Genomic DNA, 64,273 nt, shown 5'->3' on the forward strand with positions numbered 1-64,273 from the left:
ACCATCAAAGATAAAATACACACTGAAAGTTTATCAAGCAAGAGCTAGTGGCTTTCTTTCCTTTGACGGGGTCTCTCCAACCCACACAGATCCTGACCTTGATAGGCGACAAAAGTTGACCTTGGATCCTCCTGCCTCCATCTCCCAAGTGCTGTAATGACAGGCATATGTCACCACGGTTTTTATATGGCGTTGAGGACTGAGCCCAATGATTCCAGTATGCTGGCCCGGCACTCTACGAATGGAGAAACATCCCAGCCTACTTCAGATTTTTAATGCAAAAGGAGTAAATAGGCTATCCCAATCTAAGCTAAGCATACAGCAGCATTAAATCACGACTGACTAGAAAGCCAGCTGCATTGAAAACTCAATGTGTGTTACAGTAAGGGGGCAAAGAAAATAATGCTTCAGAGGAATGAGCTGATATTTAAGGGCAGTGCCAGCCCCGATGGAACACTGGCTCACTGGAGGTGTGCGTTAAAGGTAGGGCAGGTGGTTACTAGCATACCATAAGCAATAAGAATGGGGGACAAATGGTAGATGACTGCCCCAAACCAAGCATAACTAAAATGCTTCATTGTACAGGACATGCAATTACATGTCTTTCTTATTTAAAAAATTAAGCTAGCCTAACAAATACAGCTAGAGTTCTCTGCACCTCATGGATATTCAAAAACTTTTCAAGTTCATCTCCTTCAGAAATGACTAAACTGGGCTGGGCAGTGGTGGCACACGTCTTTAATCCCAGCACTCGGGAGGCAGAGGCAGGAGGATCTCTGTGAGTTCGAGGCCAGCCTGGTCTACAGAGCGAGTTCCAAGACAGCTAGGGCCATTGCACAGAGAAACCCTGACTTGGAAAAAGGAATGAAATGAAATGGCCAAAGTGCCAACACAGTTGGTGGCTCAATGACTACAATCCATGCAGGTAAGGAAGCAAGACAAAACTTCCCAATGAGACCGAACTACCGGGGACTGGTATGGGAAGACTTCTGAAACATACTGCTGGGTCAAAAACCCAAGTACACAATCGCACGTGCCCTATGATCTCATTTACACAAAATGTGTTTTACATATAAAACAGTATTGGCACTCACCCTCAGGGATGTTTTCATGAATCCTAGTCCTCATGTCTGACCTGTGGCTCATGTCCCTGGATTGTCTTTTGACATGTTTGATTGTGTTTTGCACTATTAGTTAATTTTCACCTGAGTGCACTGTGCAAGGACCCCCCCCATAACATTGAACCAATACGTGCCATACACACAGGGTAAGTAGGTTATGAATCCCATTTACTGCAGTCAAACTTCCTTTGGACCGTCAGCTCCCAAATAATGACAGAGACTTCTTATTTACTTTGAAAGCTTGGCCATAGCCTAGGCTGGTTTCCAGCTAGCTCTTATAATTTAAATGAGCCCGTTTATATTAATCTACTCGTTACTTCTCCATAATGCATGTCCCTCTTCCTCTGTGTCTGGTGAATCATCTCTACCTCTTTGATTCCTTCCCAGAGTTCCTACCTCTGTCTGGAAGAAGTCCTGCCTATCCTCTCCTGCCTAGCAATTGGCCATTCGGCTCTTTATTAAACCAATCAGAAGGTGCCTTAGCAGAGACACATCTTCACAGAGTACAAAAAGATTATTTCACAATAATTCACTCGTTTTTTTTTTTTTTGTCTTTATTGAGACAAGGTCTCTCCTTCTGCCTGCAACTCACTATATAGACCAGGCTGCCCTTGAACTAGCAGAAATTCCCTCACCTCTGCCTCTGGAGTGCTAAAACTAAAAGTGTGCACCACCACATCTGGATGTGAATACAATTTGGGCAAATAATAATACAGGTGGTGAAGAGTGACAGCCTCCATACTTTCAAGTTAATTGTTTCAAAAGGCTTTGAGTAATGTGAGACAATGGTACTTTTTATAACCTACAGTTTTCATGAATATAAAAGGGTTGTTAGTCTATTTCCCTCCTTCTGATAATCTTTTATAATACTTATTTTTTTTTATTTTTTATGTTGCATATGTGGCCTGGAGGGAAAGATGACTGATTTTAAAAAAAGAAACTCATAATTGGGACTAGAAAGATGCTTTTGTAGTTAAAAGCACTGACTGCTCTTTCAAAGACCCAGGTTCGATTCCTAGCATTCACATGGTGGCTAACCGCCATCTGTAACTCCAAAACGAGAAGGTCCATCACCCTTTTCTGGCCCATGTGAACATTGTGCAAATGTGGTATACAGACAAGTATTCAGGCAGAGCACCCACATATAAAAAAAAGAAATAAAATCTCAACAACTCACAGATTGTCAATTAGTACTTCCGTACTAGTATTTGTGTATGGCTTAGAGGAAATCATGTCCTTTAAAGTGTCAAAACTGAGGTTTAGTTTACTATATCCATCAGATGATATCTAGCACAATGCAGAACTTGAATTATCATGAGGTTAGATTATCTTACTTTTAAAATATCTTACTGTTGCTGGGCCATGGTGGCTCATGCCTTTGATCCCGGCACTCAGAGACAGAGCCAGGCAGATCTCTGAGTTTGAGGCCAGCCTGGTCTACAGAGCAAGCTCCAGGACAGCCAGGGCTACACAGAGAAACCCTGTTTCAAGAGAAAAAAAAAACCTTACTGCCTTTTTAAAACTGCTAAACTTGCTCTTTATCACTGTAACAATCCACACTTGTGATGATCCTTCTAATCTGAAGGAAGAAAAAGAGTGATATATTTTTGTCACTGGATCTGAAAGTCTGTGTTCAGCGTTCTGTAATGACTGTAGATGACCTAAACATGAAAAGGACCAACTGTCTTGTAATACAAAAGGATAACTCAAGTCATAGCAAGTCAGTGATCAAATTTTAGCTGCTGTGAGTGAATCAGCTACAACGGAATTTTAAAAGTAATCCTCAAATTTACATTTTTTCTGCCTCTTACATTGTATTATTTCATACAGATCAGAGCCATGCCTTCTTGGCATTGGTCATTCTCTCAGTCTGGAAGGCCTTGTCATTTTTGTTGCATAGATCCCCAAGGCCCAATGTCAAAACTGACTGCCCAGCGAAGCGGTCCCTAGCCCAAGGGAAGTTAAGCAGCCACGTGCTTTGCCCTGTTCTCCGACAGGGCGTATTCTGTAATACCACGTGTTTAACCTTATTAGATTCCAAGGTCCCCACCCCCACCCCCACCCCACCTCACCCCACCCCCACCCCACCCCACCCCACCCCACCCTGGGCTGGAGATGAGGCTGCTGTACACAGAGCTGCACTCTCAAATCGGAATCTGAGTTTTGGCATCATCAGGACTGTGTATTCTTCATATTCACGTTTGTAGGAACTAACTCTCTCAAGAAGGTGCTTGTGTTTATGAAAATAATGATTTTTTGTGCTTCCCTTTTTTTTTTTGTCACCCAAAGCAAAGCCTCGTGTAACTACAACGTTCCATGGTCCAGATAGGGGGGGCCGAGGAAACTGAAAGCCAATGGGCTTAAATGGAAGTCTGTCCAGGCCAGCGAGCAGGAAGTCCCCAAGAACAGTGGGCTTCTTTGAAAATGAGTGTCTCCACACACAAAGGGTCTCAGTCAGTCCGGCAGCCCTAGAGACGGAAACTCTTCATTCCAGATCACATAATTGGCATGGAAAGATAAATGACCTCAGAATATTAGTCTTCAAAATGTATGTTTTCTTTCATTTAAAATAAAAGTTATGGAGAAAACCAAATAAAGGAAAGGAGCCAAGAAAAAGACTCTCAAGTATCTGGAAATTGAAGGCACTACTTCAACTCTTCAGCTGCCTAATGACAAAAAGCTGCAGAAAGTACATTTCTTATAGTGTCTCCCTCCCTCTCTCCCCCCTCCTCCTCTTCCTTCTCCTCTTTGGCACTAGGTGTTTGAACCTAGGGCCTTAAGTATGCTTTACTACACCCCCTAACCCTCTTCTTTTATTTTGTGGCAAGGTCTCACCGCTTTGCTCATGCTGGTTTTGAACTTGTTTAATATATAGCCCAGGTGGGTCTTGAACTTGTGATCACCATGTTTCAGCCTTCCAAGTATCAGAAATATAGGCCTTCACCACCAGGCCAAGCTGTAGTCCATTCTAGAGGCAGGTGTATCTCTGTAAGTTCGAGACCAGCCTAGACTACCAAGAGAGTTCCAGGACAGCCTCCAAAGCCACAGAGAAACCCTGTCTCGAAAAAACCAAAAAAAAAAAAAAAAAAAAAAAAAAAAAAAGTGTTTCTTTCAGGTAACATCAGGGAACTCTGCTATAACCGCTTTTCAAAAAACTTTTGTGAGGCGAACGTGATAACCACTACACTATGGAAACTAGCTTCAAAAAAGTTTTTGTGTGGGGGAGGTGAGCACGTGGAGGTCAGAGGCCAGTTTGTGGGAGTCAGTTCTTTCCTTCCACCGTGTGGGTTCAGGAGATAAAGCCCAGCTCGTCAGGCTTTTCAGCAAGCTCTTTCATCCACTGAGTTGTCTTGCCATGCCAGAGTTCTGCTTGCAGTTCTGAAGTTGAGCCCATCATCCTCCTCATGGTGGGACATGGCAGTGTGCAGGCCTACAAGATGCTGAAGAAGGACCTGAGGGTTCTGCATCTGGATTTGAAGGTAACTGGAAGTGAACTGTCTACCACATTGGGTGTAGCTTGAGCAAAGGAGATCTCAAAGCCCAACCCCACAGTGACACGTGTCCTCCGACGAAGCCTCCTACTCCAGAAACAGCCATTCCTCTCTGTAGCACCACTACCTTTGGGGGCTGTTTTCTTTCAAGCCACCACACCATCTATTGTGTTCAACCAGAACAATGTCACAAGTCAAAAATTGTGTGCTGCCAGATGGTGGTGGCACATGCCTTTAATCCCAGCACTTGGGAGGCAGAGACTGTCTGTGAGTTCGAGGCCAGCCTGGTCTATGCAGTGATTTTCAGGATAGCCAGACCTACACCGAGAGATCCTGTCTCAAAAAACCAAGCCAAACAAACAAACAAAGTTGTATGCCAGAGCTACTCAGCATATGTGGACAGCATGGTGGAAGATGACACGTTCTGGTTCTCAGTCACACAGTCACCACATCCTGTCCTTTGCTTTGGTCACTTCCTCCTCCTAGTCCTGCCTTGTTTCCTCCAGTGAAGACTCTACTCATTCTTCAAGATCCAACCCAATCTTTGGTGAAGGCTGCCTAAAGGCAATAAATTTCTTCATCATCTGCACCCATGAACCCATTTTCCACTCTATTGCTCTTTATCTGGGTCTTTATTGAAAAAAAAAAAAACAGAAAACGCTACATTTGTAAACTTGGCTATCTTTTCCATGCTAGGCTATAAACTCTTTAACGTCTACCTAATTTGTATTTCCTGCAGTGTCAAACATGATATTAAACCATAGTGCCTTGACGGCATTCTATGAATTTAGTTTCCTAAATTGCTCTGGTCTCTCATTAACATGAATCTGGATATCGCTATATGTCTCATACACTGTTGCTCGGATATAGGAACAAATACATCGTTATACACAAACAATTAAAAATCTAAGAATCTAGGTGTGGGTGGCCTCACAAAATGAAGTTCTGGGTAGCAAGTTAATCTTTGCAAGACTAAGGGCTTAAAAGAAGACAGTGAAGACCACTGAAGGTCATGATTTGCATATTGATCTCACTGTATGCTTATTCTCTCACAAGCATATAATTAACTTTGCTCTTATTGAATTTTGGTTCTAAACCAATTTTATTAGTCATAATTTCACTGCTAATTTCAGTGAAGTATGAGAGACAGTGTTTGTTAAGGACATAATGTGTGGGCTAAGACAACAGATTCGGTCCATACTGACCATATTGCTTTGCAGTCATTGGATTAGATCAATAGCTGTGTTCTGCCTTTATAAAATTTCTTGGAACATGAAGTATTTCAGGGTGCAGACTAAATTTAGTCTAAAGACTATCATCACACAGAGGAGATCCACAGATAATCCACAATTAGAAGCATTCTGTTATCTTGCATGAAAACAAAAGAATTATTTGCAATAACACACTCTGCTCTGATAAGTGCTGGAAGATTTTACAGTGTCTTTCCTGTAATTAGAGACAGCAGGAGAAAATGTACCGATTTGGGATTCCAAGACTTAAACTGAATCCTGGCTGGACTGTTTGTTAGTTATATGAGTTTGAGCGAGATAGTTTAATTTAGTAGCTCTCTGTATTCACATATATGAAAAAGAACGATGATGTATATTAATGTCTGTTATGCTTCTCATAGGCCTTGTGTTCAGAATCAAAGGAACCTTTCATTAATTTGAAGGCATGCATTTGCTATTAGCTCCTATCCCAGATAATAGATATTAACAAGATTTTTACACTTCAAAGCCTACAGACTTGAAAAAGAATTGTTTAATTTGGGACAATATTTTATGTGGAATATGTAATATTAAACTAAGAAACAGGATTCAGGCATGGTATCACACACTTTTAATCCCAGAACTCAGGAAGCAGAGGCAGGCAGATTTCTGAGTTCGAGCCCACCCTGGTCTATAGACTGAGTTCCAGGAGAGCCAGGACAGTTACACAGAGAAACCCTGTCTTGAAAAACCTAAAATAAATAAATAAATAAAAGACAGAGCTAGGCGTGGTGGCAGAGGCAGGTGGATTCCTGGGAGTTTAAGACCAGACGGTCTCCTATTGAGATTCCAGCACAACCAGGACTATGAAGAGACATCCTGTCTCAAATAAACACATTTTTAAAAAAGAAGAAAAGAAAAACAGAAAGAGAGAAGAAGAAAGAAAGAAGGGAGAGAGGGAGGGAGGGAGGGAGGGAGGGAGGGAGAGAGGGAGGGAGGGAGGGAGGGAGGGAAAAGATGTAAGGACTGGTGAGATGTCTCAGCAGATACAGGTACTTGTTATGGAGCCTGAGAATCCCAGAGGCCCATGTGACGGAAGGAAAGAACCAATCCCTGCAAGTTATCCTCTGACCTCCATAATTGTGCCATGGCACCTACATGGCACCCATGCACAAACAGACACATGTAAAAAAAAATACTTTTAAGACAAACTAAAATAAAAGAGACAAACGTGGAACTTTTGGTGTCTTGTTAAATAGAAAAAAAAAACTACTTCTTTCAATGCTATAGCTCCTCACCCCATGATTTAGGTAGATGACAAACATTTCAACATCTTCTTCTTAACTTACCAAGGCTGAAGTCACTTTATAGATGTAGGAAACCCTATGTGTATGTGTGCATGTGCACACTGTATGTTTCTATATAGGCTGTCTTAGTCACCTTTCATTTGCTGTCAAGAGACACCATGATGAAAGCAGCTTACCAAAGAAAGCATTTTATGGGGGCTTGCTTACAATTTCAGAGGGTGAATCCATGACCATCGTGGCAGGGAGCATGATAGTAGGTAGGTATGGCCCTGAAATAGGAGCTGAGGGCTTACATATGACCCACAAGCAGGAAGGACACTCGGGGGGGAGAGACAGAGAGAGACAGAGAGAGAGAGAGAGAGAGAGAGAGAGAGAGAGAGAGAGAGAGAGAGAGAGAGAGGAGGGGGGCTGGCATAAGATTCTGAACCCTCAAATCCCATCCCCAATGACACACCTCCTCCAACAAGGCCACACCTCCTAATCTCTTCTAAACAGTCCACCAGCTAGGAACCAAACATTCAAATATTTGAGCCTGTGGTGAGACCCACAAAGACAGCTGACCAGACAAGGGGGAGCTCTTGAACCCCAGACTTATAGCTGAGAGGCTAACAGGGAACTGATCCAGACTCCATGTCAGTGAGGAGGCCTCAGAAATCTCTGGGGTCTTGGTTAGTAGATCAGTGTTTACCATGGTGTGTAAAGGATCTTGGGGAGCCCATTCCACATTGAGGGATGCTCTCTCAGCCTGGACACGTGGGGGGAGGGCCTAAGTCCTGCCGTGGGTGAAATGACAGACTCTGGAGATCCCCCAAAGAGGACCTCACCCTCCCTAGGGAATGATGTGGGGATGGGATGGGGGGGGCTGGAGGAGGGCTGGTGGAGGGACAAGGGAGGAGGGGTGGGAGAGGGAGCTGGGATTGACATGTGAAGCATTCATGTTTCTAATTTAAATAAAAATATATATTGAGGGGAAAAATTTCAAGAAATCTCCAAACCAAAAACAGAAAGAAAAATTCAAACAGTGCAAGGTTTAAAAAAAATATTTGAGCCTGTGGGGGTATTCTCTTTCAAACTACCACATATGCATGTATATACATATTCATATACACACATACATGCATATGCGCAAACACTTCTCACTTCCAAACTCTGGCCCCAGGACTTACACACAGTTGAATTCTAAGGTAGTTGCTATTGTAGCATTAGGCTGAACCTAGATTGCTCCAACAGTTATATTCAGGATGCCCTGGGAAACTCATAGTCAGCCAGTTGAGAAAGAAAGGAAGGAAGGAAAGGAAAGGGGAGGGGAGGGGAGGAAAGAGAGGGGAAGAAACAGACAAAAAGACAAGTTTTAGATTCGTGTGGGTTGTGCCTTACATAGTTAGTCCTAGTCAATACAGAGAAAGAGAAGCAAACAGAACAAAACTGGTCCTAATAGAACTGCTCATCATCCAGTTGAAAATTGTAAAAGACAGGGAAATGCGATTAAAAAAAAAAACAAAACACTTAGGCAGCGCCCCAAGTGACACTGAATACCAGAGTGTCCAAGTGTCTCTTTCAGACTTAAACTTGAACCTTGTCAGAACAGTCCATAAAGAGGGGGGTGCTCTGCTGATTAAATGAATTTCCCAATTAATGTCTAAGTTCATGGAAGAGTCAAGAGCACAAGAGTTGTTCAAACTATTCCCAGAATAAACTCAGGATGTCTCTCTCATTAAAAGTTAAAATTATAGCTGGGTGGTGGTGGCACATGCCTTTAATCCCAGTACTCAGAAGGCAGACAGATCTCTGAGTTTGAGGTGAGCCTGTTCTCTAAAGCAAGTTTCAGGACATCCAGGACTGTCTGTTACACAGAGAAACCCTGTCCTGAAAAACAAAACAAAATTGAAATTATAGCCATATTTAGAAAGTAAAGAAATCACTACTGAAAGTGAATTATATCTTTACTTGACATGTTGAAGTATTACACCCCTAAAGTTAGACCAGAATAGTGCTCATTCTATCACCTTGTATTGATACTCTAGAAAATCTTTACACACTTGATATTCCTGGATCCTCAACTCCATGGCGAAGGATAATGACCGTTAAGTTAGCCATTACAACACCATGATTATATTCCTACTTCCACAAGCATGAAATCACTGAAGCTCTGACTTTAGCGCTATTTTTTCTAAAGCAAGGTTTTCTCAGGTCCTTTTATGCTGGCTGCTATGCCATATGATTACCCTGGTAAGTTCCAGCTGTCAACTTCACAAAGCCCAGAGCTATCTGAGAGAAGAATTACCCATGAGGATTCATGAGTGGGTGCCCACCCACTGTGGGTGGCCCCATCTGGGCAAGTGGTCCTGAAGCAAATCAAAGAAGCCAGCAGAGTGTAGGCTTATCTGTGAGATAGCTTACAAGGGACACCTTCCATGGCTCCTGCTCTTTACTAGGAAGCAAGTCCTTGGGTGGAGGTGATGCTGTGTGGGACAGCAAGCAGACCTGCCTTCCAGATCCTGCCTCACTGCCCTCAGTGATGACCTGTGACCTGGAAGTGTAAGCCCAATAAGTCCTTTCCTCCTCTAAGTTGCTTTGGGGCAGGGTGTTTTATCACAGCAGAAGAAATTAAAATAGAATGATTGCTCTAATTATAAAAGAAACGGTTGTAATTCAGGGTACAAACTCAGGGACAGGTTTTTCACGCAAATAACACAGAAAGGGAACCAAGGAAACAACCAATGGGAAGGAGAGAACTGACTCCTCCCACCTCCACACATACACGCCCAAAATAAATAAAATGTAGCATATAAACAGAAACCTGTGAAAAACAAGCTGGACAGACAAAACCCTGCTGCTGAAGCTTGCTTGGGGCCCACCTCTTAGTCTTCACCCCCTTGCCACTAACCAAATCATCCTTGATTCTTTTTTTATTTTCTGAATCGCAAAGTCATTACAAAATGGCAAATACCAAAAGACTTCTGCATTACTATTGCCTCAAATCATTTAACTTCTAGATGTATCTATTTTATGTGCATGGGTGTTTTCCTTGCATGTATGTCTGTGGGGGTCAGAGGAGGAAGCCTTGAGTGAATGTGTGAAGAACAGTTGAAGTCCTGAGTGAATGTGTTCTGTTTGACCTGGTGGCTGTGTCAAGAACCAGTGCAGAGTCCTCCCCTCCAAGGCCGGGCCCAGTGGGACGCCGAAGCCTTCCTGTGGTCTGATTGTGACTGCTGGCAGTGTGAAAGCACTAACTAGTGTGTATAACGGACTGAACAGTGCATGTAAAAACTAGCACGTGCAGCTTCTGCCTCCCGGATGCTTATAGTCTGAGACAGCTCACCTACAACCACCCCATCCTGAGATGAGTCAACTCCTTCCTCTAGACATATAAACACACTTATGTTCTGGGTTGCCTGCCATAGTATTGTTCTATCAGAGTGCACTGACCTCAGCTTTTCTGTACCTGTGTCTGTGTGTCTGTCCTTTCTTCAAGCCCTTGATGCCCTAGTCAGGTCAAGACCCCAAGCCAAACTGAACACAATGTGTGTCTGTGCACCACACGCATGCCTGGTGCCCACTGAGTCCAGAAGAGGGTGATGGCTCCTCCAGCACTGGACCTACAGATGGTTATAAGATGTGTGTGGTAGATATTGAACCTTGGTCTCTTAAGGATTTGCATTGTTTCTTAGTCCCGTCCTGTGTTTGGTGTTTGTTCCCCTGATACATTATATACGTTTCCAACCCTATTCTATCTTGTGTGATCTTGCAACCACTACTAAGAGTGAAAGGGGCTAGAGGTAGAGCTCAATGATAGGAGTGTATTCGAAGCGCACACAAGAATCCTGGATTTGATTCCTAGCGCGCGAGCACACACACACAGACACACACACACACACAGACACACACAGACACACACACACACACACAAAACATAGTTTGTGTATCAGCAGCAATTAATGTTGACAGAGTACTCACTGAAACAGATAGGACTTCTCTGGAATCTAGTAGTTATGGAAATAGCATAGAATATTAACTATCCAAAATTATTTTTATGAGACAAAAGGGAGATGTGGAAAAGAGGTTTGTGTGTGTGTGTGTGTGTGTGTGTGTGTGTGTGTGTTTGTGTGGTGTGTACGTATATATGTATACTATGTAAGTAGATATATATGTATATGTGTATATACTACTTTTTTCACTAATTTCTAGATGGTGAGTCATTTCCAACTGTGACTTTTCATGTTTATAATGAAGTATTTGCTCCAAATTGCCACATGTAAATATCTAAGGCAATCTTTCAAGGATCTAGCTTCTTGTCAACCTGCACAGGTTGTAAAAGATGCTTATCCAAGAGAGACAAACCATTCTCTCATGGGAGTTGTTCCAGAAACTGTGTCCCTACACTTAAACTCACTGAAAATGGATTGCTTCAGAGGAACACACAGGACCGCTTGGAGCATTGGAGAGTGAACTCCACACGTACGACCAAAGTGCTTCATTTATTTATACCTAGAATAGATTCTGAGATCAGGGTTCTTCCATTTACCTTTGCTGTGCTGTCAGGACGTTGAAAACAGGCTCTCTGGACTTCAGAGACACAGCAATAAGATGTAAACGCTAACTCGAGCGGATCTCAGACTGTTTGAAAGGGTTCCGACAGGCAGAAGCAAGGCAAGAAGGGCATTCAATCTAGGTGGGAAGCAACTTCCTATGTGCTTGAAAGCTTTCCAAATAAAAACTTTCTGAAGGGCTCTTTCTCTCGTACTTCACTTAGACATGCTACAGGGTGACCTGAGAGAATAATGCATGAGGACTGATGTACCCTTTTGACCTGGTGGTGTGCTTTTTCAGCCAGGCTGCTTACTGCCCAAGGGCTCCATAGCTGGGGAGGACAATGAGAAATCAAACCCATCGCAAACATATCAAGGAGGGTTATCAACACCTCAGTACACAGTGCCCTCAGCCACCATGTCCAGATCAATACGTCCATCAGTGACAGATGGCCGAAGCATCTCTGCCTGCTCAGGTCACTCTTAGTTCAATGGTCCAACAGAATTTAGGAGTCTTGTGTCATTAGACTGTCTTTAGAAAACAACCTAGCCATTAAAGGCGGAAGCCGAGTAATGTTGGATGTTGACAGCCTAAATATACTGAGAAAGCTAAAAATGTGTTGATTTTCTGTGGGCTGTAATTACATTTTTTAACGGGGGAGAATATATCATTAAAACATAAATGCGTGTTGAAAGCAAAGCCATGGAAAGACTTTCTGTCACAAACCATTTCTAGATGCACCGTAGCAAGGAAGAAAAAGTAATATTGCTCAGCATTGATTTGATCAAAACTGTAATTCCTGTGGGACGAAAAGGGGACTTTTGGCCCAAATATAATTTTTAATGTGGTTTCTACTTCCCAGAATCTGATTTGGGGTCTACTTAGTTGGAGACAGCACATGAACAGTGAGTGTACTTGCTCTGAAAGGTATTCTTGGGAACATTCCACAAGAAACCGGGAGTCTTCTGGACCTTCCTCTGTTGACTGACATCCCTGGATCGCACGGTCCCATGTTTCTGCTGTCACCTGCTCAGCCTATCCCTTGAGTCACCTAAGAAAAGGTATCATCGTGATACCTTTGCCTCTAAAAGTATAATTGCTCACACAGTGCAAGGAAATACCTGTGAAGCCCTGCATTTACTCTAAAGAGCCCTTCCCTATTTGAGACCTCGACAGAGTCTACTCGCTGGTAATTAATATCTAAGTGCAGCAGTTTTATGAGCAATTGCTAAATTCATTATGCAAGGAAACCCACTCAACCAATTCCAAACTAGGCCTTCAAATACATCTAGTCATTCTGTGTTTATTACATACAAATGACAGATTTATTACCATTATAGGGCAAATCCTTTCTTGCATTAAGTGCCACAAACTTCATTATCTGAGCGTTAGGGCTGCACCAAAGTGTATTGACTCACAGTGTTTTTCTTCATGGTGGGATGTCCAAGAACAGTTGCTTCAAATTGGAAAAACAGACTCTGGGTTGTTGAAGGAAGCAAGGGAAGGGGGAATGAGGGATAGGTAGCCGCTGAAAACAATGCACCAGCTCTGATCACAGAAAGGTCACAAATATTCTGTGTAAAAAGAGACTTAAATATTTTCAAGAGGAAAAAAAAACAATTTCTTTAGGAAGGAACGTCCCTTGGGCAAATCTCCACACCGAACGGCAACATTTATACAGCAATTGCTACAAAGTCCCTCACAGCCATTGGCAAGGGAGGAAACTTAAGATAAAAGAATTCTGGCCTGTAAACAGGCAGTGGGAAACCTCCCGACCTTAGTTTAATTTCTTCTGGTTAGACCATGAAAAAATTTCTGAAGCCAGTGTCTTTTCAAGCCTCGTTTCTCTGCCATCAGGAGCAGCAAGGCCAGCTGTGCAAACAGCAGGGCTGTGTAGACAGACTGTGGGAAGATGCGTGCCCCAGTGCCGCCTGGAAGGATTTTCGTCAGCCATGTGCAGAGGCCTCTGAGTTGGGAGACCATGGATGGCACGGGAAGCACAAGGTGGGGGAGAGGGAGCATTTTTGATGGCTGACAAAAAAAGGAACATGATGACTGAAAACCAGTCACTGAGGAAAGTAAGCATACATGTGTTCTCCCTCTCTCCCTCTCTCCCTCTCCCTCTCTCTCCCTCTCTCCCTCTCTCTCCCTTTCTCTCCTTCTCTCTCCCTCTCTCTCTCTCCTCCCTCTCCCTCTCTCCTCCCTCTCTCTCTCTCTCTCTCTCTCTCTCTCTCTCATAGGTTTTGGGTTTTGTTGTGGCTGTTATCTGTTGGTTGGGTTTGGGTTTCAGAGTTGTTTGTTTTGAGGAAGACTCTCATGTAGCCCAGGCTGGCCTCAAACTCACTATGTAGCTAAGGCCAGCCTAGAACTGTCCGTCCTCCTGCCTTGTCCGCCCCAATGATGGGATTATAGGCATATGCCACCATGCCCAGTTTATTTTGTTTCTGAGACAGGGTCTCACTGTGTAGCCCAGACTGCTGCAGACCTCCCTGATTTGGCCTCTTGGGGCTATGATTCTGTAGTCACAGCCACACTCAGCCTTGTCTCGTTTGCCACCTTCTCTTCTACTTCTGAGATCATGGGCTTTGGGGCAACTTCCAGGGTTTGAAACTCAGGACATCATGTGCCCGTTGTTCCATTTGAATAATTTACCTAACATCTCTACCCCTCAGCTTCCTTACCTGTAAAGTGGGTAAAAATAATGTCACAGTTCCGAGGACAGTGAGATCATGAATACTCGGTCCCTTATTGGGGAGGTGTTTTCCTTTTTGGGTGCTGGGAACAGAATCCAGGGCCTCCATGAGCTGAATCCCTGTCACTGAGGTCATGTAAGGATGGGGCTGGTGGCAAGGTCTCCTGGAAGCTTAAAAATATAGCAGCAACTTCCCTCTCCTGCTTTTAGCATCTGCTCCTCCCTTGGTCTGCCTTTCACAGATGATGGAAGCTTGGACCATTTCCCTCGCAACTCATTTTCTGTGGTCAGGGATTTGGGGAACAGAAATTTCCTAATAACTGGAGTGAGTAGATGTTCAGGGGCAGGGCTAATGGCCTCCACAGTTGCCTGAGTTCAGATAATGAGTTTCCTGTTGCTCTGTTGAAGAACTGTCTGGTTTTGTTTTTAGATTGGTTTATTTTGTCTCATTGCATGAATGTTTTGCCTATTTGTATGTGTGTGTGTGTCACATACACGCCTGGTACCTAAGGAAGTCTGAAGAGGGCTTCCAGCTCCCTGGAACTAGAGTGGTGAATGGTTGGAACCCACCATGTGGGTGCTGGGAGCCAAACCCAGGTCCTCTGCAAGAACAAGTGTTCTTAACCCTGAACCACCTCTCCAGCCCCAAGGAAGTATTTTTGGAACAGGAAATTTCTAGGAATCTGGGAACTAGAAAAGAGGAATGCCTGGTTCGTTTCTCCTGATCAGAGTTGGTTCTTGGATCCCCTCAATCAATGTGACCAGTTAGTCAGAGACTGGAGGCTCAGGATAGACTTTCAGCCTGAGCCCAAGCCTCCTACCAATGACACTCGGGCCGAGCAGGGCACTGGCTTATTAAGTTAGTTAGTAAGCAAATTTTTGAGGCAGGATTGTGAGTTACACTGCACATATGGGGGGGGGGTCAATTCTGTATGACTCTAACTGAAATCAACCATAACTCATTTCTGCATTTGTTCACTGTGAACTCGGTGCATATGCTGTCAAGTGGTTTGGGGACCAAGCATCGCTGCAGAAAGAAGCCATTACTTAAAGCGGGCGGGGGGGTGTAAAGGGAGTAGGAGAAAAAGAAGGAAATCTTAGGGGGATGTAGTTCTCCTTGACTGGCCCTCAAGAGATCACCCTGCCCCTTCCTGGCCAGTCTGGAGAAAAGCAAGGAGGGCAGTTTGCCTGGGAGAAGCAACCCTACTGAGTGCTTCCCCATGGGAACTTCTAGGGCTTGACTCTCTGGACATAAGCTCTATCTGCTTGTCCTTGCTTGGTGTTCATCCTTGTGGCTTTCTCTGTCTCACTTCAGAAGCCCTGTCAGAACCCCTTCTAGGGACTTGCCTGCCCTTTAAGAAAAGATTCCACCCAAGCACATACCACCAGCCCATTCTGTCTTCTAAAGCCCACCAGCCATCTTGGCCCCTCCCCTTAGGCTGCTGATCCTGCTTCTCCCGCCATCAACACCCTGTGTACCAGTTCCCACAGCAACTCTAAAGTCACTCATATCTCCTACTTCCTTCTTCTACCTGTGTCTTAGTCAGGGTTCCTACTGCTGTGAAGAGACACCATGACCACAGCAACTCTTATGAAGGAAGGCGTTTAATTGCGGTGACTCTCTGTCAGTTTCAGAGGCTCAGTCCATTATCCTCGCGGTGGGACACGGCAGCATGCAGTCAGACATGGTGCTGGAGAAATAGCTCAGAGTTCTACATCTTGCACAGTCTCAATTGGCCTGGCTTGAGCATATATAAGACCTCAAAGCCCACCTCCACAGTGGCACATTTCCTCCAACAAGGCCACACCTACTCTAAGACTACAACTTCTAGTGCCACTCCCTTTGGGGGCCATTTTCTTTCAAACCACCGCAACCCCCAAATTCAATCTATAGCCAAATACTGTTAATTTTGCCTCCAGAATCTCTAGTTTGTGCTCTTCTATTCCCATTTAGAAGGGTTTATATGAGACTTTTGTCACTTCTCGCCTGGATTCCTAATTTCTCTGTCTCTAACCTATTTTCTGATCAGTCCTTGTGTCAGTGATCTCTGTACCACCTAACAAATATTTTTCTTTTAACAACTTGGATAACATCTGACAGAACCGTCTGCTTCACACACACACACACACACACACACACACACACACACACACACACACTGCAAACAAAGCTTTTACAACTCCACCCAGCTTTGTGATGATTCCCCATCTCTGCACGCTACAAGCCTTGTTTCAAACCCTAAGTCACACCAGACAAGCTCTCCAAACACAGTCTGAGTCTTTTGTTCGTCACTGCCTGGATTGTAAGAGCAAGGTAAACCAGAGAGGATGGAACGGACCCCGTCCTCAGAAAAGCCACCCTGAGAAATTCCCTGTATGGCACAAGGATGATTCAGCTCCAGCCAAGGAACCATAAACAGTTCCAAGGAGCACTCAAACTGTGCCCACCCTGGTCAAAATGACCCCATCCTGGTGGTCAGGCAATGGCTAATTTTGGTAAACAACATCTTCTTGCCACAACTGTCCTTGAGGGCAACCATTAGTAACAATTTTGAAATTCCTCTAGTCCCCACATCAATGAACCCAAAGGTCGCCTACTCTTACCCAATCCTGAACAGTAAGGCACATAACACCCTGCTTGCTGTGTTTTCCTTTAAAAACCCCTCACAATTGAGGCCAGGCATTCTTTTCCTGCAGTTCCTGTGCCAGTTTGCTGGAGGTCCCTGCCAAGACTTGTAACATTACACCTTATGCTTTTGCATCGGTGCCTTGGTGGTCTTTTTTGGGGTGTCACGGACTTGGCATAACATGAATAAGATGTTTTCTCCTGCCAGGTGGGCTCCTGCACACATCAAGATTGGTGTCTAAGTGTGGGCTCCTTTCCGTGCCTCTGCTGGGGCACTTCTGCAGAGGTACTGCCCGGACTGGCTTCTACAGTTGTCTCCTTGGACAAACGAGGGGGAAGACCCCTGAAAGAATAGCCAGCACCAGCTCTCCCTCCTCTCGGTGTGCCCAGCTGTTCCCCAAATACTCAATAAATGCTAATGGATGTGTGGGGAGGGGGGTCAGTTTTCCACACAATGAAGCTGGCACCCACCAGGAAGTACCTCCCTTTCCTGGAGAGAGCTATTCAGACGGGTGGAGACTGACCCTTTCAATCGGCCCATAGCTGGAATGAGGTCAAAGCATGCTCCTTTAGCTTAAAAGACCGATTGAGAGGGTGCCCGACCAGAGCCAAGGGAGGAGGCCATGCTTGGTGACTCTCGGAGCTTTCCCCTCCTGCTGCTAAATTCTGACAATAAATGAAACCTTCTCCTGAGCTGATTTTGAGACTCTCAGGGAGCACGTGAAGAGATTTAACTGTGGTGAACTCAGCTTCCCACCCCCACCTCTGCACCCATCTCTGTCTTTTTCCTGCTTTGGTTGAAATCACTTGCGATAAGCGTAGGGAAGCTAAAGTGGCCACCAGAAAATCCTTCCAGCCGCCATGCCCAGACTCCCCCTAGAAAAAGACATTGACTCTCCAGTCGTAATGTGTCCCACTGGGTGTCTTAACTGTAAATCTAATGCAGCAATTGTTCCTCTAAATATTTCCTTAATTGTAATTGAGTAACAAAGACATCCCTTAATGACTACAGGCCCTGATCATTTCCAAATGACTGATTTTCGTGGCATTGCTACCATACACTTTCTTTTTATAAATAACTAAATTTTTCTAAATTGCTTCCATTAACATATAGAGAAAAAAACCACATTTGTTATTTGCTTTTAAATGGCTGGGGGGATTCTCCGCCTCCTGCCAGAACCAAGCTTTTATAACAATTCTCTAAGCGCATTATGTTTGAAAATGCAATATTTATTCAGCAGAAACTGTATTAAAAACCTAACATGTTTTCCTAAGTTTGTCCTTTAGAAACAATGTAATGTTTTTAATATTGAGACTGCTTTCCCTGCCAATTCCATATCAAAGCCCTAAGACTTTGCATGTCTACAGAGCAGAGTTCATGAACTCCGCTAACCTTGTTAACAATCTACCAGGTTTCTAAAGGCTCAGCAGGGGCTGGAGTTAGAAGGCTCTGCCACTAACATCAATAACAGGAACAGTGACACTCAGAGAACTTTCCTACCATGCTCTCTCCAAGGAGGGCTCTGAAAATTCAGAGTTGGTAGCATGACGGAAAGAGAGCTGTGGTTAGTAATTCCAAACTGAATCTAGAGGGACACATTACTTCAGACTTCCTTTTTAAACAGGGGGAGTTTTAAAGTCGTGTGTGTGTGTGTGTGTGTGTGTGTGTGTGTGTGTGTGTGTGTGTGTGTGATATGTTACAATAGCCTCACTTCCTATTCTAAAGAGCTTTACCACTGGCTTTTAAAATAGGCGAATCTATGGACAAGATGTATCTGAAGGAATTTGAATTCAAATTTTGTTTTGATTCACAGGCAAGAAAGTCACAAATGTCCCCAAGGAAAGGCAGAACAGGAAAATGGCTTCCGTATTCAAGCTGGACTCAAGACAGCTGCGGATGGGTTCAAAAACATGTCAAATGGTGTGGCAGAATCGATGGCTCTGGGTTACATGCCTCCTGCTCTTGCGGGGGACCTGAGTACTGAGTTCAGTTCCCACTCTAGTGGCTCACAAGCAAGTGTCTGTGACTCTGACTCCAGGGGAGCCAACACCTTTTTCTGCCCTCCAAGGTCACCTACGTTCACAAGGCAGGTAGAACACATATACACATAAGCAAAAATAATCTTTAAAGACAACAGAAAACCCCCACATAAAACCAAAGAGAATATTAAGAGGTAATTTCAAAGCATTTGAAAATGTTTTAATTCGATTTCAGGCATTTCTTAAAATTAAAAAAAATAGTTTGCACAATATTAATTTATCTATGAATTTTTGCAAGCTGGAAAGTATATTTCACAACATTTTAAAACAGTTCTCAAGTTGGGAATAGTATTGCAAGCTTTTAAAGCCAGCACTTTCAGGAGGCAGAGGCAGGCAGATCTCTGTGAGTTCAAGGCCAGCCTGGTCTACATAGTGAGTTCTAGGACAGTCAGGACTATGTAGACAGGCTATATATATATAGTCTCACGTGGGCTAGAGTAATGGCTCAGCCATTAAGAGCACTTATTGCCCTTGCAGAGGACTAGGGTCCAGTTCCCAGCGCGCACAGATATCTGTATTTCTAGTTCCAAGGGATCCAGTGTTCTCTTCCGTCCCCTTGAGCAGTGCATATACATAGTGCACAGACACACATGCAGACAAAAACACCCATACTCATAACATAAAAATAAACAAATCTTTTTAAAAATTCTTGCTCAAGATGACTGCAGTGGCCCAGCACTTGGGAGGCAGAGGCAGGCAGATCTCTGTGAGTTCAAAGCAAGCCTGATCTACGGAGTGAGTTCCAGGACAGCCAGGACTACACAGAGAAACCCTGTCTGGGGAAAAAAAATAAAATCTCTATCAGTTCACCTCAACTCCCTCTCTTCACTCCTTTCTTTACAAAATTGGGATTTTGGTCTTTAAAAAAAAGGGGCACCTTCCTGTTCCCCCATGACCTACTCTCTCCTCCTCTTCTCCCCGTCTCTTCTTCCCATCTAGAACCTTCATCCAGTAACTGATGGAAGCAGAGGCAAACATCCACAGGTAAACACCGAACTGAACCCATGGAACCCAGTGACAGAGAGAGAGGAGCAACGAGCAAATTGGCAAAGAATGGGCTGGTGAAACCAGCAGAGACAGCTGATCTGAACAGGGGAGAGCTCTTGACCCCAGACCGACAGCTGGGAGGCCAGCATGGGACTAATGTAGACCTCCTGCGTGTGAGAGTCAGTGAGGAAGCCTGGGCAACCTATGGGGCCCTGGGCAGTGGATCAGTGTTTATCCCTGGCATACAAACGGACTTTGTGTGTCCATAACACAAAGAGGGATCCTCTCTCAGCCTGGACTCTTAGGGGAGTGCCTGGACCCCTGAGTGAAATGACAGACTCTAGATATCCCCTATGTGGAAGGAATTGGCAATAGGATGGGAGACTGGGGGCGATGGTGGGGGAGATGCGGGAGGAGGGGAGGGAGAGGGACCTGGGATTGACATGTGAAGCAAGCTATTTAAAATTAAAGTAAAAACAAACAAACAAAGGACTCATGGAGTGGGTTGGTGAAATGGCTCAGCAGACAGGGGCATCAAGCCAGATAACCTGGGGACCCACATAGTAGAAAGGGGGAGCAGATGCCCACAAATTTCCCTTTGACCTCCGTATACATATATATGCAAAATTAAAGTTTTTGTAAGCCAGGACCCACACATATAATATCTGTATTTCTCTGCTGCCTGTGGCAGAAAGACAATTTAATACCTTTTCACAAATTCCCTGTGACACTGCAGGCCACATGTCTGTGATGCCAAAGGCAGCGTTCTCTCAGTGGTAGCATCAGCTTGGTGGTCGTCTGCACACGCGGTTTGCCAGCCAGTCTTCCAGATCTTTCATTTTGAGACAACCCATAAGCCCAGACTCGCTTCCCTTTCAGCTCATCAGCCCTGGAGTCAATCTTGCGTGCTAAGCAAAGACTTCTGTGAGATTTTACGGGGTCCTTGTTAACTACTTCCAATTAGGCTAAGTAGTAAACTCAATTTGGGATTCTTTCAGAAAAAAAAAAAAGCTAATTCAAATTCAGTAGAGCCCAACTGTGATTTCATAAGAACTCCACCCCACCTGGCCCACCCAGGAAGCATGACCAGAGAAGCTGTGGCAATTTGCACGCTGTGGCTAAATTGTCTCCTTTCTAGATTGCCAAATGAGCAAACTCTGCCTCTGGAGGAGGCTCCCTGTTACTTGCAATCTCTGAACAAGCTATTTATGGTGAAGACAGTGGAACTGGCAGAAAATAAAAGGAAAAAGAGAAGGCTAGCTTACTGAGAAGGTAGGAAGAATTTGCACATGCCTACAACTTGTCTTCTGTGACTCTCTTTCTGTATCCTTCAGCACAGCAAAAGACCACAGACCGAACCAGACTGCCACCTGACTCCTTTATTTGGCATTTCTAGTAATGTTGCTGCAGGAAAACAATGTATATTTCCCCCTTTTGAACTCAAAATGATGAGGTTTTGCTCCTTTTGTTGTTAACTTTTTAACATTATTTTTTCCTTTTTTTAATCAATTTACAGTCAACAGATTTTTTGTTGCTGTTGTTTTGTTTTTGTTGTTATTTTTGGTTTTTCCAAGACAGGATTTCTCTGTGTAGCTTTGGAACCTATCCTGGCACTTGCTCTGTAGACCAGGCTGGCCTCGAACTTACAAAGATCCACCTACCTCTGCTGGGATTTAAAGAATGCACCACAACCATCCTGCAAGCAGTCAGACTTATTAACCACTGAGCCGTCTCTCCAGCTGCTCAACGGAGAGTCTTAATGCACTATCTACCTCCTCTCCTTTCTGAAACTTATTTCCAAATTTTTCTATTTGTAACCAAAGAAAGCTTTACATCCAGGAAAGCATTGTTTGGAAAACAATGCCAAAGTGTTTTATTAGCTTATTCAGCTGTACATCATTTATCCCATAAGTATTCCCCACATACCTGCCACTGTGCTCAGTGAAAGAGGCACGGTCATAAACTAAACACAATCCTTGGATACCAGAAGTGCATGGTATGCCGGGGAAAAGAGAAGGGGGCCAGCAATAGAACCATGGCCCAAGGTGTAACATCCTAGAATGTCTTCAACAGCACAACACAGCCGTGTCACAGCACACACCACAGGAGCCTCGGGGAACAGGTCGAAACTCACAAATAGAAAAAAGGCTTTCTTGAGTGGTAAGTGATAGCAGGTAGGTAGACATTAGTCAGGTGCGATCAGTGTGTAGCTCAACTACAGGCTGTTGAGGTAGTTCCCAGCACCGTGTTAGGTGGCTCACAGCTGCCTGTAACTTCAGCTGCAGGGGATCCTTGGGCACTGCACACACTGTACACACACACACACACACACACACACACACACACACACAAATAATAAAAACTTTTAAAAAAAAAAGAGCCACAGTGCTCCTAACACAACTGGTCCACACCCAGGAAAACCGATCTCAGAGAATTATGGGGCTAGATCTGTGTCCAAGTTGTCTGCTTGGGGAAAACAGAAGCTGCTCATCACGGACTCTCAAGTTCTTTTGGCTCATGAATAAGCAAGCTATCCATCCATATTTCTGAAATTGCCACCTTCAAACCTTCAAAACATCACTTTCAAAGGCATTAAACTGGAGCAGGCGCAGCTGAGAAGCCTGAAGATCCCAGTTTAGTCCCTGAGCTTCATACAGTGTAAGGAGAGCACCAAGTCCTCTGTCTAAATTTTCAAAAGAAGAAGGGGAAAAAAAGAAGAGAAAGGAGGGCCTTTCCTGAAGTTTTTATCTGGCATATGTTCATGGGACAAAAATAAAACACCTTGCTTTAGCTGTTTTTATACTTTATCAGTCTTCACAGAGAAGAAAACAAGTTCAAATTTGACTCTCATCCAGAGCCACTTGGATTTCAATTAATTGAAAAATATTTTTCTCATGGGAAACATGGCATATGCCTGTAATCTGACCATTCAAGAGGGTGATCCTGGGTTAGTTCTACACCAACCTAGGCTACACAGTGAGACACGCTTCAAACCAGAATCAAAGAAACAAAATTTCTCAGCAAGCAAAGAAACAAAATTTCTCAGCTAGCCTGGGAAAAGTTTCCTAAAGTCACAAAAGATACAAAGTATGCCCGGACTCATTCCAAGTGCCTCGGCTATTTTTAATAAACATATTCATAAACACATGGCTTGAAAGACTTTTCCTGAAAATCAAGGTTTGAGAAATTCCACGTGTCAATCCTATTATGGCATGGTCTTTCATCTGCCTTGTCATCTCCAAATCAGCACTAACGTTACCAATAAAGTTCAAGGAATATTTTCAGGACATTTTTCTCTCCTTTTATTTGATCCCTCCTTTGTTCATTCGCTTTTATTTTTGAGACAGGGTCTGATGCAGCCCAGGAAGACTAGAATTTACCATGTTCCAACAATGACCTTGAATTCCTGATCCTTCTGCCCTATGACCCAAGTGCTGGATTAGAGTTGTGGGTCACCACACTGACTTTCACCTGGTTCTTTTAAAACAAAAGAGTAAGGGTGGGGTAAGCATGGTAAAGAGAACCTCTACACTTATGTCTAAACATCAGAAGTAATACAATGTCAGCAGAGTTTGGTGTCAAACACCTTTAATCCCGGCACTCAGGAAGCAGAGGCAAGTAGATCTCTGTAAGTTCCAGGCCAGCCTGGTCTACCCGAACAACCAGGGCTAAGTAGTGAGCCCCCAAGTGTGTGTGTGGGGAGGGTAAATGATACCCATGAAAATCAGGTATCAGTAAATGCCTTGCAACATAAATAACATAAATTCAAAATAACTAACATTCCATCCAACACACAAAAAAGTATTAGCATGATACTGGTAATTTGATAATTTCACACTCTAGTTTCTCAGGTATTTCCTTCAAATCTTTCATGTATATCCATTTCTAAGTATGGTGGTGACCTATGATGTCAGCAAGCCAGTTATTCCTTTTCTATCTACAGTGGAAAACCAAGGTTTCACACCAAAATGACAACCTAAAACCCCACACATGTGATTTCTCACCTGGAAAAGTCTAAGATGAAACTTCTCCCTGATCCTGTCATCAAAATAAACAATTACTATGTTACCAAATATTACACATCTAAGATATATTGTTTCTGTTTTAAATGCTTTGCCCTTTACTGGGGTATTTTACTTGACATGTCTGTGGTACAATGACAAATCCCCGGCTGCTAGGTAAGGTGTCAGAGCTTACTCGGTCTTCTTTAACTGCAGGTTACATGATGGAATTGGTAGCAGCCTGTTGAAAGAACTTTACCTGTGGATAATAGCCCTTATCTCACGGCTATCTATCATGCTATCAATTTCTTTATTACAGGAGTTTACCTTTGGGCAGCTCATACACCAGCTGTCAATCTGTCCTCACCCTGAGACAGCAAACCAAGCTCAGGTGTGTTGCGGTTTCACCAGAAAAGATTGTTTTCCTTCTTTTCCCCAGTGAACAGCTGGAGTCAAAATGCAGCCTCTGGCACCCCAGATGCGCTCCATCACAAGGCAGACCCAGAAGGTGCTCTATTCTTGCCTCCTAGATCATGACTTTACAGCTAAAGATAGTCTCAGTTTTGCTCTTTATCCTATCGTAACCTTTGCCGTCTCCCAGCCCTTCACTAAAGCATTTCAAACAGCAACTTAAAAAGCTTAAACACTTCATATGTCCATCAACAGAGACCTGCTTTAATGTAATGACATTCCATAAAAGGAATTACTAGGTACCGAGAAGGGAAAGCTGAAAGGGGGATGGGGGACAGACTGGAGAGGGATGGAAATGGAAATGCTTTGAAGAAACAATGGGGAATGGTTTTCAAGGTACACTGGAGAAAATGGGAGAGGCACAAAAACGGTAGAGTACTATCTTTTGTGTTTTAAAAAGCATAATTGACTCCATACTCATGTAGAAACCCTGAAGATGCATTAACAGCCACTAACACTAGAACTGGGATCCGACTGTGTGTGAAAAGGGCTTGATGAAAGCCAGGCCTGGGAAAGAAAGCCAGGCCTGGGAAAGAGAACGTTCACAGCGGCCTTTCTTATACACGTTGCTTTTGAACTGTGTAAAAACATTACCTATTCAAAAAAGGGAAAAACAGCAACTCCATGTAGGATACTACAAGAATGGAGAAACAGATGAGAAAGTCTGGCCACGGGCAATGTAGTTTGACCAAACAAATAAATTATCAGGAACTCAAAAAGGAAATTTTTTTTAACTTTTAGAGTAATTTATTTTATTTTATGTGAATGAATGTTTGCCTACATGTATGTATTGCATCATGTGCATGCCTGGTACCCAAGGAGGTGAGCAGAGGGTGAATTCTCAGGAGCTGGGGTTACAGATGACTATGAATCACCATATGGGTGCTGGGGATCCAACCCAGGTCCTCTGCAAGAGCAAGTGCTCTTAACTGCTGAGCCCAGGAAAGCAAGGGCTTGAAAAGCAGCAGAGAAAGTACAGAGTAGCTGTGGCTACAGGACAAGCTAAATGACTCACAACATCAGCCACCAACTCTATGGCTTTGTGACTTGCTTCTGTGTTTTACAGGGGAAACGTTTTGAAGGAGAGCAGGACTGAATGTTCTCTCCTTAATCATTTTCTAAAGGCTGTTCCTCGGGCTGCCTGTCTTACACCTTGACAGCCAAGGTTGGGGGTGCCTGAGCCCTGGAGCAAAGCTGAGTAGAGCTTCCAGCACTACCAACCATTTGGGGGCTGCCTGGACTGTGCATGTTATTCAACCACATATCTCCTGCTCCATCATCTGTCCATACATCAGGGGCAATAACATCTGAGTTGCTGGTAGCAGTCGGTGGCTGCTGAGGGAGGAAGGGTCACTCTCCTTTGGGGACATGGTCACTAGTATGTTGCCCATACTTCACTGGATGGTCCCACATCCATGAGTTTTTGGGCAACACTAACTGGAGTCAAGAGGTTATTAATAACCAAAAAGAGGGAGGTACTTGAAATTCAGAGGGAAACTATGGGGGCACTAGGGGGAGTTGGAGGAAGATAGTGGTGGATAGCTGTGATTAAAATATATTCTAAAATAAATGTACCTTTCAAATATATATACATACAGTAATATATATATATGTATATTACTTTTTAAGGAAAATACCTGCCCCAGAAAGTGGCTGTGAGGGTTAAATAAGACAAAAATGATCACAAATAGCTTTTGACTCACCATAGGCTGTCTTCTACTTTATTTTCCCCTTGACTCTAGTTTGTTTGTTTTGGTTTTTGTTTCTTAAGTGCTACCTCCTCAGCCTAATGCTGCCTTTCCTTTCCCCTCAGAGTTTCAGGATGTTTTTGTTCCCCTTTCTCCCCACTTTTCTTTTTAAACTAAGGGCATAACTTCAGAGTTTATGAGACAAGATCACCCTAAAGAAAGACACCCACAAAGGAAATGGAACTTGTGGTGTTTGCCAGGAAAGTTCAGAATTAAAAACATCAGCGTGAAGGTAATTCCTTGTGTTTCCGGCTCACTCTGTGAAGCTATAGATTCATTCATTTGATTCTCAACAGCAGCCCTCTGAGACCATTGGTACAAGTGAGGTTCAAAGGGTGGCCTGAAACTGCACTGAATGACAATATCTCAACATGCTTTATTGGACAGCTGCTTGCATGGTTACTGTGTTGCCCAGGTTCCAGGATATTCTGCGCCGTGAAGAGTGTAAGTAGGACATGACATACCTCTTAGTCTCATGCAACTTGATGATGGAGCCACTTAAAGCTATCATGTTGGTAGGAAGGATTCCGAAGCAGGGATGGCAAGAACTTGAGCGGACCACTTAACCAACCCTGAGCCAATTTTCTCGGTCTGAAATTAGTGAATGATTCCTTACCACCATGTGATTGTAAGGGTTAAATGAGAGGATGGCTATAAAAGTAGTCTGCAAACTGTAAAGCTCTACCCCAGGTATGGGGGTAGAGGAGATGTTATCTCCTTTAACAGTGGAATGCAAGATCAAACGTAGGTTAGAGGTTGGGGGTGGGGGGGTCTGATTAAAAAAAAAAACTTAAAAGACCTCCCAGGGAGAGTAGCAACATTACAACCATCCACCCGGCTTCCCCTGCAGGGAGTACCCACTGAGGCACAAAGGCAGATCCCATGGTCAATCCCACCTTGAACAAATGTACTCCTTTCCATTTGCTACAGCTGGTTGGTGGTAAGAGGTGAAGGGAGCAGGCCAGACAGCTGGCAAGACATGAAACAGAGAGGTCCATGTTTCACCTAAAAAAAAGAAAAGAAAACCTGTGGGAAACAGTGAGAGACTGAAATCAGCAGCAAGTGCTTGGGGCCATTTCAGCTGGGAAGTGAGACAGAGGCAGCCTGCACCCTCCATCTGCGATCAGAGTGGCTCACATGTCAAAAAGAGAGTTGTCCTCCCTCGGGGCAGTCTTGAAGGCTGTCAATGTTCTAGCCATGAGAAAACAAAAAATCTATATGGAACATTCCAACATGTGGAGGCCTGATAGAGCTGAGGTGTTCTTTGGGAGCCTGACTATCGCAGGATTCTCATTTGGTGGACTGGGAATGCTTCACTGGGGAGGGAGAGCCATGTCTGAACCTGCCTGGGGACAGGCCACTGCTTCTGATCTAAGAAGCCAGCAGAGCGGGGCCAGCAACCTGGGTTCAAACCCAATCTCGCCGCATACCTCATGTAGGTAGCCTTGCTTCATTTTTTGCTACATTGCTTAACTTTAGTGGCAGAGGTGATAAACCCGATAGGCTTTCATTTCCTGCCCTGCTCACAGGGGCAAATAACAGTGCCCGGCACAAAAGCAGCCATCAATAAGCATTGGCTCTTATAGAATTGTTTCAAGAGGGAAATTTAGTAGCTCACCTGGTTTCTAAGGCCTAGAGATGAGAGCTGGATGAAATTAAAACTGCCCTCACCTTCTAGTACACCAACAGACCGTACACACTCACAAGCATCTAAGAGACATTTCAAACACTTCTGTGATTTTGTTTTTTCACATGGGAGTGCTGCATCACGAGAGGCATGTAAAGGTCAAAGGGCAACTTGCAAGAATTGGTTCTTTCTTTCCCCAGGTAGGTCCCAGGAGGACTGAACTAAAGTACTCAGGCTCAGCAGCAAGTGCCCATACCAACTGAGCCATCTGGTCAACCTTCAAATGCCTCTATTTTATGAACTATTTTGGATAAGTCAGACATACAGAAGAGGAAGATGCCTAGTGACTAAATAAATACTCATGCCAGAACTGTGTTTAGATTCAGTTCCATCTCTCAGATGCTATGACACCTTGAAAAGGTCACAGCTTTGTGACTCTGTTCCACATTTATAAAATGAGAATAATAAAAGCAATATCTAGCTATATGGTTGAAAATAAAGTAGGACATTGTACATGCTGGTACAGGTTTTCACACAGTCCTTAGCAAATGAGTGGTTCTTAGTAATTGGTTGCTATTATTGTTTCCTTCACTTCAAAAAATAATGGTCAGAAGAGTATTATTAAACTCAAAAGGTTTTTTAGTTAATCATATTCATCATGTATATGTATGTGTGTGAGTATGTGTGTGTAGACATGTGTGCAGCCCGTGCACACACAGAAGCCAGAATTGTCCTGCTCTATCCCTTTATACCATATTCCTTTGAGTCAGGGTCTCTCACTGAACCTAGACCAGGCTGGCACCCAACAAGTCCCAGTGACCAATGCGTGTGTCTCTGGCTCCCACACTGCTGGGGTCACAGGTGTGCTGCCACACCCAGATGTGGGCCCGGGTGTGTGGAGTCCAAACTTGGGGCTTCGTGCCCATACAGCACTCTTACCCGCTGATCCACCCCTCCAGAGCTTCTTCTATTTCAAACAATAGTGTCAGGGACAGACCTCTGGGAGACAAGTGTTGTACCATTCGTTCAGTTACATCGCTGGCCCCTATTCATTCAAAAAAACAAAGAAAAGTGTCCTAAGCAGGGCTGAGGAGATGTCTCAATGGCTAAGAACATTTATTGTTCTTCAAGAAGACCAGAGTTCGGTTCCCAGCACCCAGTGTGAGTAGCTTACAAGTGCCTTAACCTTCAACGAGACTAGTGATTCTGACCTACACACACACACACACACACACACACACATACACACATACACAGAGAGAGAGACAGAGAGACAGAGACAGAGACAGAGAGAGACAGAGCAATTAAAAATAAACTTCTTCTTTGTTTGTTTAGGACATAAAATGAATTTCTTTTTCTTAACTTTTTAAAATAAATTTCTTTTTTAAAGTTCTCAAATACCTACTACTTGCCAGATATTTGAACACTACCCTCTGTTGTGCAGACCAATCATCTTTTTCAGCCATTGCTATTGAACTCAGGAGTTCACCCTGCCAAAACTCTACATTTCATTATTACCCACGTTTATTAAAATCCCTGCGTGATCTGACTGCAATCAAACTAAATAACTTAACAACAAAACCAACAAAGCTGTCACTTTAAGAATTTGTAATGTTTTTCCCATCAACATTCCTCTCCGGTTTTATGCACTTGGTCTGGGCTGTGGGATGGAGCATAAATTATCTGCCTTCAGCAAAAGGAGCAGCTGAAATGCACGGCTGCCTGGCGGTGCTTGTTAGCCCATTAGCTGCAGTGAGCGTTCATCAGTGACTGCCTGCCTTGCAGATGTCTCCAGAAGTCTTTAAGTGATTCGAAATTGGTAATCTAGTACCCAAGCAAGCCCAGTACTCAGCATGATGTACAGGGGTTAATTAACAAACAATCCTTCAATGTTTATTTTTAATGTAAACTATCACCACAAATCAATGTCTTTTGTATTAGCAAAAGCCAGCACAGGAAAAAAATCTATATTTTGGTAACTAAAGATTTACTAACTAAAGAAATTTGTTTAATCATCTTTGAAAGTAAGCATTGCCACCAGAAATATGGGCAGATGCGCACAGTTGGGACTCACTGTATCCATGGTGCTTGGGCTTGGACCAGGGCTGTGCACCTCCCAGGAAAACTCCACCACTGGATTACACACCCAGCCCGAGTGTCTTCGATGGGGAGCAAATCCTGCAAGTTCTATGTTCTCACAGAATCCAACTGGCCTTGGGCCACGGGGTAAGAGGGATCAGTGGTCTGAGCCCAAAGGTCTGAAAGGTTTGCATCTTCTTCACACTCTCAAGATCTTCAGGGCATCTTTGTTCAATCCAGCAGGGTTTCCGGTGACACACGGGGCATTGTGGAACCAGACTTTGCACAGTGCCCAAACCTGAAGTCAGTAAATGAACTTATTACAAGAAACATCAACAAGAAGCAAATTCCTCAACATTTATCACTTTGATGGTCTGAACACTTGGTGAATAAGTCATCGTTTTGCATAGAGGATCTGAGTCCTGAGATCTAGACAGTTTGAGACATTCCAAAGAGGCATATATCCTCCTTCAACCTTTCAAAAAGAGGTGGGATGACAAAAAACACTACCATCAAAAAGGAAGGAAGGAGGGAAGGAGGGCAGGAAGAAAGGAAGGAAGGAAGGAAGGAAGGAAGGAAGGAAGGAAGGAAGGAAGGAAGGAAGGAAGGAAGGAAAAAAAGCGGTGGGTGTGGCGGCTCACACCTTTAATTCCAGTGTTCAGGAGGCAAAGGCAGGTGGATCTCTGAGTCTGAGGACAGCCTGGTCTTCAGAATGAGTTCCAGGACAGTCAGGACTACACAGAAAAACCCTGTCTCTTGAAAATATGTGTGTGTGTGTGTGTGTCTGTGTCTGTGTGTGTGTGTGTGTCTGTGTGTCTGTGTATTCATCTTTAGGCACACAGGGGGTGTGGTAAAGGAATGGAGAGAGGGAGAGAGGAAAAGAGAGAGAGAGAGAGCCTCTGTTAGAAGGATTTTGCTAACATATAGTATCAGAGAAACTAAACTAAGTTTCAGATCTCAGTTCTGGAGCTGGGTGTGTAATCCAGTGGTGGAGGTTTTCCTGGGAGGTGCACAGCCCTGGTCTAAGCCCAAGCACCATGGATACAGTAAGTCCCAACTGTGCACATCTGCCCATATTTCTGGTGGCAATGCTTGCATTCAAAGATGATTAAACAAATTTCTTTCCCAGGCACTTGATTCTTCAGCTCTGAGAAACTCCTTCCCTTTCTGTCTTCTCCCCAGAACCCTCCATGTTCTGGCTGGAAAAGAAGGCAAGTACATTTCTAAAACGCAAAAGCGGCTGCTCGGGGACTGGAGAGATGACTCAGTGGTTAAGAGAACACACTGTTCTCACAAAGAACTCTAGTTCAGATTCCAGCACCCAGACAGGTGGCTCACAATCGCTTGCTACGCCAGCTCCAGGGCCATCTGATGCCTCTGGGCTCTACCTGCACCTGCACTTGTGCGCGCGCGCGCACACACACACACACACACACACACACACACACACACACGATTAAAACATAAGATAAGTCCTTAAAAAATAGCTGTTTGTCTAAAAACTAGTCTCCAGATATCATCTCTTCAATCCCAGACTCTTTGCTTGCGCTGTCTGGAACAGCTAGGTAGACTGTCTCTCATGCTCCGCTGGTGTTCTGGGCCTGAGAAAACCCTTCTCAGCCCTGCACAACTCAGGTCAGACACTGACACCCCCCAGGTCCTAACCCTCACCCAGCTTCACCCCAAGGTGTTTTCACACCAGAACAGGAAGAAGTATGAATGCTCAGAGAAATCTAGGCACCAATTCATCACCCTCCTGGCTCTTTCGTACCTACCTGCCTACCCTTTCTCTATAATTACTGGTGCCAACATCTATCCCTTCGGTTCAATTCTGGGTTCTTCCATTTGGCATATCACACTGTTTTTTCTCTCTGTGTCTCTGGTCAGGGTCCCACGATGTAGCTTCAGCTCTCTGGTTGGAATGAAACTTACTTTGTAGACCAGGCTGGTCTTGAACTCACAAAGATCTGCCTGCATTGCAAACATAAGCCACCATGCACTTGTCTGTGGTCTCTTAATGGTCCCATGAGAGAGTCTGTCTAATGCAGTCACAGTTTATGCACCTCAATTTCCACATCTAGGGAATGGGCATATCCATTCTTCTTAACAGTTTACCATGCTCTCAGGTAAGACAACAATAAGATAATAATCAGGTAAGATTTGTGTGTGAGTACACGTGCGTGTGGGTGTGTGTGCATGTGTGTATATGTATATGTGTGAATGTACATGTGTGTGGGAGTATGTGCAGACCAGAGGTCAACCTTGAGTTTTGTTCCTCAGACTCTGTTCACGTTGTTGTATAAGACAGGGTCTCTCACATGCCTGGAACTAGTCAAGTAGCTTTACAGGGTACAATACCGAGTTCAGCTTTGTCTTCTCTTTTCTATCTCTCTATCTCTCTATCTCTCTATCTATCTATCTATCTATCTCTATCTTGGTTCTGGGGATCAAATTCAATTCCTCATTCTTGTTCAGTAAGTACTTTACAGACTGAACTACATCTCCAGTTCTGAAAGTTTTTTTTAACTACTGCATATTCTTGTCTGGATCTATTTGGACTTTTATTTAAAAAATAACACTTCTCTGAGTAATTTATATACAAACTTTTAATATATTTTTACCAAATTTTTTTTAGAACTCATACATGAGTGCAATGTATTTTGATCATATCCACCCCCTACTCCTCCCAGATGTTCTCCCTAACTTCCTCCTAACTTCACGTGTTGTTTTTTACAGTCCACGGGTTCTAATTTGTGCTTCCCATATGCTCAGGAGTGTGGGGTCATTCGATGAAGCAGAGCCCACCTACCAGAAGCCACACCCTTAAACAAAACTCATTCTCCCTCCCTCAGTTCCTCCCCCTCTATGTTGGAAGGTTGACTGGCCTGAGCTTGTACAGGTCTTGTACAGGTGACCAGAGCTGCTGTGACATGCTCGAGAGTCCATGTGTGAGCTGTCCTGGCACACGCAGATGACGATGTTTCTCTCTGGTCCTCTCTGGTCTCTGCTCTTACGGTCTTTCTACCCTGTCTCTCATGGTGTCCCCTGAGCCTTGGATTAAGGAAGTGTGACACAGACGTCCTGTTGCAGCTGAGCGCTCCACAGATGCTTGCTCTCCCCACTTTGCCCACTTGTGAGTTTCTGCATAGCCACACCCAAAGACGCCTCCTTGAGGCGATCTGAGAGCCACACTAATCTGTGTGGAGCGGGATAAATTTAGAGGACAGTTTGGTGCTACTATAAACAGAGATTTGTTGTTTGGTGTTTTAGAGGCTTGTAAATCCAAAATTAAGGCCAGGAAGATCTAGTGTCTGGTGAGGGCTCTGCTTCAGATGGTTTGTCTTGCTGCATTCCCACACACCAGGACAGACAGGCATCATCATTTCTCTATGACAAAGAATTAGCTTTATTCATGAGAGCAAAACCAGCCTGGTATAATCATCTCTCCAGAGCTTCCACATCTTGATAATACTGAATTATGAATTAGGGTTCAACATTCGCGCTGAGAGAGGGGACATAATCATACCATAGCACATTCTGTGGTAAATTAGTTTGACAGTGTTTATCAAGAGTCTTAGATCATTTCTTTTATGTAATTATTCTACCCATTATCAATCCTAAGGAAATTATAGATATGGAGTGTGTTACGCAGCATTGTGGAGCTGGAGAGATGGCTCAGCAGGGAAGAGAAATTCCTACTCAGTCAGAGGGTTTGGTTCCCAGAAGCATGTTGAGTTTCTGATAATTTTCTTTAACTCCAGCTCCAAAGGATATGATACCCTCCTCTGGTACCCACACACATGTGGCATACACTTACACAGACACACACACAGACACATGGCATATACTCACACAGATGCACATTCATACAAATGGCATATACTCACACAGATGCACACACAGACACATGGCACATACTCACACAGACACACACACATACAAATGGCATATACTCACACAGACGCACACACAGACACATGGCATATACTCACACAGACACACACTCATACAAATGGCATATACTCACACAGACGCACACACAGACACATGGCATATACTCACAAAGACTCTCTCACACACACATACATATGTCATATACTCACACAAACATACATATACATGTCATATACTCACACACAGTGTATACTCACACCAACACACACACACATACATGTACATATATACATGAACATGCGGGCACACACTAATAATAATCATTAAAATTTTGAGAATGAGGATTTGAGAATTTGTGGCTCCCTTCCCCCACTCTGCATCCCCTCTGCCTTAGATAAAGTTGTTCTGTTTGGAAGACTTCTATTTGTCCCTGTGTTTGGCAAGCTTAAGCGATTTGAAGGTTAAATGTCAAGGTTAACAAGTTTTTCTAAGGTAGTTCATGTACTAAATGTTTTCACCCTGGAAGAAATGTTTTAATGAAGAGAAAGAAAAGCAAGTATCTATTACTTGTCAAAATTCTCATTCTGTGGGGGCTGGAGAGACGGCTCAGTGCTTAAGAGTGTGTATTGCTCTTATAGAAGACTAGTTTGGTTCCCAGAACCCACATGGTGGTTCACAAACCATCAGTAACTTCGGTCACAGGGGATCTGATGCCCTCTGAAGTCCTCCTCCAGTGCCAGGCAGGAACATGGTGCTGACATACATGCTGACAACACTTACACACATAAAATAAACACACTTTAAAACAACATTTCGCTCTACAAAGACTTGAATATAAATTCAAAATGTTTGCCTTCATTTCCAAGTACTTTGTGTACATTTGGGAGTGGGGGGGAAGGTTGGTTTATTTTATTTTTATTTTTGACACAGGGTCTTATTGTGTAGCCCAGACTGACTTTGAACTCAGGATCCTCCTGCCTCAGCCTTTCAAGTGCTAGGGTTACAGCACGTACCACCAAACCCAGCTTCTCACACGCTTTTAAAGCTCATCTTTTACTGGTGGCTGCAACTCTCAATCCCTTCCTAATAATGCCTATAGTATTAAACTTCATAGAGAAAAATCTTCATGGAGAGGGGACAAAAAGCACCTGAACCTAAATCTTCCTGTTACATCACTTGAAGTGGAGAACTGCTCCTTCGACCATGAATCCCCGAGGAGTTCATGCTACGAATATGCTTGTTGAAGGAGTTCTCTGGCATCCACCTGGCCAGCTGTCATATCAAGTGCCTGAAGGGGGCTTCCGGATAAGAGCCGCGGGTGGTACTGTCTAATACACACACAGAAAACACCAACCAGCTCTCATTCTGCCATGCACCATCTCTTTGGCAGAGGCACACTTTATTTTTTCATGCCCAGAAAACAGCGACAGCCAGCTTACCAGGCAGCAGAATCGATCAATGAAATTTACGAGCAAAAATAATGGTGATATTCAGAGACTGTGTATTTTCGTTTATGTAGAGAGTTTAGGAATTGCTTGCTGCTTCCAAGGGTGAGGAGGGTGCGTTTTCTTGGCCTCTTTGTACCAGCAGTTAATGTGTGTGTGTGTGTGTGTGTGTGTATGTGCGTGTGTAAATGTTTGCTAAGCCAATGACACAATAGTATAAGTGACTTATTGAAAAATAAGCTAAGGTTGGGGTGTAGGTCAATTTGTAGAATTCTTAGCTAGCATGCACAGGTTCTGGGTGTAATCCCCAGCACCGCATATAACCAGGCATGGTGGTACACTTCTGTAGTCCTAGCACTTGAGAGTTATATGTACATGTATACATGATGAAATGTTTTAGAACACTGAGCATAGAAAACCCCAGAAGACAGGAGGATGAGAAGCTAAAGTTTAGCTACACGGTGAGCCCAGACTACATGAAACTCCTTTCTCTTTCTCCCTCTCCCCTCTCTCTCTCTCTCTCTCTCTCTCTCTCTCTCTCTCTCTCTCTCTCTCTCTCTCTCTCTCTGCGGGTGTGTGTCCCTGCTCCCATCAGTGATGGATTGTAAGTCAAATAATCCCTTTCCTCTCCAAGTTGCTTTTGATTATGGTCATTAATACAGCAATAGAAAATAATCTAGGACAAACAGCCAGTTCTCAAACTAGTATAAACTTTCCTCAAGTCCTGTCTCATTTTATTATAACTGGAAAGGTTGTCACAAAGTTATACTTCTGAAGATGACTCTTTTCTTATGATTGTTATAAAGGGACCTTCAAGTCAAAATAGCTACCAAATAAAAGCATTGCTACTTTTTTTTGATAACAGAACTTTTTTTGTTGTTGTTTTGTTTTTCGAGACAGGGTTTCTCTGTATTGTTTTGGAGGCTGTCCTGGAACTAGCTCTATAGACCAGGCTGGTCTCGAACTCACAGAGATCCGCCTGCCTCTGCCTCCTGAGTGCTGGGATTAAAGACGTGCACCACCAATGCCCGGCTGATAACAGAATTTTAATAAAACATTTCACAAAAAGAAAGAAAATGATAGAAGACAAATAGTTTCAAATATATCTTTTCCAAGGAGCCTCAAATCTGAATACAATAGAACCTTCATTCAGATTTACAATCCCATTAGCTTTCCACTCTCTGGAAAGTTAACCAGCATTTCTGCAATTTTTTTCAGTGTGGAAGTGGAGATAACACTATTCACAGTTTCCCAGGGGTACTGTGTGAATTAAGTGGTTAATGTTCTTAGAGCCTAGCCTAAGTGGTAAGGGTTGTGGTGTGTATCTCCATGTAATTATCAGCATCTAAAACCTATGACTTTGTGAGGTACCTCTCTCCTGGGATATTTACAAAAGGCAAAAGCTTATGAGGAAACAGAGGGGGGAAACAGCATGTAGGCTAATTTAGGACAGAGGAAAGAGAAATTTGCAATTTGGCACATTTTATTGTTCTTTGTTATACGAACTAAGCATGTCTTGAAACTGTGGATCATTGTGCTAGTATAAATAAATCATCTACACACACTGCATGCAAGTTGAAAAACCACAGACGGCCAGGCATTGGTGGCACACGCCTTTAATCCCAGCACTCGGGAGGCAGAGGCAGGAGGATCTGTGAGTTCAAGACCAGCCTGGTCTACAAGAACGAGTTCCAGGACAGCTTTCAAAGTCACAGAGAAACTCTGTCTCAAAAAAAAACAAAACAAAAAAAAAAAAAAACAGATGTGGCTCCGTAGTTAAGACCGCCTACTACTCCTGGCAGAGAACCCAGGTTCGGTTCCCAGAACACACATGGCAGCTCACAGCTTTCTGTAACTCTGGTTCCAAGGGATGTGATACCCTCTCATGGCCTCCTTGGGCCCCTGAACACACATGGTACACATAAACTCAGACAGGCACATACATACACATAAAATATAGTCTTTTTTTTTTTAAAGAAAAAAACTCTCAGTACACAGCACTTGGAAAGCAGGGCAGGTAGACCTCTGTGAGGCTATGTAGCAGGAATTTGTCCCCAAATTCAATTAACTGATTAGTTAATTAATTAAAATAATGAAAGCCAGGTCAGGGCTGGAGCTGGAGCTCAGTGGTATAACATTTGCCCGACATGCAGAATACCCTGGGTTAAATCCCTAGGGCTGTGACTAATAAACAAGTCAACAGTTCAGTTACACTCCTACTACTTCCCACACTGCCATTCTGCCTCACTGGCCTGTTCACACATGCATCTTCTGACACATCCTGAGAGTCTCCGTATCGCATTCTCCTTTCTCAACTGTGTCTGTGATTCTGAAGGCTGTGGCAGGCTGACCCAGAGGCTAGTTCAACAATTCAGACACAGCAATGAGCTTCCCACCCAGTCAAAAAGCTGATGTGGAATAATGGGACGGTGGAGATTTCTTTTCCAAGCAGTATCAATCCGGGCAGGGTGGGGTGACTAGAAGATGATTAGGAGCACTGACTGCCGTTGCAGGAGATTTGGGTTCAATTCCCAGCATCCACGTGGTGGCTCTCAACAGTCTATAATTGTAGTTCCAGGGAAGCCAATGCCCTCTTTGGCCTCAGCAGCCACCAGGCACCAGATATGCATATAGTGAACAAACACACATACGGACAAAACATTCAAATGCATAAAATAAATTAGTTTAAGCACATATCCATTCTTGCTGGACATGTGATGCCCACTTTTAATGCCAGCACTCAGGAGACAAAGGCGGGCAGAGTGTTGTGAGTCCTTGGACATATCAAGTTCTGGGCCAATCAGGGCTACATAGTAAGACCCTCTCTCAAAAAAATCATTTTTCATCTTGAAAGTGAAGAGGATATCGTATCTATTTACATAGTGCTTTGCAAGCGTGCCAATATAATGCAACAAAACAACCACTGTAGCTCTTAATACTTCCTTTTAAATGAGCTCTTCTTATGCCAAATCTTAGCATACACCCCTTTTCAAGTGCATGTAAGTGTTTTCCAGAGGCCCCAAAAGGTTAAGATCTGTTATGTATCATCATATACAACAGTTTGGGCTAATGGGCAAGAACTAGATCAATGATCAGATTATCGTCCTCAGATCTACGGCCATGGCAAACCACTTAACATCTATCAGTCTGTTTTTCTTTCAAAATGAGCAGTAATTGTTGAATTAGGGAAGCATCAGTAAAGTGTATCTACAGTAAGAGCCTTACGTTAAAAATGAGAAATAAATATAAATTATCATAAAGACCTAGTTCTTGGATTACATCTGAGAGTATAGACTGTGAGATTTAAATCAGACTAGGAATATATTAAGGCCCTTTGGTAAACAGCAGAACATTTTGACCAAAGGGCTAATGCTATAAGGTGCATATATAAAGAAAAAATTCTTTCAAGAAGTTTTACAATTCTAAAACTCATAGCAGTAATTCCACAGACTCGCCAACTATGGCAGCAAACTTACAAGAACCCAGCTATTATACGAGTCACTCAAGGACTACAGAAGCGAAGAGCAATTGCCATCCGCTGTGTGAAAAGAACACCTTCAAGCTGTTAAATGAGTGAAGAGGGATCTTTTAGAAAGTGAACAAGAATGCTACTCACATGGGGATCATCCCCGTTGCTATTAACTATCATTTAAAGACATCAAAATTGAATGGAAATGTCTTTCAGTCATCCAAAAGGAGAGGCTGTTTACTTCACAATAAGAATACTTTTGCTGGGGGGCTGGAGAGATGGCTCAGAGGTTAAGAGCACTGACTGCTCTTCCAGAGGTCTTGAGTTCAATTCCCAGCAACCACATGGTGGCTGACAACCATCTACAATTCAATCTGGTGTATATGTAATAGATAAATAAATCTTAAAAAAAAAAAAAGAATACTTTTGCTGGCTTCTCTATTGCCTGAGCTTTTACAGGGTTTTTTCTTGGAGTAGATTCCGGATGGTTTTTGCACTTTTAAGCTTCTATTTTGCCATTTCTGTTTATAGAGATGCTGTCAAGAATTTCTAAGCTGGAGTAATTTAACAGAGTATGCAATCTGATCACGAAGACTCTCCCCTAGCTACAAATGTTACCCTGGCATAGCACTATTCAACAGCTGCTTATCTCAAGTTTAGACAAGTCACAATAGTACCCTTCTGTCTAAGACTTGTTTTCTGAGGTTTTAGTTATTCTCCATCAACCACTGTCCAAAAAACAGTCAATGGAAATTTCCAGAAATAAACAGTCCATAGGTTTTTAATTGCTAAGCATGTTTAGTAGCATGAAATCTTGCACTGTCCGGCTCCCTCCTGCCCAAGACATGAACTATCTCTCCATCCAGAATGTCCACCCAGTATATGGCACCTGCCCGGTAGTTACTCCGGAGTTGTCTGGGTTATCAGATCACCTGTGACAGCAACACAATGTTTGTACTCAAGTAACCCTTACACAGGTCCCTAAGGCTGTGTGGTGATGCCTGGGTCATTCACCTCACTTCCTCTCATTATGTAGACAGTGTGCCATCCCATTTCCCAATGAAGAGAAAGGCAGAATACAGTTACCCACTTAGACAGAATGAAACCACACCCACACAACTCTTTATCACAGTTCATATCTTAATTGTTCTATTTTATATTCCCCGTGAAAAGTGATAGAGTTGTGTTTATATTCAAAACAAATGCTAAAATTTCTAACTTTTTCCTTTTGTTTTTCTTCAAGACAGGTTTCTCTGTGTAACAGTCCTGGCTTCCTGGAACTCACTCTGTAGATCAGGCTGGCCTAGAACTTGCACAGATTCACCTGCCTCTGCCTCCAGAGTGCACCCCTACCCCCATAGCTTCCTTCTTGTAAATGCTAGGTTCTAGGTGGGGAATTTGAGGGGTTTTTTTCCTGTTTTTGTTTCTTTCTTCTTTTTTTTCATGAATGAAACAACTTATTAATCCAGCATTCTTTGTTCTAATGCTTTTTGTTGGTAGCTGGATAGGTAGATCTTCTCCAGCGTTCTCTGTTAGCTTGTGGCCCCAATCTTGGTCCTTTTCCGTCATTTTCAGCTCCTCCAGGGCTTGGAAGACCCAGCAGGCTACACACTCTTGGAGCCTCTGCTGAAGTGGCTAGGCATGACGCTGCTTTTCTGCCATTTTCTCTGAAGATCTTGTTCATGGAGCCGAGGCCAGCACCATAGCAGAGGTACAGGTGCCGTGCTGTGGAAGCAGAGAATCTGATTTTTAAAAACGTATGAGTCAAGATAAGAAGCGGAAGGTGACAGTATTGGAAAATGATGAAATACTACCTCAAAAAAAGTAAAATTGGTACAAACTTAATTTTCTCTTCATTCCTACTGCTGCAATGGTACCATGGACACTTGTTAAGAAAGCCAACTGGTACTTCCTACAAAGGAACTGGGTTACACAAATCAGGATCCTTGTGAATAACCTCACTTTTGGGCCATCATTAGGAAGTCATGCAAAATGCTGCATTTTTACCCACCAATGTATGCTAGAAATGTTCATAATACCAAATGTTCATATTATCAAATAATGCAAAAAATCTAAAAGCCCAGCAGTAGATACACTTAAATAAATTATGATGATAAATAAATGAAATATTTTACAGTTGTTAAAAATTATGCATGTCAACGCCGGGCATTGGTGGCGCACGCCTTTAATCCCAGCACTCGGGAGGCAGAGGCAGGCGGATCTCTGTGACTTCGAGGCCAGCCTGGTCTACAGAGTGAGTTCCAGGATAGCCTCCAAAACAATACAGAGAAACCCTGTCTCGAAAAACCAAAAAAAAATTATGCATGTAGCATTTTTAAAAGTTAAACAAAATGCACATGATATAAAGTAACTATGAGTAAAAAGGTCAGTCAGACATGGCGGCACACCCTGAAATCGCACTGCCCTTGAGAGCTGAGGCAGGAGGGTGGAAAGTGACAAGCCTGTCAGGACACCATAAGAAAACTCTCTCTGAAAACAAAACAAAATGAGAAAGAAAGAAAAAAGAAAGGCAGGATACAGAATTGCGCGTATGAACTCTACAGCTCCAACAAGAACCAGGGAGGAAAGTTGATTTCTTCAAAAAAAAAAAAACAGTCCAAAGAAAATATGCCAGAATAACAATGCTAAGCTCTAGTTTGAGGAGACTGTGGGAAGGGATTTCGGGTGTTTTTTTTTTCCTGTCCCTTAACAGTTGTCAGTGTTGTTTTCTTCTTCTTCTTCTTCCTCTTCTTCCTCTTCTTCTCCTCCTCCTTCTTCTTCTCCTTCTTCTTCTTCCAAGAGACATCTGCGTGATCCTTTTCCTTTGGAGGGACTAGGGTTGAACCTTGTACACACTGGGCATGAGTTCAGTGACTAAGCCGCATCCCCAGTAATTAGTCCTCGCTTGCCATTGCTGGCTTTGTTACTGAGGCCCTCCCTCCCTCCAGTGTGCTGCTTGAGTACCCTAGCACTGAGCATGCCCCAGCCGCCTTTATTTCGAGACAGGGTCTTGCTGACTTATCCAAACTGGTCCTGAACTCACTGTGTAGGCCAGGCAGGACTTCAATTCTTAATTGCCCCTCCTCAGATGCCCAAGTAGTTAGAATTACAGACCGGCTCTGCCAAGTTAGGCAATTTTTTCTTTCTATCTATTTATTTGTTTGCATGTCTATTTATTTATGATGGGTTTTGCTTAGGTTTGGGTTTTTGGTTTGGTTTGGTTTTTATGTTTTGGTTGAAGTAAGTGTGTGTGTGTGTGTGTGTGTGTGTGTGTACTAGACTGAATCTGGGCCCTTCTTTTTTGTTGTTCTTTTTTATTTTGTTAATTTATATTTTACATTCCAATCCCAGCTCCCCCTCTCTGCTCTCCTCCAGCTCCCCCTACTTTCCTCCCCACCCACCTCCCATCTGCTCCTCGGAGAGGGTAAGGACTCCCCTAGGAAGTCTACTAAGTCTGTCCCATTATCTCATTGAGGCAGGAACAAATCACCTCCCCACCATCACCACCACCACCACCATCTTCACCTTCACCCAAGCTGGTGAGAGATCACTGAGTCGGGTCTGACAAATGGGGAACCTACATAAGTCCAATCTAGACTGTCTTAACATAGGAGACAATGGTGTGACTGGGACAATATATGAGGCCACGCCCTGGGTCCAAGATCTAACTCTATATAATTCTATAGAGAGAGATACCTTGCTCAGCCTAGAATCTGAGCCTTTATATATGCTTGCCAAGTATACTACCACTGAGATTGGGGAAGTTCTTCTGTGTATATGCTTGTCTTGTTGGTTGATGAATAAAGCACTGTTGGCCAATAGGAACCAAGTTCCTAGGTGGAGCTAGAAGTTGAGGAGGATTCTGGGAAATGTAGTCAAGAGTAGAGTCACCATGTGATTCCCGGGAGGAGAAGCCACATGAGCCTAGTGTTCTCAGTAAGATAAGACCTTATAGAAATATATATTAGTAGTCACGACAGAACTAGCCAATGAGAAGCCCCAGACATTGACTGACCACATTGTACCAAATAGAGTCTCTGTGTGTTATTTTGGGGGCAACACCACTGGATACCAGCCTCTTAGCTTCTTTGAGACAGGGTCCTCCTATGTAGCTCAGGTTGAACTCAACTCCCTATGTGGTTCCAATTGGCCTCCAACTTTTGATCTTCTTACCTCTGTGTCCTGTAACCATCTCACAGCAAAGATCAGGCAATTATTGGAGCTTTTCAGAATTTCCAAAATTATTCTGCTTTGTCTAAGGGCTTATCTCAATGGAGAGTAAGTTCCTTGTAATCACAGTCTTTGATATTTCTTCTTTAAATCACTCATAGTGCCTGGCACACCAGAGGAACCCCAACAATATTTGTTGGATAGATAAATCAATAACTATTTCTAATTGCTCTCTCACCCTGCCTCATTTCACCAGATCAATATCAATGGATATGCTACAGAGACCAAAATCTCATGGGGGTTTTCCAAATCACAGGCTCAGGGAACACTGTTCACAGGCATCTTAGTAAAAACTACGCTAGATACTTCATTTAAAAAGATACTGCCAACCCCCATGGGCAGATTTCCATTTATAATCTCTCTGATTGCAGTCCCAATTAAAAATTTTAATAAAAAAATTATAACCACTGATTTCTTTTGGAACGTAGCTATCCCTGCCTTTCAAACCTTACATAGGAGATTCAAAGTAACAGTTTGTCTGTGTTTAAACCAAAACTATTATTTAAAGTATTAAAATAGCTGGGTAGTGGTTGTGCACACCTTTAATCCCAGCACTAGGGAGGCAGAGGAGAGGCAAGGGGATCTCTGTGAGTTTGAGGCCAGCCTGGTCTACCAACTGAGTTCCAAGACAGTCAGGACCCTTACACAGAGAAACCCTGTCTTGAAAAATCAAAATAAAATAATATAGGAGGTTGCGAGGTGGCTCAGCAGGTACAGGCACCAAGCCTGGCCACCTGAATTCCATTCCAAAGACCCACACGGTAGACCGAGAGTCAGCCTCCTCCATCTGTCCTTTGACCTTTACATTCACGCTGCAAGCGCGCGCACACACACACACAATAACAGGCTGCGTGTTGTAGTGCATGCTTTTAATATCAGCACTGGGAGGCAGAGGCAGGCAGATCTCTATGCGTTCGAGACCAGTGTGGGCTACAGAGTGAGTTTCAGGCCAGCCAAGGTTACATACATAGCAAGACTGTCTCAACGTAAATAAACAAAAATAAAAACAATGATAACAAAAATGCCATACACTCAATTAAAATAACATTTGAGCTGGATACTCATAAGTATTTTTTAAGGAGTTCAATCTTCAGAAAAGAAAACAATTACACTGTAAGTCAATGCCTTAATTCTCCAGGAGAAAGACCACAGTTAAAGATAGTCAGATCTGGGGCTGGAGAGAGATGGAACCGGGTTCAATTCCCAGCACCCACATGGAAGCTCACAACTGTCTGTAATTCCAGTTCCAGGGGACCTGATACCCATGGCAAAACACAATGCACATTAAAAAATAATAATAAAGCCGGGCGGTGGTGGTGCATGCCTTTAATCCCAGCACTCAGGAGGCAGAGGCAGGTGGATTTCTGTGAGTTGGAGACCAGCCTGGTCTACAAGAGCTAGTTCCAGGACAGTCTCCAAAGCCACAGAGAAACCCTGTCTCATAATAAATGAATAAATAAATAAAGATAATAAATAAAAACCTGCCCCAAAAAATGGTCAAATCCACGAACATAGAAGTACAGAACCTTTCAAATGTCTTTGCTGCTCCAACAGGAAGTGAACCAAAGTCCTGTCGGTCACAGACCTCACTTGCCCCCTAGTTCCTTTCTATTCATTCCTTGGTTGCTCAAAGACATCTTGTACAGCCTGAGAATGAATCAAGCACAGCGGATGGTAGTATGCAACCATGACAGGTTCTTACAACATCACACAAGCTCTAGCCAGCTCCTCTTGAATACTGCTCCTGCCCTTTCAGTTATATGAGCCTGTAAATCACCTGAAGAGCTGGGCCTGGGCCGTAGGTTATTGATTTTTCTATTGTAATTAAGCCGTGCTGTGTCGTCTTGACAACAGCACCAAAGTGTGTGCTCCAAGGAAAGATGCTCAAGGTGAGATCGTGACTCTTACTTATCAAAATACCTAAGTGGGCATCTGCAGTGTGGCTTCAATGGCCGTTAAATCCCGTGATTAATTCACCCATAACTGAATGCCTGCACTGTGACTGTGCTGAGTGCGGATTAAGGTGAGATCAGGACAGCTCAGTAATGAGAAATGAATGCAGTTCTTGAGTATATCAGTTTCTCCAACTGCCATATCCGACTGCGTTTGAAACGTTTATAGCAGAACATTTGAAGACTATTGCAGTAACAAAGCTGGGTGGCCTAACTTCCTTCCTGAACGACAGCAGCTCCGATGACATTCTCAGACTGCGGTTATAGAAATCAGGAGTGAGGACTGGGACTGTGTCTCAGCTGGTGGATTGCTTGTCTCGTGTATGCAATGCCCTGGGTTCAGTCCTCAGCACTTCGAAAATTGGGCACAATCCCAGCACTTGAGAGGCAGAACAGACAAATCAGGAATTCAAGTTTCTCCTGGGTAGTATAGCAAGTTCAAGGCTAGCATGAAATGCAAGAGACCATGGCCAAAAAGAAAAGGAAAGAAAAGGAAAAGAAAGAAAGTAGAAAACACAAAGATGGACACTTGAGAAATACTTCCTGATCGCTGACTGTGTACTGGCTGGTTTTATGTCAACTTGACACAAACTGGAGTCGTCTGAGAGGAGGGAACCTCAGCTGAGAAATGCCTCCATGAGATCCGGCTGTAAGAAAGCCTGTGGAGCATAAGTTTTTTCTTAATTAGTGACTGATGCAGGAGGGCTCAGCCCACTGTGGGTGGGGCCACCCCTGGGCTGGTCCTGGAATCTATAATAAAGCAGGCTGAGCAAGCCATGAGGAGCAAGCTAGTAAGCAGCACCCTCCCATGGCCTCTGCATCAGCTCCTGCCTCCAGGTTCCTGCCCTGTTTGAGTTCCTGTCCTGGCTTCCTTCAGTGATAGACTATGGATGTGAAAAATGTAAGCCTAAGAAGTCCTTTCCTCCCCAACTAGCTTTTGGTATGGCATTTCATCAGAACAATAGTAACCCTGACTGGGATGGACTAGAAACAAGGAAGATTCCAAGATTGTTTTCAGAAAGAAAAGCTAGAGGCAAACTGCACAATTTTGTTATAGCAACAAACGAAGGTTGTGATAGAGCATGTGAATCTCTTCAACGGTCAATAGTAAGATTGTGCTACTGTCCTGGCGTTGACAGGTGTCCATGGGGGCACACTTACACATGTCAATCATTCATTTAACAGTGTTAGTCAGTTAACAACTCACTAGTTGTCATTTCTTCATTGTAGGCACCAGGACCAATGCTGAGCAATAATGAATAGGTCTCCTAGTATGACGCAGCTGTTTACAAAAGGTTATGAACTGGATTAAAATCCCGACTCATCTCTGAGCTGGTGAGACAACACTCTCCTTTAGCTACAAATTCTTCTACACCATAGGGGTCTCGTGTAGACGCTCAGGTTAGAATTTGGTTAGAACCCATCAGAAAATGCAGATCCTGCCTGTGTCTCTCAATTAAAGCACAGCAAGGAAAAAAGAATCATGAGATTCTGTCCTGGGCAAAGCACGGGCGTGAAAGTGCACAGGGCAGAAACTTCTAACAGCCCTGGACGGAGGAAGAGTCAGCAAAAATCTTTACAAGGATTCAGTTCAAAACATTTACCATTTGCAGATGATGCAAACACGAGCCCTCTGCCAGCTGGTGTGGGAACTCCTTGTCTGTGCTGTTTGGGGACCACACACCCCCAGGACCTGCGAATCTAGTCCTCCACTGTGCTGCCTGCTGCCGGTGGCACTTCTGAAGTCACCAGCCCGTTTCTCGGGATCTATGAACAAGTCTCGGTAGCCTTTGAGAAACTGAAAATAAAAGAATCACAGAGTTATTGGTGCATTTATGGTAGGTGGCTAATTTTCAATGACTTTTACACATGGAGGTGTTACGGTTTGAATATGAAATGTCTCCCACAGTCTCCCACTGGTGCTGGGGAAGGTTCTGGAAATTTGAGGAGGCAGGTGACTGGGTGCTTGAGTGCATTCGTCCCTGCCCCTTTCCCCTCTGCTTCTGTTCCTGATGAGGTAAAGAGTCCCCTCCTCTCCGCTCTCTTTTCACAATGTTCTGCCCAAGCACATGGTGCGGAACAGCCATGGACTGCCCTCTCTGAAACTGTGAGTCAACATAAATGTTTCTTCCCTCAAGTTCTCTCTGTCATATATTTGATCCCAGCAAGACAGGTGACTAATACAGAAAGTTGTTCATAAACCATCAGTGCATTTTCAGTTATTGATGTGCAAACATCTTAGTTATTATGTATAAGCTAATCTTACCAACAGTTTAATCAATATCTTTTTTTCTAGGTAGGCATATATAAACTAATCTTACAAATAGTTTAATCACTATCTTTTTTTCTAGGTAGGCATATTTACTTCTCATTCATGAAAATCCTAGGAAAACAATTCTCACAGGGAAGTGGGGAGCTACTTTATTCACTAAATGCTAATAAGGTACCAAACAATTTGGTTGCTTGGTTACCACTTACTAATAACTGCTTTATTCAAATAAGCGGCAGAGAGAGGAGACACAGCTTAGAGGCAGGGCCCTGGCATGAGTGAAGACCTGGATACAGCACCAAAAAAAAAAAAAAACTTAAACAAAAACAAGGTAAATACCGAGCAACTTTAACACAGCCTTTCTGGGACAGGGCAGCCTGGCAGAGGCATTCATGGCCTCACTCTGCAGCCCCGTGTGCGCATTTCCCCACAGCTACCATTGTTGACCCAGCTACAAAGATTGAGGCAAGCAAGACAGGCAAACTCCGAGCAGGCTTTAGGGTTAAAGAGCCAGGAAGAGCAAAATAAAGGGCATATTTTATCATAAAATGACGTGTGACATTTTAGGCACTTCAGAATTAAAATTATTGACTTGTGTATGTACAGAGAGAATTTACATTGCCTTAGGCAATTGAAAACAATGTGAAATCAGAACATTTTAAATAATATAAAAAAAACTTAATGGTTCTGGGTGTTAAAATACTGCAAAGCAGAGGTAATAAACACGAGACACAACTCTGTTAATAAAGAGTCTGGTATTTGCCTTCTGTTGGTCATCCCCACACACAGCAAACCTTGGAGTGATTCTGCGGTTGCTGCACAGTGGGAGTCTCCAAGCCTGTGAGACACCTGATTCCTATGCCTTGCAATGGCTCTCGCTGGTGCTCTGCTCGGCAATAGATCTCGCTGCTGCATCCAGCAGCGCTCAGGGTCATTCCTGGGTCATGGTGGTTAAAGATGGCTGTCAATTCACTGTTGGGCCTGGGCTTCAAGTCTCCTTTCTCTGTGTCATACTGATGATTTCTAGTGATAATTCAGGAAATTAACCATGCCATCCATATGCATCTTAAGTGATGTCTTGTAGCGCATAAGTGGCTGTGTTAAAAGCTCAATGTGCTATAGCTGAAAATCTGTTGCCCCTTAAAGGCTAAGAACCGGAACAAATACCTCTTTATCTGAATAAACATTTATGGTTCTGTGCTGCTTTGCACGTTTTTAAAAAGCAAGGGATGTAAAAAAAAAAAAAGGCAGGTTAGAACTAGCTGATCCTGCCTTTTCTTGGTGCAGTGATAATAAAAGGGACAATTACGGAAGAAGATGACATCACCCTGAGTGGCCACCTGGTGCTTTTATTGTAGCGAATGCCCTTTTGGATCCCCATGCCTGCACAACTCCGTGTTTGTCAGTTTTCTGCAGCTGAGGAGGACAAGACTTAACTGTAAATGTGTGTGTGTTGCTGCCAATGGTGGCTTGAGTACAGTTAGTAGGGCTGTCCATCTAATTACTCTGATTTGGACTTGGACCTATCACAGATGAAATTAATAGCATGAATTGGAAGCACCGTAAACCCTTGCTTCCTCTTCCTTGGTGAATTTCGGGTCCCTTCTATATTCTTCCCTCCCCGCCCCATCCCATCCCCCCCCTTTTTTTTTAAGAAACAAGGTCTCTCTATGTAGCCCTGACTACCCTGGAATTCACAGAGATCCACCTGTCTCTGCTTCTCTAGGCCTGTGGCTAAAGGTGTCTGCCACCATACCTGTCTCCTTTCAGATGGCTATGTGTATTAGACAGGGAAAAATAATAGTAATAGGATAGATTTTTTCCAATTGCTACCTTCCAAGTCGAGTTATGCTTATGATATGCAAATGATATGTGGATATTTTTATGTTTTCCTTCATTAAGGACTGTGACATACAGCCAGTGGTGGTGGTGCATGCCTTTGATCCCAGTGGTCAAGAGACAGAGGCAGGGAGATCTCTGAGTTCAAGGCCAGCCTGGTCTACAAAGTGAATTCCAAGACAGCTAAGGGTTACACAGAGAAACCTTGTCTTAAAAAGTCAAAACAAACAAAAAAAATAAGACAAGAAAAAAGGAAGGAAGAGAGACAGAGAGAGAGAGAGAGAGAGAGAGAGAGAGAGAGAGAGAAAGAAAGAAAGAAAGAAAGAAAGAAAGAAAGAAAGAAAGAAAGAAAGAAAGAACTGTGAAATGCAAAGGAAGCATCAGGCCAATGAGGAAGGAGGAAAGTGGGTGAGCTTCCTGTTTGGGAGTTTTGGGGGGGTTTTTTGTTTGTTTGTTTGTTTTCTCAGATAGGGTTTCTCTGTGCAGCCCTGCCCTCCTAGAACTCACTCTGTAGACCATGCTGGCCTCCAACTTACAGAAATTCGCCTGCCTCTGCCTCCCAAGCACTGGGATTAAAGGTGTGTGCCACCACCGCCTGGCCTCAGAGTGTGTTTTAAAGGATTCATTACACTTTGCCCTGAAACTAGTGAACAAAGCTCAGAAGCTGAAAGCTGGGCAGTAGGTTCAAGGCATGGGCAGATGGGCCGGAGGTTCAAGGCATGGGCAGATGGGCGGGAGGTTCAACAGGGCTGCAGTCAGAGCCGGCCATTGATAGAAATTTGAAACTGGCAGCAAGAGGAAGTCTGTGGGCTAGAACCTGTGAGAGAGTGGTGGTGTGGTGCCTGGCTCATGTCAGTAAGTGGGAAAGCGACACACTCTGCTTGAGGGACAGAAAAGGCTCAGTGGCACCATCTCAGTGTTTAATGTTGTTACATTAACCTGTCTGGTACTTGAGTTCATTTTCCTATTCTACCTTATGACTCACTAATAAATAAATGCACAAAAAAACAAGCCACTAGTGTCTTAAAACATATCCCTAATCCTCACTCCTCTAAAAATGGGGGGGGCGCTCAGATTTCTCAAAACATCTAAAAATAAACTTTTCAAAATAGATGGTGGATCCAAACATCTCATTTTTTGTTATGGTAAACTTGAAGACAAGGTCAAATTTGTTGGACTATTGATTGGGTGGAAATCCTCGTTTAAAACAGTCTTCCAGAACCAGGCATGGTGTGGTACACCCCTGGAATCCCCAACACTTGCAAGACTGGAGCAAGAAGATCTCAAATTCAAAGCCGGTCTAGGCTACACTGTGAGACTCTATCAAAAAAAAAGGGGGGGGAGGGCTGGGTCTCGAAGCCCAGGCCTGTAATCTCTGCTGCCCAGGAGACTTAGAATGAACAATCACACGTTCAAAGCCAGCCTGGGAAACCTAGTGAGAGTGTCCAAACCTATTTTTACAAACTTAAAAGAGGCTTGATGTTAAAGTCCAGTGACAAAATACCTGCCTATCATGTGTGAGGCCCTAGATTTGATCTTCAGGACTGTGAGGGGGTAAAGGAGCTGCCAGGTGGTTCTAGTCCACGCTTCTTTTGTCTTTCAACTAAGAAATGGCTGCTCGTGGTATCAATAAGGTGAGGTAGTCTGAGAGTTAAATCAATACACTATAAATTAATGTAAAAGAAAACATCAGGTCACTGTCCTGACACAACAGATTTATTGCTAAAGTAGGTAACACCAAGGCAATCCAGTACATTAGTTTTTATAAAGTGAAAGTCATGAGAGATCAATGGTAATGTTGCCTTGCTGTTGCTCTTAATGGTTCATTTATAATAGCTACTTATCTCCTGTTATTTCAGCTTGCTTTAATAATGTCAGGCCAAGAAAAAAGATAATAACCATTATGGGAATACGCATTTAATTCAAGTCTCTCTAGCTATTCCTTAATCTGATTCGTGTATTTGTGGAGTGGGCAGAAATAATTGAAAATGCCTAGAGATTCTCAGGTATGGAAAGCCCTCACTCTATAGTACATATTAGATTCAGAGTCCAAACATCTTGAGTCTCTTTGTCTATGCTTACCTAGGTACACTCTTAAATAAGTAAATGTTTCTGCAGTGCCTACCATGGACCACTGGCTCAAGCCTACCTGCTGCTGTCAACAGCAAGGGTAACAGCTGAATCCTAAATGGACCATTTAGTCTCATTGGGTTTCCAAGAAACTGCTGTCTTTGCAAACAAAGGGCATAGTCTTCCTCTGGGGGTGGAACTATGCCCATACTTGCCACTTTTGAGTGGATGCTCCCTTGACCTCAGTGGACCACCGTGTGTGAACTTGACCTCTTCTCAACAAGGCTCAGTGGAAAAGGTCCTTGCCAACCAGCCTCCCAGACTCTGTCATCTAGGGGACAGGGGTAAAATACACATTAAAATGGGAAAGAGACTCTCAAGCTAGAGAAGGAAGCCTCCCTGCTACCACCACTGTGGCGAAATAGCTGAAAGGAGCATGGGTCCTTTTGACGACATGAGGGAGTTCCACCATCATTTGCTACTGTTGACAACTTTGTGATGCCTCTGCCAGCAGCATGAAGAACATGACTGTCGCTGATTCTCCACACTTCTGGGTGGCACTGTTAGTTCTGAACATGTGATTTCTGTCTAAGTGTATAGAACAAAGCGTCAGGTCACTGTCCCGACACAGTGGGCTTATTATTAAAGTGCTCCAAAAGACTGAAGACTGGTTATACTGGCAAGTGTTGGCGAGGAGGTGGAGCAATTGAAACACTCCAACATGGATGATGAAGGTAAAATCAGTGTTATCACCTTGGAAGCTGCTTAGCTGCACCTATGAGATCGTCATATGCAGCAACAATTTCACACTTAGTGGCAGATCCAGAGACAAGGGGATAGAGTCTGAAAAAGCACAGCAACAAGAATGCTCATAAAATATGTACTTAAGTAGCTGAAGAGGTGGCTCAGTGGTTAGGAGCGCACCAAGCTCTTGCAAAGGACCCAGACTTCAGTTCCTAGCACCCATGCTAGGCAACTGGCAACTGCCTGTAGCTCCAACTACAGAGGGATTCGGTGCCTTTGAACTCTGTGAGCAGCTAACACACACAAATTAAAAATAAATAATAAGCTGTCCTTAAGAACTTAGAAGCCGAAAATGTAGCTCAGCAGTAAGCACTTGCCTGATATGGTAAGGCCCTGATTTTAGTCTCCAGAATGAGGAAGAGGGGGAGGAAGATAGGGAAGGAAAATTAAAACACCTTAAATGCATCAAAACAAGTAGATAACTTATATGTAGTATGTTTATTTCTACAATGAACTACTAAAAAGTGGTCTTTTTTTTTTTTTTTTGGTTTTTTGAGACAGGGTTTCTCTGTGGCTTTGGAGGCTGTCCTGAAACTAGCTCTTATAGACCAGGCTGGCCTCGAACTCACAGAGATCCACCTGCCTCTGCCTCCCAAGTGCTGGGATTAAAGGCGTGCGCCACCAACGCCCGGCTAAAAGTGGTCTTTTTAAAGAACAATTATTGCTAGCTATAAATACTAATGAATCCTAGAGATATTAAGAGACATATAATACTGATCTTGGGATGTAGCTCAATTGGTAATGTACTTGCCTAGCATATAAAAAGCACTGAGTTTAATACCTAGAACAGCACAAATAGGGTATGGTGGTAAATGCCTGTAACATCTACTCTCAGGATATAGAGAAATGGGGATCAAAAATTAAGGACATCCTTGGCATCATAGCAAGCTTGAGGCCAGTCTAAGACCCCTGAGACTGTCCTAGAGAGAGAGAGAGAGAGAGGAAGGGTAAGAGAGCATATAACACAATATTGTTTGTATGAAATACAAAAACAGGAATACTAATCCAATGGTAAAAGTTAGGGATCAGGATTAAATGGATAAGGGTATAACCAAGCTTTTGGGGTGCTGAGAAAATTATGTTTTTTCAGGGTGTTCTAGCCAGGCATTGTGTGCATACCTTTAATTTTAGCACCCAGGTGGCAGAGGCAGGCAGATATCCGTGAGTCTGAGGCAAGCCTGGGCTACATAGAGAGTTCCAGGACAACCAGCCATGGCTACGTAGAGAGACACAGTCTCAAAAAGAAAGTAAGAAGGGAAGGATGGAAGGAAGGAAGAAAGGAGGAAGGAAGGAAGGAAGGAAGGAAGGAAGGAAGGAAGGAAGGAAGGAAGGAAGAGAAGGGAGTTCTAGTCCAATCTCTGCTTGCTGCTGGTCTGCTATGTAAACTACTTCTTAGTTGTTGCTATTGAATAAAATGGTACAAAATTATTTGACTTGGGATGGGCTCCAAGACCCACTAGCATCACCAGGATCTGAAGAGAAAATGTCCCACTGCTGACCAGTTGTGGGGCCAGAAGTAACAACCGAGGACATTTGGCTCCTGGGCTCTGCTTCTGGTTTAAGGGGGATATAATAAATAATAAATAAATAAATGGCAAGCTGATCCCTTGGCACAAGATAAACAACATGCTTTCAACCCACTGAAAAGCTCCAGATCTTGGCACCTACTGACTTTCTACTTCTAAAGTGTTAAGAAAACAAACCAGAAACGTGCAAAGCACTCTGAGCTGCTTAAACAGCCCTATGGGAATAATCTGATAAGTCGAAGGTTCTTTGATATTATCCATTTGTTATAAGATATATATATATATATGATACCCACCCACACCTAATTAAGAAGCTCAATTCAAAATCAAGTTGTGTTTTATCGTCAAGTCTTCCCTATGTAGGGCATGCCCAGCAACATTTATTTAATCATGTGAAGTACTCAGAGAATTCTGTAGAGATGTTTTAGGATTCAATCTAGATTATGAAACCGTTTCTTTAGTTCCTCTGGAAATGTAATCCCTTTGTAAGGAAACCACTCATTAAAGTGCACACAGACACACACAGTTACACACGCACACTCCGGAAACACTGTTCATGGACTAAAGAGCTCCCAACACTGTTTTCACAGCGTAAATACCTGAGTTACAGTCCAGCTCTCTAAATATGAAACATTAAGGAAGCACAAAATCCATGTCCCCAAATCTCCTTTGCTGTGTTTTGTAGCTTCCCAGATGACCTTTTGAACTCCTGTCCCTGGGAAGGCGCAAACACCGACTTCTCTCTGACCTCTACCCCCTGTCAAAACAGAAAAGACCCTAGTATCAGTTATTTACACTTTTTGATTGACTGATGGGTTACACTTTAGTTTCAATAAGCTTTAGTCTCTATGTTAATTCAAGTGACATTCGCATTTTAAGCCCTTTACCCCTTGTTACATAATAATAAAAAAAACAGTTGATTGATTTCCCTTAGAGAATTTAAATTTTAATTTACCTAATTTTGGACTTCAATTTTAAACAATGAGAAAATATTTCAGAAACAAGGAGAAAAACTGCAGCCTCGTGAGGGAAGGGTGTCACAAACCCATCGGATGTTAGAGAAAGGACCCAAAGGACCATTTGCTCTTTCAATCATTCGTTCATTTACAAATTCTGCATGTACTGCCAAGTACTCACCGTGTGCCAGAATAGTGGCAAAGAGAATCTGGGGCTGACATGATCGTATCCTGTTCTGGACTGTTTCTCAAGAACAGTCATCCAGAGCTATACAGTGAGACCCTGTCTCAAAAAAAAAAAAAAAAAAAGTCACAAGGGCTGTAGCGATGGCTCTTCAATTAAGAGAATTTAATGCTCTTGCAGAGGACCCAAGTTTGGTTTCCAGCACCCACATGACAGTTCACAAATGCCTGCAACTCCAATTCCAGAGGATCTGACCCTCTAGGGCCCCTGCACACAGGGGCATGTTGCACATAAACTCATAAATAGATAGATGATAGGTAGGTAGATAGATGATAGATAGACAGACAGATAGATAGGTAGGTAGGTAGCTAGATAGATTATAGATAGACCAAAACATAAATAAGATAAATAGTTTTAATCCCAGCACTTGGGAGGCAGAAACAGAGGGATCTCTGTGAGTTCGAGGCCAGCCTGGTCTATAGAGTGAGCTCCAGGACAGGTCACAAGGAAATCCTGTTTCAAAAATCAAAACAAAACAAAAGATAAATAAAAAATCTTTAAAAACTAGTAAGAATAGTCACCAACACATCAGAAGAAAGTAAAATCTAGCAACTAGAAGGGGAAATGCCAAAGCAGGGCAGAGACTAATTCACCTGAGGGAGCCACGGACCGCTTCACAGAGACCCTGTGGGTTCAGCTTGATGGAGTCTGACAGGCTAAAAGGCCAAGAATGGAACAGATAGATTTCCCAACTTTTGACCAAAGATGGGAAACAACAGGAGGAGAATTAACAATCTTGTATGTGCCTACAGGGTTAGCACATGACAAGCTCATGACACATCCAGTGTCTCCCATAGCCACCAACAAAAACGGTGGTTGTGGCAGCTGGGGCCCTTCCTTTTATCTTCAATCACACAGAGAGGCCAGTTGGTGACAAGCCTTGCCAGGAGGCCTTGATGACTCACAGGGGAGGACAGGTGTGGCAGTTTCATGAATGGCCAACCCCAGCCCGCATTTGTCAGAAAATTAATTTTGTATGGTGATACACGAACTGAACATGACTTTCTATCCAGGTTTTTATCAATTATACTCTGGTTTTGCTTTCTGTTTAGCCTTTAGAATCTCAGCCTTTGTTGTCCAATTTAGGATAACAAAGGTTTAGGACAAAGTAACATTCTTACTTCAAAATAGTCCCAGATACTGTGGGATTAGTGGAAAGTTAGCATCATATTTCTAGAAGGCAGATAAGTTTCCATTCCATTGTCCCCTAAGTCTAACACAGTCAGGTGTGTTCCTACAGGGACACTGCCCTGAACTGCCTTATACTAACTTTGCACAATTTCTTAGCTCAACTCTCTCACCAATGGATCCAGAATGGATCCTCAGCTTCCGTGGTGCCTGAATCACACAGGGACTAAGGAGCAGGCATGCTGTATAAGTAGCTTGGGCAAGGCAGTTAAGGAGCTTGACTCCCACGATGCTGTCTCTGACTCACCTAGAAAAATATGTTTTAAAAGTTCTGGAATAGGCCTTTAATCCCAGCTTGGTCTACAGAGTGAGTTCCAGGACAGCCTCCAAAGCCACAGAGAAATCCTGTCTCAGGGAAAAAATCTGAACTAGAACTGAAAGATGGCTTAGTGGGTACAGTGAGTATCTGAGTTCACATCCACAACACCATCTAAAAGCCAGATGCAGCAACACACCCCAGTAACCCCATCTCTGTGAAGCAGGTATGGAAAGACAGCATCCCCAGAGCTCTCTGAACATCCCGTCTAGCAAAAAGCATGAGTTCCAGGTTCAGTGAGAGACACTACCTCAAATGCTAGAGTGGACAGCAATGCAGATCGAAGTCCACCTCTGGTCCCCAGGCTAACATGCACAGGTGAGTGTACATTAACGCAGGGGCACACACACCATATACCACACATTTCGAAATTCTGGAATGGAAGAAACAAAGTAAATTGGACAGTTTCTTGTAAGATATGAGAAAATGTCTGACTAAAATCTGGTTATTCATATCTGCTTATTCTGAATAACATTGAGTCATTATATGTAATCTTTAATATGTTTATATATTATGTATAACATATATAAAACCTTTAATATTTTGTTACTATTGTCATTGTTATGCTTACTGAAGTCATTATTGACGCTACTATATCCAACATGCGATTAATTTTTAAAGTGTGTGAGTGTGTGTGTATGTAAGTGTGTGAGTGTGTGTGAGTGTGTGTGTGTGTTTGTGTTTGTGTGTGTGGGTGTGTGTGTGTACCTGTGTCGTGGTACAGGCAAGGAGGTTAGAGGACATCCTCCAGTGTAGTACCCAGCATCTTGTTTCTGAAGCAGGGCCTCTTTTATTTTTTGTCACTGTACTCCAAGCCAGCCTTCCCAAAGCCTCTGGAATATTCTCTTGTCTCTGCCTCCCATCTCACCCTGGGAGTGCTGGCTTTTATATGGGTCCCAGGCATCTGAACTAAGGTCATCAGGCTTGTACAGGAGTCCCTTTTACTGGGGAGTCATGTGATCAGCCTTAATTAAGTTTTGATTATTGTTTTACTACAGGCTTAATGATATATTTGAGATATGAGTAAGTAGTTTTACTACATTCTTGCTGCTAACACGTTCTGAGCCTCACTAGCTTCACTTTTTAAAGACAGCTTAAGAAGCTGGGCTGTTCCCAGGCATTAGCCTGGGAAGCCAGCATGGGACTGATCAAGACCCCCTGAATCTGGGTGTCAGTGAAGAGGCCTAGGGAATCTACTGAGCCTTGGGCAGCAGATCAGTACCCATCCCAAGTATACACACGGACTTTGGACTCCCATAGAACAATGTGAGGTGCACTCTCACCCTGAACTCTTGGGGAAGGGTCTAGGCCCTGCCCTATATGAAATGACACACTATGCACACCCCCATGGAGGGCCTCACCCTCCCTGGAGAAATGAGGGGATAAGGGGGGGGGCACGGGAGGAAGGGAGGGAATGGGAGAGGGACCTGGAACTGACTTGTGAAGCAACCTTGTTTCTTATCTAAATTTAAACTGGAAAATAAAATTAAAAAAAAAAAAAAGAAGCTGGGCTGTGATGATGCATGCCCTTAATCCCAGCACTCAGGAGGCAGAGGCAGGAAGATCTCTGTGAGTTCGAGACCAGCCTGGTCTCCAGAGTGAGTTCCAGGACAGCCAGAGCTACACAGAGAAACCTTGTCTTATAGTTGTATTTTCTTTTACTCTAACCCCACGTTGGAATGCCAAAATGTTGGTGGTGGTTTTTTTCACTCATTACTCTTTTGCTCTTTTGGGAGGCCTGTCACTCAGCTCCCAAATAAATCACACACGGAGTCTTATTTGTTATGAATGCCTGGCTTTAGCTTGTCCTGTTCCTTGCTAGCTGGTTTTTTTTGGTTTTTTTTTTTTTGTTTCTGTTTTTGTTTTTTTTTTTTGGTTTTTCGAGACAGGGTTTCTCTGTGGCTTTTGGAGGCTGTCCTGGAACTCGCTTGGTAGTCCAGGCTGGTCTCGAACTCACAGAGATCCGCCTGCCTCTGCCTCCCGAGTGCTGGGATTAAAGGCGTGCGCCACCAACGCCCGGCTAGCTTTTCTTACCTTAAATTTTCCCACTACCTTTGGCCCTGGGCTTTTTTCTTCTCTTCTGTAGGTCTTACTATGTGGCTGGCCGGTGGCTGTGCCCTGAAGTCCTTCTCCTTGATTTTTTGCTCCTGGATCTCCTTGCTCCTCCTCCCCCAAGAGTTCTCCTACTGTTTATCCTCTCTTCCTGCAGCCCTGCCTATCCTTTCTCCTGCCTTGCTATTGGCTGTTCAGCTCTTTATTAGACTATCAGGTGTTTTAGGCAAGCCAACAATCATGGCTTCAAAGAGTTAAACAGATGCAACAGAAACAAAAGCAACACATCTTTGCATCATCAAACAAGTGCTCCACAGCGTAAAAAAATGTAACACACCTTTGAATAATATTCTACAACACTGTCTCAAAAAGCCAAAACAAAAAACAAAACAAACAAACAAAAAAACTATAGCTTAAGAAATCAGGCATGGGGGGCTGGAGAGATGGCTCAGAGGTTAAGAGCACTGGCTGCTCTTCCAGAGGTCTTGAGTTCAATTCCCAGCAACCACATGGTGGCTGACAACCATCTACAATTCAATCTGGTGTATATGTAATAAATAAATAAATCTTAAAAAAAAAAGAAATCAGGCATGGGCACTCGGGAGGCAGAGACAGGTGGATCTCTGTGAGTTCGAGGCCAGCCTGGTCTACAAAGCGAGTTCCAGGACAGCCTCCAAAACAATACAGAGAAACCCTGTCTCAAAAAAACCAAAAAGAAAAAAGAAAAAAGAAACCAGGCATGGAGGCAAACATCTTTTGTCCTAGCACTGGTAAGCAAGGACAGGCAGATTTCCATGAGTTCAAAGCCAACTACAGAGTGAGTTCCAGGACAGTCAGGGCTACACAGAGAAAACCTGTCCCCAAAAAAAGAAAAACAATGATAATAACCTAACAAGTTTTTTTGGTAGAAGATTTATGCCAGTTCCTTCGGTTAACTCTGTAGGGAGGCATGCAGCAAAGTGAGTAGTTTGTTTTCTGGATTCAGTCAATGAGTTACTTAAGATCCTGGACCACTCCTTTTTTTTTTTTTTAATCTGAAAAATCTTTACTTGGTGCTAAGTAAAGATTGTATGAGTTTGTACTTGTAAAGTATTTGTCACAGGGCTTGACTCAGAATAATTCTAACTCAGAGTTATAGGAAATTGGAAAACCACATGTGTGAGGACTTGGGTACTATTCCCACCCCTTCTCTCTAAGTTTATACTGTAAGTGAGAAAAAGCAAATGTGGGTTTGTATGCATAATCACAGGCATAAGCAGAATCTATATCTTGCTCTCACAGAATCTGAGTGTGGAATGGTGGTCACCAGGCTGTGAAGGACACAGGGGAGAGCAGGAGGGAAGGCACAACCAGATTCTTTCATAAAGGAATAAATTCTTGGGTCCCACAATACTACTGCCTATACAGCTACTAATGCCTTATATATTTCATATTAGGAATTTGAAAATACAACAAAGAAATAGTGAAAGTTTAAGTTGTTGGGTTTTGCTGTTTACCCTAAGTAAAATACAATGTATATTTGAATCACATTATACCTCAGACATGTTTGTTTGTTTGTTTGTTTGTTTGTTTGTTTGAGGCAGGGTTTATTCTCTGTAGCTCTGTCTGTCCTGGTACTCACTTTGTAGAACAGACTGGCCTTGAACTCACAGAGATCTACCTGCCTCTACCCCCTGAGTGCTGGAATTAATGGTGTTCACCACCACTGCCCAGTTTTATTTTATGTGAATTAGTGTTTTGCCTGCAATTTATTTATTTTCATTTTATGTACATTCATGTTTTGCCTACAGGAGGGCATAGGAACTCCTGGAACTGGAGTTACAGACTGGCCATGTGGGTGCCGGGAATTGAACTAGGGTCCTCTGGAAGAGCAGCCAGTGTTCTGAAGCACTGAGTCATCTCTCCAGCCCTATAACCCAGAGTTCTTTTGACTACAAAGAACTGATGATACTCCAAGTTACCAGAAGTCAAGAGCTGTGCCATCAAGAAGCTTGAGATTCACATGGAGAGTTAAGACTAACATTATGAATAGCCTAGTTCACATCCCAGTCAGGTGTTTAAAAAAAAAAAAAGAAGTGTTCATAGGAGGGGTTCAGCAAAAAAGATTGAAAAAGTACAACAGGACATTTCTAGAAATAATTTTAAATTATTCTATGGTGGAGTCTGATTCTGCTGTGGAAGTAGAAGTATCAAGACTGCCTTCCAGAATCTCTTGAGTTTAGAAGCTGAAGTAGCTCACTTGGTGGAGCACTCACTAAGCACACAGGAAATCCTCAGAGATGGGATGCTCACCTGTCATCCCAGCACTGGGTGGGTAGGGGAGATGGAGGATTAAAAATTCAAGGTCCTCTGCTGAGTTCCAAGACAGCCTGGGAAGCAGAAAGGGAGATAGAGAAGAAAAGGGGGGAGGGAGGGAGGGAGGGAGGGAGGGAGGGAGGGAGGGAGGGACTTAAGCTTTGTAACTTTCTACCCATTACCCCTCATCCCTGACCTTACCGTGTAAGATAAGCTAGAAGAGTGAAGGTACAAAATGAAGCAAGGGTGGAGCTGAGAGGCAAGTTTCTTACCAGCCTTAGAAAGATGAACCTATGAAGGCAGCTAACTCTCTAGGCCCTGGGCCTGCGTTTCTCCTGAGGGGAGAAACTGCTAGTTCCTGCTCTCTCCTGTGTGTTAGTTCGGAGCCCCTCAGATCCCACAGAAGTCAAGAAAGAGCTGCCCATCAGCAGCTGGAAGCAGGGCTGTGCTGGAGAGAAAAAGCACAGAGGCTTCCTTTTTCCCTTGAGACAGAATTGGGGCTTTTTGCAAGCACGGAAGGTGTGTCCTCCAACTCAATTTCCATTGACTCCCAGGCTAGCTAGCAAAGGGCGCAAGGCTCTCCTCTCAGAGAGCTAGGCAGAGTTCCGACTAGCGAGCTAAGCAGCTCTCAGGACCCTATGGCCGGCTGTGGGTGCTCTCGGTACCGCCAAGTCGGAAACAAGCACCGTCTGACACAGCTGTCCCTGAAGAAGGGACCCCATTTGCTCCTCAGAATGAGAAGTCCCCTTTCAGACTTGACCAGAAGAGCATCCTCCCTCCTCTGTGAGATCGCGGGAGGGAGCGGAAGAGTGAAGTCCCCCACTCTAAACCGTTTTCCCTGTGGTAAGCGATGATTCTTCCTGACCACGAAGCTGGACATAGTTTGTAAAATGTCCAACGCAGCTAAAAATACCTCTGTCTGCAAAGAAAAAAATGTTCGTTTTTTTCATCTTGTGTTGCAAGAAGTTGCTTTTTTTCCCCTAAGCCATTAACTACATATGCCTGACGCCAGATGTGAAAACCCGGGACTTTGATCCCCATAGAATTAGCTCTGTGCAGCATACTTTTAATCGGAATAACGTAAAATTTTGAAAAATGGAGATAAGCGTTTTAGCTGTGCCTGGAAACGTTGAAAAAGAAACATTGGTCTTTTCATGTATTTCCAATAAACCCTAAACACAGTATCTGAAGGGAATTCTATACGATATAATTAGAGCATTGGGTTGCCCGGTATAGCCACTCCCACTCCTCAGACACCACCCCCCTCCCAAAGCAAAAGCAGTTAAGAGCTAGCCCCACACAATGGAGTTGTCTGACTAATACTTGGTTTGCAGTCCTGCGATCCAAAACCAGCTGTACTAAGCGATGTTATTAAAAATAGGACACTAACTCTCTCGGAGGGTTGCAGTTCAACTCTTCATTGACAGCCCTTGATGTCTTTTAGGGCAACAGGTTCTGCTGAGATTAGTGGGACCCCATGGGGATGAGAGGAAGGAGAAGGTGGAAATGCTCTCACAAGGAATCTAGATGCTAATGTTTCAAGTTTAGGGTTTGTGCATCTTAGGAACGTGAGTGAGTCACGGATAAATTAAGAAATATGGGTTAGAACAAGTCAGGAGGCAAACCCAACAAGAAAAAACAAAACAAGAAAACAACAAAAGACTCAGAGTATTTTGAAGACCTTGTCAATTTAATGGAGACCAAACTTAGGTGGAGAAAACTACCATTTCACCTATTCTTCTCAAGTCTGAGTTTTAAAAGCAAATTGTGTGTGTGTGTGTGTGTGTGTGTATGTGCGCGCGCGCGCGTATGCTCTTTCTGTATATTTTAAGACTGTATGCCTTTAGAAGGAAGAGGCCAAAACTGTACTACTTAAACAAGATGATAGGAAATATTTAATTTAAAGATTGTTTCAAAGGTTCAGTAGTTTCAGTGTAAACAATAACTAGAATGAGAGAAAGCACATAGGATAAAGAGTGGAGAAAATAAAAAATTAGAATTTCAGAACTTAAAAGTGGACTGGACATGGGCTCTAAGTTACCCTGGTTTTCATTTGAGAATTGGGTACCGATCACTGGCTCTCATTCAAATCAATGATAACTGGATTCTTTTTTTCTGATTCTGATTCTGAGGCTAGATGGGTCTCGCTCAATTCTGGTCATGTAGGCACAAGAGGTTCTAAAGCAGAGCTTCTGTGAGGCATTGAGCAGGCTTATGATCTGTGGAGAGTCACCAGGGTTAGCCATCCAATATGCAGCTTATCTGGCACTGGTGTGCTGCACTGTGCTCTTGCATGCATTGGAGGAGCCTGAGCTTTTCTAGGAGTGAGAGGAATTTTTGCAGTCCCATCCAACATAGAAAAAGATACTGCCCATTTGCTGACTTCAATTCTTTACAACAGAAAGGTTGCCTGTCTCTCAAAAACGGTAAATTAGGCACCTAGAGTTCCTACTTCAAGAAAGATTATTCTTAAGGAAAGAACACAAACACCAATGGCCATTTTTCACAGGCATGCTCAGACATCAAGAAAGCTTAATAAACCCCTATTTAGTATGCATTTATGCAGTGATTACATGAACTTTGACCTCTGAAGAGCTGTAGCAATTAGGTTCAGTGTCCCGGGTCTTCTACACACCATTCCCCATAGGCTTCCTTCCTTCTCTCTGTAGTTTATGCTCTAGGAGGGTATAAATTATTAAAGCTTGATTTCCGGCCCAAGTTTTCTTCTACACAGGTCAGTTTTGCCTTCCACTCCTGTCTGAACAGCCACCTCAGATATTGGGGCTCCCATTGTCTATATTCCTCAAAAGCAATGCATCTTGTCCCACACTTTCACAATGACGGCATCTGAAATAAGTCACAACTCTCCCGTCAGAATAATCTAGCATTTTAAAAAGTGTTCAGTGTCACTTATTTTATCTGCAACCTGAGTGGGATGGCAGAAAAACCAGAGGAAGCGCAGTGGGAGGGCTTCTGGAAGCTCCTCTCCTTCCCCCAAAAGAGAGCTAAAAGGGAAGAGGAAAGTGTTTTAAGTTTCTAGTAAACAGTGTTTAGCAAACGAATAGTAGGAAGGCTGCCCCTTTCCCAAGGAGGGATGGAACTATAATTGTTGTCTTTAGCTAAGAGCTCAGATAAACTGCTGGGACTCATTCTAAAGTGACCCATCACTGCATTCATCTCTTCTTGAACTTTCGGTGAACCTGAGATTAAACAGGGGTGAGCAGCTAAGCAGTTTGTTGTTAGCAGCCTTTTCAACAACCCTTTCAGACTGAGTAAATATTGATCGGTTTGAATCTGATTGCCCCAGAGGAAAACACCGCTGCATCTGAATAGCCTCCAAAAGTAAACTCTCTCAAAGGTGAAGCCAAAGCAGACCTCACAGTCCCAGAGACCAAACTCAGGCTAGTTTGAGGACACCCCCAGTTTAGTCAGCACTTTGGATGAAGATAGAGGATTGGGGTGAAGGGGGGATGTTTGAGAACTCATTCTGTATTGTAATTATCCGGGTTCCCTGACAAAGACCTTTGTTTCATTTCTAAAATGTATGAACGAAATGTTATTTTCTGTTGTCCCTATTTAGGTTGTTTCTGTTACAATTCCTGTCATTTTTCAAGGCGTTAGCTTTGCCCCTCTGAGACCAGGACAGAAAGAGAGAGAGAGAGAGAGAGAGAGAGAGAGAGAGAGAGAGAGAGAGAGAGAGAGAGAGAGACCTTGAAATAGGATGTGTTAAGCGCCTTTGATTTAATCGATTGGGACAGCTAAAAAGATACAAATGTTTTCCTTGTTGAAAGGTATA

At 43.4% G+C, this 64,273-nt stretch overlaps 1 long non-coding RNA gene across 2 annotated transcripts; it reads right to left on the reverse strand.

The window, feature by feature from the left end:
• Positions 1-26,345: 26,345 nt before the first annotated feature.
• Positions 26,346-55,401, reverse strand: LOC121137158. 2 transcript variants are annotated; one of them, XR_005874391.1, is made up of 7 exons: positions 55,220-55,401; positions 54,564-54,665; positions 54,026-54,183; positions 46,523-46,716; positions 29,924-30,226; positions 27,119-27,227; positions 26,346-26,813 (listed from the first exon to the last, which is right to left on the reverse strand). It is a non-coding gene; the product is annotated as an uncharacterized LOC121137158 (long non-coding RNA). The 2 variants fall into 2 exon arrangements; XR_005874392.1 differs by lacking the exons at positions 26,346-26,813; positions 27,119-27,227; positions 29,924-30,226 and adding an exon at positions 39,166-40,461 and having other exon boundaries at positions 55,220-55,397.
• Between the last annotated feature and the right edge of the window lie 8,872 nt (positions 55,402-64,273).

The sequence above is a fragment of the Mesocricetus auratus genome, unplaced genomic scaffold, assembly GCF_017639785.1.
Source record: "Mesocricetus auratus isolate SY011 unplaced genomic scaffold, BCM_Maur_2.0 Super-Scaffold_100676, whole genome shotgun sequence".
NCBI lineage: Eukaryota > Metazoa > Chordata > Mammalia > Rodentia > Cricetidae > Mesocricetus > Mesocricetus auratus.